Source organism: Lonchura striata, chromosome W (genome assembly GCF_050655825.1).
Source record: "Lonchura striata isolate lonStrDom1 chromosome W, ASM5065582v1, whole genome shotgun sequence".
NCBI lineage: Eukaryota > Metazoa > Chordata > Aves > Passeriformes > Estrildidae > Lonchura > Lonchura striata.
The window spans coordinates 13,426,561-13,498,649 of NC_140743.1; the positions used below are offsets into that span (position 1 = coordinate 13,426,561).

The 72,089-nt window shown below is 47.9% G+C and overlaps 1 long non-coding RNA gene across 1 annotated transcript; it reads right to left on the reverse strand.

Moving 5' to 3' along the window:
• Positions 1 to 17,952: 17,952 nt before the first annotated feature.
• LOC146763081 (uncharacterized) lies at positions 17,953 to 37,335 on the reverse strand. Its single transcript, XR_014952587.1, has 3 exons — positions 37,208 to 37,335; positions 35,823 to 35,927; positions 17,953 to 18,067 (listed from the first exon to the last, which is right to left on the reverse strand). It is a non-coding gene; the product is annotated as an uncharacterized LOC146763081 (long non-coding RNA).
• Positions 37,336 to 72,089: the final 34,754 nt, after the last annotated feature.

The following is a 72,089-nucleotide window of genomic DNA, read 5'->3' on the forward strand; positions in this document are numbered from 1 at the left end:
GGACCCCACTTCATAGCCATGGTGGTAAGAGAATTAAGTAGGTTACTGGGAATAACCTGGGATCTCCACACACCATGGAGATCCCAGTCAAGTGGACAGGTAGAGAGGATGAATCAGACATTGAAGAGGCAAATCAGTAAAATATGCCAGGAAGCCAAACTGCAGTGGCCACAGGCTTTACCAATAGCCTTGCTGAGAATTCGTATAAAACCTAGGAATGGGATGTCAGTCAGTCCTTATGAGATATTGTATGGGAAACCATACAAATCTCCTGGACCCAATCCAAGTGTACACATCACAGGAAAACAGGAAGTATATAACTATGTTCTGTCTCTTGGGAAAACTTTAGCACAACTTTGGAGCGCCCTCATGTGGAATAGGCCGCTGACTCTCGAGAATCCCATTCATGACATAAATCCAGGAGATGAGGTGTATATTAAGAATTGGAATGAAGAACCATTGAAAGAGAAGTGGACTGGACCCCATCAGGTACTATTGACCACCTTCACAGCAGTCAAGGTAGCTGGAGTGAACTCCTGGATACACTACACTCGAGTGAAGAAAGCCCATCCCAGACTGCGGACTGTGTAAACTGTGCACCAACAAAGTTACAGATAAGATGTGTTTAATTGTTTCAAGAATGTTACCAGTAATTCTACCAATGCTCATTTCATGGTCTTTGGATGTGGAATGCAAAAAGATCAATTAACCACTCTTCATGCTAGAATGAAGAGGGAGGTGCAGGCAGAAACACAGGTGATAAAGGTTTCCAATGCAATTTGGGCTGAGAATGTAATGATTGGATTAGTCAAAGACTTTGCCAAAATGCAAAACAGCAGCAGAATAACTGCCTGTCTGGCAATACCGAACACAGTGGGAGACCCAATAAATTGGGGAATCATAACGACAAAACTGCCTGAAATACAAAAGAACAAAACAATTACATGCAAACAGGTACCAGAATCAAGACAGGTAATCAAGGTAACCTGGAAAGTAATAGGACAATGGTTGCATCCTTTGAGTCAACGACACTGCCTTCAAAATAATGGCACAATAGGATATCCAATAGAATGGGCGGAGGGCATCCCAAATCAATGGCAACGCTACTTACCACATTATAAAAAGGTTACAGAAAATGTTACAGAAACCACTCTGGTGTGGAAGTGTGAGGCAAAAGATCACAAAGGTCAAATAGAGCCTTGGGACAGTGCATGGTCTCTGAGTATACTTCAAAAATTCCAGTACATGGCTACCAGCTACCACTCCTTGGTGCATTACATTGGAAGGTTCAGAAAATTAAACAGATCCAGCAGTAGTGAACACTGCCACTAGTAGTAGAACAAAGGCAGACAAAGTAAGTTGGTGGGCATGTAATAAAACTTATGATTGCACTTCTGATGATATAGAAATAAAACAAATTCCACCACTGGCAGTTGCCTTACAAATCGGTTGTGCCTGCAGAGGTATCAAACACAAACAGCGTAAAGTGAATTATAAAATACTTACAAGATGTATCAAGAGTACATTCCGAAGTCCAGGATAATTTGTATGGGCAACAAGTGATGGTACCTGGACAACCCATCTACTTGTAGATGGGAAAATAAAAGAAATTACTTTAGGCCTCCCTACTTTATGTCCAATTTGAAAAAAGTCCCCATTTAAGGGAAAACACAAACTTCTGCAGATAAGAACGAGACAAGAAGTTCCAGATAATGAAAATCAAGATGGCACTTGGCAAGAACCCTCTAGTGGAGTGAAATTTGTGTGGGCCTTAGAGTCTTTGCTTGGTTCTATAGCAAACTATCAGAATAAAGAAATGTTGTACAAACTTACAGGTCAGGTAGATAGAGTGGCTAGAGTCACTAGGGAAGGATTTAAAGAACTAAACGTACAATTACAAGCCATCACAAAAATGATCTTAAAAAATCGATTTGCCTTAGATTTGTTACTTCTGAAAGAGCATGGAGTGTGTGGATTTTTAAAGGGACAGATTGATCATTGCTGCATCCACATTCCAAATGTAACTGCAGATGTAGAATATGCCATCAGTTCAAACAAATAGAGCATGAAGCACAAGAAGAGCAGAAAGATTTGACTACAAGCTGGCTAGACAAAGTCTTTAAAGGGTAAGGGTAGAATGTGAGTTCATGGATTAAATCTATCATTGAGAGTGTAATAATCCTATTAATTGTGTTAGTAATTTGATTAGTCTACAGTGTTCTAAAAGGAAAGATACAGAAGAGGACATCCTGGAATTGGAAAATAATCAAGGCACTGACATGGGATCCACACCCATCATCCTCTGATCCTCCAGTTCATGACAATGTTTATGTAAATCTGGGATTTGAAGAACATAATGTATTAACTCAGAAACTAAAAGACTGTATCAAGTGAAAGCATTTGCACTTATGGGAAGTGAAAATACTTTCAAAGGGGGGAAAATTATAGTAAAAGGGTTTTAAAATCATGGGGATTTAGGGTTAGAAGGAAAATTAGGCTTAGTAGGCCCTGAAAGATACCCTGGGAACGTGTAGGCCTTGTACCTTGCTAGAACTGCACCTGTGTAGCTAGTACATGATAAATGATATAATTGTTAGATGTGATGATTGTTTAGTAATTAAATATAATTACTGTTTAGACGTAAGAATAATCATGAGAAACTGTGGTCAGAAGCTTAAGAAAGATCACGAGAAACTCATGCTTGAATAAAGTCAATGTATACAATAGAACAATATAAGTTTAATAATTAATATGTAAGTTATATAACGATAGCATATAAAATACGTTCAGCTCGAAAGCCATGTCAGAGTCAGATTTGGGTCTGTACCCCTGATTCCCAGAGCTCTTAATAAAAGCACCTGCATATAATCATATCCCGTGATTATGTGTGTTCCTGAATGCTAAACCATGTCCCCCCATAACACTCCTATACTAGCCGTAAGTAAAGCAGAAGGCAAATACAGGCTAGTTCGAGACTTAAGGGAACTAAACAAGAAAACTATTACCAGACACCCTATGGTATCAAACCCCTATACCCTTTTAAGCCAAATTCCAAGAATGCATGCCTAGTTCACAGTCGAAGATTTGAAAGATGCTTTCTGGGCATGCCCGCTAGCAGAAGAATGTCGTGACTGGTTTGCTTTTGAGTGGGAAGATCCTGACAGAAGGAGAAAGCCAACAGCTAAGGTAGACACGCCTCCCACAGGGGTTTACAGAATCCCCAAACCTCTTTGGGCAAGCACTAGAGGAATTATTGGGGCAGTTCACCCCTGAGGAAAATGTTCAGATCTTACAGTACATAGATGACTTATTAGTATCTGGAGAAGAGCCTGGACCACGTCAAAGCCACCAGTGTTCAACTCCTAAATTTCCTGGGAGAAAACGGACTAAAAGTATCCCAAGAAAAACTACAATTTGTGGAATCTGAGGTGACCTACCTAGGTCATATAATTGGAGAAGGGTATGAGAAACTAAGTTCTGAGAGAATCTCAGGTATCCTGTCTATCCCAGCTCCCAAGACCAAGAGAGATGTAAGGAAGCTACTGGGCCTGTTTGGCTATTGTAAGCTGTGGTTAGATCAATACACCAAAAGCATGAAGTTCCATTATGATAAATTAATAGACTCTGAGTCTATAAATTGGACAAAAGAGGATGAGAAACAACTACAAAATTTTAAAAATAAACTATCCTCAGCACCTGTTGTAAGCCTTCCTAACCTTAAGAAGGAATTTAACCTGTTTGTGAGCACAGAAAGGGGAATTGCATATGTGGTATTAACTCAGGAGTGGGGAAGATATAAAAAGCCAATAGGCTACCTCTCAAAACTACTAGACCCAGTAGACAGAGGATGCCCAACTTGTCTGCAAATAATCGCAGCAGCAGCCATTCTAATAGAAGAAGCCCAAAAGTCGACCCTGAAAGGGAAAATTAAAGTCCACACCCCCCACGATCTCAAAACAGTACTAAGCCAAAAAGCTCAGCAGTGGTTGACTGAATCTAGAATATTGAGGTATGAGATCATCTTAATGAACACAGGTGACTTAGAGTTAGTCACCTCCAAATGTCTAAACCCTGCACAATTTCTTGCTGGAGAACCCCTGGCTGATCTAGAACATGATTGTGTTGAACTCATAAATCTACAGACCATAGTGAGAGAAGATTTAGAAGATGTACCCCTGCCATACGGGAGATCCCTTTTTATAGATGGGTCCTCAAGAATAGTAGTAGGGAAAAGAGCCTCAGGGTATGCTGTCATAGATGGGGAAGACATGAAAGTCACAGAAAAAGGGAAACTGCCCTCAAACTGGTCATCCCAATGTTGCGAAGTCTACGCTTTGAAAAGAGAATTAGACCTATTAGAGGGAGACCAAGGAACTATTTACACAGACTCTCAATATGCGTTTGGGATCATCCATACCTTCGGAAAAATTTGGGAGGAGCGTGGCTACCTAAACTCCAAAAGGAAAGAACTTGGTACATTAGAGGTTGATAAAACTAGTATTAGAATCCTTACAAAAGCCCGCAGAGATAGCTGTGGTGCATATGAAGGGACATCAGAAAGGACACACCCATGAAGAAGGAAACCAATTAGCAGATCAGATAGCTAAAGAAGCAGCCTTAGACTCAACAAGTCCAGTAAAAGATTTTAGAATGGAAGTAGGACTAAGTGGAGAAAGAAAAGAAGACCCAAGTTTCAGTGAAAAAGAACAAAAGATAATAAAAGAACTAAGATTACATCATGGGGAACAAGGAGAATGGTTAACTCCTAATGGGTGTAAGTTCCTAAATAAAGCCCTAGCTTGAAGAGTGCTAGTAGAGTTACATGAATTGACCCACTGGGGAATCTAAGGTTTGTGCGACCACTTTTTATGGGAGAATTTATGTATTGGAGCATATGACCTGGCAAAGGCAGTCACAAGAGGGTGTGCAATTTGCCTGAAAACTGACCAAAAAGTAATGAGAAAAACAGCACATGGGGGAGGAAAACTGGCTTTAAGACCTTTCCAAAACATACAAATAAGTTTCACTGAAATGCCCTCTGTGCAGAGGTACAAACATTTACTAGTGATCATAGATCACCTCACTCACTGGGTGGAGGCTTTCCCAACCAAAAAGGAAACCACGCAAAAAGTTCCAAGAATAATCTTAGAAAACATCATGTCTCGATACGGGCTAGTCAATAACATTGACTCAGACCATGGTCCACATTTTGTCGCTCGAATTTTCCATCAAGTAACAAAAAGCCCTGGGAATAAGGTGGAGATTGCACACCCCATGGCATCCTCAAATCTCAGGAAGGGTAGAAAGGATGAACAGAACTCTTAAAAATGTGATAACCAAATTAATTGAAGAGACAAAAATGAATTGGCTGAAGTGTTTACCTCTTGCTCTCTGATGCATCAGAACAAGACCTCGGTCTGACATAGGGGTATCTCCTTATGAAATGATGTTTGGACTCCCTTTTCTAATCACCCCTTTCAGTACAGCAAATTGTTTAGAAGGGGAGGCAGCAACACAGAAATATTTAAAAATCATAGGAAAATCCCTAGAAGGCCTCAGAAAGAAGGGGTATCTCCCCCAAACTTCCCCTCTGGATACCAATGACCACAACATCAGTCCTGGGGACTGGGTGTTAATAAAGTCCTGGAACACCACCACTCCATTAACCCCCAAGTTCGAAGGACCTTTCCAGGTGCTACTCACCACACACACTGCAGTGCAAACTGAAGAAAAAAGCTGGACCCATGCCACCAGAGTTAAAGGACCAGTGCCACCCCCAGACAACAGACCAGACCCAAAAGGATCACCCACATCCTCTTGTGCATGGATGGTAATTAAGGGGCCAGAAGACTTAAAATTAACTTTAAAGAAGACTTGCTAAAAGCTGATATACAGTAGTGTTATAAATTAAAATTTGTCCAGCCAAATTAATATGAAAAAATAAAATATTTATTTTGCAATAAAATTTTATCTAGCCAGCCACAAGGAAAGAACAGAGCTGAGCCCGGGGTAGGCCCTGGGTGTGCAACAAGGAGTCAGCCTCAGCAGAGGTTTTCCCCTATGCCCACACACTTGCATCCTGGCACAAGCAGTTTTTATAGGGAAAATTCCGCCTGAGGCCAAGATTTCAGCAGTCTTTTCTTCTATTCAGAGTCCATAGGTTAATAAGATTTTATTTTTTGGTGATGAGGAGAAATAATTCAGTGTCCAGAGTAGGTGAATTCCTGATGAGATTTTACAGGAAGGCTGCATTCACATGTATCTGTCTGAGGATTTCCATGATATCCATCTTGGGCTGTTTACGCGATGATCAGCACGCAATGATCAACACCTGGAGCACCTATGGTCAACACCTGGAGTCCCCTGGAGTCCCGACATGGCCCATCTCCTGGCCGAGTCACATCCTTTTACTTGTAAATCAGTTTCCAGTATACACCCAGTCTCGCCTGCAAAGGTGGAGGGGGAACTAATACAATGGGCATAATCTAACAAGTATCCAATATTACATATTTCATACAAGGAATGGCGCAAATTATATTTACTACACATAACAATCCCCCACCTTCTATATTAACCTATTAATTTGTGCCCTAATTTTTACCTCTATTGACTCTCAAGGTAGTGCATTGACTACCTTGAGACTGGCTTTTAGTTTATATTTGGAATATTTTGGTAAATTTTGTAGCTTTGTTCTTTTCCCTTTATTCGCCCTACAAATTTTGCTAGAGCATCAGCTGCCCTGCTGTGAGGATTTTTTTTTCTTAGTGTTATTATTTTTGGTACTTGATTTGTTTTTTCAAGGGCAGTTTCTGTTCGCTTAGGGATTTTAGCCTTTCTTGTTTTATTATCTTTTTCCTCATCTCAGCTTTACTTTTTGCATTACCTGTTTTATCTTATTTTCTGGATCTATCCTTTCTTTATCTTTGGTGAAACAAAACATTTTATCATACTGCAGACAGACTCTGTCATCCTGATCTCCTAAGAGGTCTAGAATGATTGGCTCAGCTTCTAGAGGTATCTTATTTTCATATTTTAGGTTACTTTCCACTCAGTAGGTTTTTCCCCCCTATTACACACTATCAATTTTATTCGGATTGTAATACACTGGGTTAGCTTGGAAATAAACAACAAAGATAGACTCTTGCTTTCCCCCAACCCATACAGTATGGTTATATTCATTATAAACTGGAATTGAGATTTCCCCTGTGCTCCTTTGATGCAGTTTATGAGCTGACTGTCTGTTTTCACGGTATGTTTTTGATTTCCCTTTTAACTTGTATACCCTCTGTTGAGTGTTTGTCTCAAGACACGGTTAATTAGGCTTACCCCTGCTGCAGTTCTATGAGGTAAGGGGTAACTTCTATGGGTATCTGCCCCCAAGTTCCCTCTTGAGGCACGTGGCTAGGCTTAGGCTCGCCAGGACTATTCCCACTGCTAGGATCCCTCTGCCGTTCCCAGCGCCCACTGGGGTGCTTCCAGCGGCGGGGCAAACCATCTTCTTGGCAGCAGGAATCTTCGTCTGTGGTTTCATGCTCAGGCTGAGCTGCATACCTGTTTAAAAATGCCTCCCTGGTGTAGTTCAGCAGAGCCTGTGCATTGTTTAACCTATGACACTCAACAATAATAATTGTCGTTTTGCTAGTAATTTCTTCCTTAATCTGTTCTAATATGAGAAAAAAACTAGATTATTGAATCTAATTGAAACAATCTTAGTCTTGTGGCTATTACCAGAAAATGGTTAGTCAAATCTTACTCCTGCTCAAAGCACTCCCACACAACCCACTTGGTCTGAACAGTCTAAACTTTATAACAGTATTCATAAGGGAAACATAGAAAAGGATAATAGTTACACTCTGGCACAGAAAGTTTGATTGAGATGTTTTCAATCATTTACTTTGACGACGCAGGGTTATTTTTATATTTCTGGGGTGGGAGGTGATTTTCCACTCTGGTGCCTGATCTTGGTGTTTGACTTTTTTATCCTTGATGCGTGTGTCCACCCCTTTTCTGCAGTTCGTATAGTAGCATCTGTGCTCAAAAGAACAATGAAGGGTCCCTCCCAATGGGATTCCCTCCATGCTTTTACAAGTACTTTGTCCTCAGGTTGTATTTTATGTATCGAGAAGCCAAGAGGACTATGCTGTATGATCACCCCCTGCTTTTGCAATTCTTCAAGATTCTTATTTAATGCTATTAGGTATGGTTGTATTTGTCTATCCTCTAATCTCAGATGCCCTACAGGCATACCATGGGTATAAGGCATCCCATATAACATTTCAAAAGGTGAAAGTCTCGTTTTGGAGTGAGGCATAGTTCTTATGTTTAATAAATCCAATGGGATGCATTTTATTTATGACATTTGTTTTTAACATCAATTTGGCTAATTGAGCTTCTAACATTTGATTAATTCTTTTGACTGGCCCAGAACTCTGAGGGTGCCACCGGGTGTGATAGCCCCATCGAATACCTAAGGTATCTGCTAATTGTCTGATAATTTTTTTAAATAAAATGTGTTCCTTGGTCTGAACTAATGCAGCTTACTAACTCGTATTGAGGTATGATTTCTTTCAATAAGATTCTTGATACTGTTTGGGCTGTAGCCCAGGAGCTTGGGAAAGCCTCTACCCAGTGGGTTAGTTTGTCCACTATGACTAATAGGAATTTTTATCTCCCAACCTTAGGTAGATTGGTGAAATCTACCTGGACCCTTTCAAAAGGCCGGTAAGCTGCTGGGCAACTCCCATTGTTAATTATTTCTTCATCAATCTTTTTTCCTGTGTGTTTAGCAGACCTCTTTCTTCTTAGATTTTCCCAAAGGTGTGTACTACCCCAAATGCATATTTGGAATCAGTGAAAATTGTCCCCCTTTTTCTTAAGAACTTTAATAGGGCTATAGTTCCTGCCCTTATATCTTTCTCCTTAGGACTAGCCACTAATAGATCATCTATATATTGCAACCATTTTGTCCCAGGAACTGGCAAAAACTCAATAATTTTTCAAGGGATTAGCTAAAAAGATAAGTCTATAAACCCTTGAGGGAGAGAGGTTTCTTTTAATTGTTTTTTTTTTGTGTCTCCAGGTCTTCCTACTGGAAGGCAAAGTAGTCCCAAGTTTCCTCAGATAGAGGACAAGTCCAAAAGGCGTCCTTTAGGTCAATTACACTATAATAGAGTATAAGGATTAGAGACTGTGGGTAACTGCTATCAGGTTTTTTATTGCCAATATAGGTGTGTTATGTCTGGACATGCGGGGTTCTAAGGTGCCCCTTTTATTAAATCTTTGATGATTGGTTTCAATCCCTTCTTTCCCTCTAGAGGGATGGGATACTGCTTTACCCTTATGGGGTCTTTTGGTATTTTAATTTTAATGTGAATAGGTTTTATGTCTAATTTTCTAGCTTTTCCCAGAGTGTGCTAGACCCTGGGATTAATTTTCTTTTCATCTTCAGTAGTTAGGTTGTATAAACTTACTATGAGTTGTGAGTCCTTTGCAATTATACTTATTTCTAATATTACTATTAAATCTCTCCCTAATAAATTGTATTCTGTTTCTTTTACTAATAAAACATTCCTAACACAGATTTTATAATTAGATTCTCTTTTAGCATTCTTTTAGGACAGGGACTTGAAAGGGTTCCCTTTTAGTCCCAATAACAGTCATAAAATCCTTACTTTTGATACATCCGTTGGACTGTGGTTCTTAAATAAACTAAAAAGATTTATAGTAAGAGCATTTAGGAGCACTTACCTGTTTTGTCTTTTGTCCCAGCTTCCCTGGGGGCTTTTGAGGTAGCGCCAGTTTTCCTGTTGTTTGGGCGGAATTTTTTTTATTTTTTATTTTTTTTTTACATCCCCCGTATGGGAATGTTTATAAACCTGATGACTCTGGGAGCGGCTGGGACTCCCTTAAAGGGTATAGATTAGGTTTGTTCTTTTCTTTATCGCTACCCTCTGTGTTTTTTCTCCTTATCTTACACTGAGTTCTACTGGCGGGAGGAGATGTGTTTTTCCCCAGTGAGAAGCGTGTGCGTGTGTGTGTGTGTGTGTGTGTGTGTGTGTGTGTGTGTGTCCGTGTTGTGTGAGATGAGGGGGGAAGGTTGAGAAGGTCTCAGCGTGTCTGCAGCTGATATTTGTGCATTAGGGGCGATGCAGACTGATCTGGAGGTGGGGGGTGAAATGAACAGGGTCTATGCCTTTATTAGTATTCAGCTCTTTATTAAAAAGTCAGCTCGGCAGGGGGGTGTTGTAGCTTCTTCCGGTAGCCAAAGGGTGAGAAGGCTGCAGAGTCTGTCCCTGGAGTCTCCGAGGCACGCTGGTAGCCGGAGGTGAAGAGGTGTCCAGTCTGTATCTGCAGTCCTGATCAGCAGACCATCCTCTCTCCTTTTCTCCTGGCACACTGTTAGCCGCAGGGTGGGGGGATGTGCAGAGCCTGCTGCTGAGGTCCAGCAGCAGCTATCCCCCTCCTTCCCTCCTGGTAACACCAGGTAGAGTGTCTGATTCCTTGTGCCTGCTTCCCACAGCCCAGTCCAGTCTGGTCCTCTGCAGGTTATGGTGACAGGTCAAACACAGACTAGGGATGGGGTTCCCTTTTCCCCAACCAGCACACCCATCCAGCCCCCTCCACTGTGCCCCTCTTTTTCATTTTGGGGTGTTTTTCATTCCCAAAACCCCCTCCCATGATTCCACTGGATTATTTTGCATCCCAGTCCTAGTTTGGGTGGGGGTGTAGGTGATTCCCAGGAGCAATTAGGTAATTAACATTTCAATGCCAGTACTTAGTTCGAGCCAAGTGTCCCAGCCCAGGCTGTTTTGTTCATAACAGGGGGGACTGCTGAGACCTTTGCTTGTGATGGAGGAACTTGGTATGGGGGTGGCAGCTGCCTTGTACTTACCTTGCAGCCAGTTGTCTTAATAGGGAACAGCCGCGCGCTGGCATATTCCTATAGCCTGGCATAATCCAGCTCCTCATTGTCCCATTCCCATTTTAGGCGTAAAATGCACAGCACAACTTTATATTGACTAGCAACAAAACAAATTTGCTACCAATTTCTAAAAACTGCGGTTGAGAAGCAAAAAGCACTTAGATTTCAGCCCTGCAGAGCAGCAGCAACAGCTTGTGCTGCTTTTAAAACTGCCACTTGCAGGAACGGGGACTTCCCATGCCACATGGCCGAGCCATGCTCCCCCGCTGCCCGCGAGTGTCAGGGAAGCCGGAGCTAGGCTCCCCCCACTGTCTGCCCTCCCCGCCGCCTCCGGGAGCCACCGCCGCTATCGGGGTAGGTCGGAGCCCCCTCCCCCTCCCGCTGCTGGGAAACCAAAGCCGCCCCGCACCACTGCAAAGGGCAGGAGCAGGCAGAGCCGCCCCGCTCCATCCGAGCTGGCACCACCGCGAATGCCACTGCCGCGCGGGTTCTAAATACTGCAAAGCCACGCTGCCTGCGGCTGCATGGGGCTGCGCAGCCTTTATAAAACATTAACTCAAGGGGTATTTTACTGCTCCCCTGTCCCATATTTAAAAGTTTTTCTTACCATATTCCAAGTCAGTGTCTGCAAGCCATTCCAAGAAGTCAGCAACCCACGTGCTAAACTGTAGATTTCAGTCCTGTCCTGGACTGAGTCTTACCAAGTGTTTAAACTGGTCTGTTCCCGACTGAACCTTGCCAACCTAGTTACCGCACAGCGAACCGGTCCATGAGTTTTCAGTTGGAAGAATAGTGAGCTCTCTTTTACCTGTTTGTTGGGCTCCCTGAGCCTGGAGCCAGTGAGCTTTACCATTTTCTCAAGTCCATGAGAACGTACCTTCCCTCCCCGACCCATCCGTATCCGTGGGTGGATCCTCGTAACTCCCTGAGTTTCAGGTCGTATGCGTGTTTGTGAGTATACCGAAATCCTTTCGCTTCCCCTGTAGCTGACCACCTCCCTCTCGGGCTAGTGGAACTGTGGTTTTATTGGGGTCCGCACTCGCGCCGTGACTATGTCATGTCTCTCACACACACTTACTCACGCTCCACTCAACCACGTGATACTTACGGCTCCTTTTCCCATATGGATTCTTCGTGCACGTTGATTTTATGAGTGAAAGTTTGCTGCTGCAGCCTCAGAGATTTAGCTCCAAGTTCCGAGAGCTCAGGGCCCATTTATATCCTTTCCTTAACGTGGCTTCTTGGCTGTTTTCAGAATCTGGTTGGTTCCGTGGAGTTCCTCAGTCCTGTCCGGCCGCTGAAATCAGCAGGGCGCCGCCCGGATCAAGGATAGGGGAACCCCCTGGATACCCCCAAACCAGACCATGTCGGGGTCACCAAGTTTGTTATAAATGAAAATTTGTCCAGCCAAATTAATATGAAAAAAAAAATATTTATTTTGCAATCAAATTTTATCTAGCCAGCCACAAGGAAAGAACAGAGGCGAGCCCGGGGTCGGCCCTGGGTGTGCAACAAGGAGTCAGCCTCAGCAGAGGTTTTCCCCTATGCTCACACACTTGCATCCTGGCCCAAGCGGTTTTTATAGGGAAAATTCTGCCTGAGGTCAAGATTTCAGCAATCAGTCTTTTCTTTTATTCAGAGTCCATAGGTTAATAAGATTTTATTTTTTCTGGTGATGAGGAGAAATAATTCAATGTCCGGGTAGGTGAATTCCTGATGAGATTTTACGGGAAGGCTGCATTCACATGTATCTGTCTGATGATTTCCATGATATCCATCTTGGGCCGTTTATGCGATGATCAGCACCCGATGGTCAGCGCCTGGAGTCCCGATGGTCAGCACCTGGAGTCCAGACATAGCCCATCTCCTGGCCAAGCCACATCCTTTTACTTGTAAATCAGTTTCTAATATACACCCAGTCTCGCCTGCAAGGGGGGAACTAATACAACGGGCATAATCTAACAAGTATCCAATATTACATATTTCATACAAGGAATGGCGCGAATTATATTTAGTACACATAACAGTAGGGTGTTAATAACCGTTTCTAAGTTAAAGTACCATAGCGAACGTTTAAGTACTTTGTAATTGTTTAATAAGAATAAGTGTCCTATAGTCAAAGAAGTTAACTGAAAAAAAAAATTTAGTTAGAATATTATTAAGTCTTACTTCATTTCTAGAGATTGGAAGAATTACCAAAAGACAGGGACAGACTCTGCACGCATTCTCCCCCTTCGGCTACCTGGAAAAAGCTACAACAGAGGGGGCAAGCTCCCTGTCAAACCCCATGCCCAGCTGATCTTTTTAATAAGGAGCTGAACATTAATAAAGGCATGAGCCCTGTTCATTTCAGTTCTGTTCTTTTTCTTTCCCCTGTCTCCCTAAAAAGCCTTTTTAGCATTTTGCCTTCAGGGTGCCACCTCTTTTATTCCCTTGATTATCTCATAAAAACAGATGCTATTATCAAGGGAATGAGACTCAGTGCAGGAAGGGGGGTGAGGTGAGGGCATCGCGCCGAGGCTTGGTCCTCTAAGGGTGAGACGCAGGTGGGGTCTGCTGCAGGAACCGCCAAAGGAGGGGGAACTTCCGGTGGAAACCAAAGCGGAGCGTGGCCAGCCAGCGTGTGACTCATGGCGGCAGGGTCGGCAGCTCCCGGCTCAGACAAAGCAGGCGAAGCAACCCCGGCAGCAGCGGCGGCGCCCAGCGGGCAGGGCAGCCGCGGGTTGGGCAGTGGGGGAAATGGCCGGGGATGGGACTGCCGGGACCGATGGGACCGGCGGTATAGCCGCGACTGGCGAAACCGAAGCCGCGACGGGGGCTGAGGGGGTGGTGCAGCCATGAACGGTGGGGGAACAAGCGGGAACGGAGGAGGTAATACTTGCAAAGGATTCCAATCCTTTTCTTTCCTCCTCTCCTTTTTTTTCCTCTTGTTACCAGTCCTTTTCTTTTATAACACTTTGTATTGGGGGCGTTTCTGATATTTTAAAGATTTGTATTCTCCTAAAATCTCCTACTCAGCATGCGGCATATTCTCTTTCTTCTGGATTAAAAGTCTCTTTTGAATTTACAAACAAATTTAGAGCCTGACAAATCCAAACTTCTACTTGGATACTTTAAAATGGTTGAAGAGCTAACTCACGACCTCCTGATGTTGTTTTTCTCATCACCTTTTTATTTATCTTTTGTCAAGTTATATATCTTTCAGTTACTTGTTTTGCTAAAAATCTCAATACCCATAGTTCCTTAAAAAAATGATCACACAAAACCTGAGTACTCCAATGGGTTTTCTGATGCATAACTTTTAATTTTTCCTAGTCTTTTATTAAGCAATTGCCTTCCACCAGGAAGTTTCTATTTCCCAGATTCATCTTGCTCTCCTCCTATCTTGCTTAATTATTTTTCCTCTGCTTCATTAAACTTTGGAATTTCCAATTTCTCCTTATTTGGCGTTAAAATTAACATAACTCTTTTGGCCTCATTTTTGGCTGCATCTTTAGCTTCTTGATCTTCCAAATTATTTCCTCTTATTTCTGGGCTCATTCCCTTTTGGTGTCAATTAATATGTACTATAGCTATCTCTTCAACTAATTGTAATGCCTTTAAAACAAGTCCCACATGTACTAATCCCCTTCCTCTTGAATTAAGTAATCCCCTTGTCCTAGGGTGACGTTATGGTGTTTGTATCCCCAATTGTGTGTTCTGTTTATGTTTGATATTATGTTCTGTGCTTTCAGAACTGACTCTGAAAGTGAAGGTTTGTTTTGCCTTGTTATCAGCTGGCTCACCTCCCCCCATTGCTGCGTCTCCCCCTCGAATCCACGGGAACAGATCCCCTGTGGACCCCGGCCAGCTGGGCAGTGGGGCGAGTGGGGCAGAGGGAAGGAACTTCTCCTTGGATCCCGGGAGGGCTTGGAGAAGCTCCCTCATGAATCCAAAGACGAGCTGGTCCCACAAGCAAAGGAAAGAGGCGCTCTCCCTCAGAATTAGTTCCAAAGTTTAATGAGGGCCTGGAGAGATCCCAGGCCACATCTGACCTTGAAGGACATCCAGAGCAAGAAAGAGGGTGTCCCTGCCCGGAGCAGCCAGATATAGGGGGGCGGGGAAACCCAAACAGCCAATGGGGGAAGGACATGGGAGTGACTCTCTGGGGGCAAGGACTCAGAGTGACCACTGAGGAGGGCGGGGGGGAGGAATCCCAGAGCCATGGTCCAGTTACCTGGTGACCCTGCCAGAAGGATCTGGACAAAGGGGAAGGGTTACCAGGTGATGGACAAATCACCTGGGAGGAGACAGGGTGATGGGGTTGGGGTTTGATTGACATACAGGTACTGATGGGAAAGCTGTGATGAACCAAACAGGTACAAAGAGGGGATATGGAGGAACAAACCATTATGAGGGGATATACAGTGCAAACACAACTCTACACCCCATGGTCTGTTTTCTAGAAGAGGCTAGTGCTGGCTGGCTTGCTTTGCTTTGCTTGCTTGCTTTTGATGGCTTGCTTTGCTTGCTTGCTCTTGCTCCTGCTTCTGCTTTTGCCTTTGCTTTTGCTTGTTAGTTAGTTCAGCTAAGAAGTCCAATTTTTTCCTGGACTGTTTTTTTTTTTTTTTTTTTCTTTCCCTTTCCTGAATATCATTCCGACCTGCTCCGGACTGGGACCTGGGAAACACCGAGAAACATCGAGAGCCTGCGCTTTGTGATCTGCGGCAGCCGTCCCCAGTGCCGGAGATCAATCCCCAGCGCCCAGACCTGGGCAACCACTCCCAGGAGAGACTTTCTGGATTTGTCATCTCTTGAGAGTGGTGAAAGAGTTTTGTTGTCATCTGGTGTTGTTATTTTCTTTGGTGCTGGGGAGTGTTTTGTTTGTTAAATAAACAGGCTCTTTTCCACTTCTTTCCGAGAAAATTCTTCCCAAACCAGGTGGGGGGGAGGGGCCATGGGGGGTTTGTTTTCTGGGGGCTTCTTCCAGAGGGTTTTCCCCAAATTTGCCCTAAACAAGGACAAATATTTTCGTGCCCAACTTGTGGATCGAGAGAGTGGAAAAAACCCTGTTCTAAGCATATTTTGGTTCCAATTACTTTGTGTTGGTATAGAGCAGTTACTGGCTATGTTGTTTGAATTCATAGTGTCTCTTGGGGTGGAGGCCCGCATGTGTTTCTGGTCCCTAGGGTTTTTTGAGATCTTAATCCCTCTATGGTCCCTAGGTTTATTTTCTTATCCAGGAATAGCTCTGGTATTGTCCCTAATACGTAGTTTTTGCAGTAGAAGGGCACTGGCCATTATATCCATTGGGCTGGGCTTGGGTGTAATGGCTTGCAGGGGGTTTATAAAGGTGCTGAGGTCTGTTCCTGGAATGTATGGTTCATGGTTATGGTTGCACAGCCAGTTCGTTAGAGGGGAAGCAGGAGAGGAGGCTTTTCAGCCTTTGCTTTCCTTCTTCTCCTCTGAATCTGTTACCTCCCTATTAGAGAATGTTCCATTTCCCCTGACTGTTAAAGAGACCATCTTTCTGGTGTTTAATCTGGTAAGCTTTCTCTATACAGTCTGCAGTCTCTCAAGAATGAAGACTGAGATTTCTAGAGGGGCTGATGAGACCCCTGACCCAGGAGTAGACCAAGGTGTGAGGAATCCTGAGTGGTGTGGGAAATGGGAGGATATGGGCAGTATCTTAAAGGAATTTTCTGACCTTATAGCCTGGGAATTTCCATGTGAACAAATTCAGAATCCAGCCTGAGGTGGCAAAGTACCTTGTCATGGTTTGACACTGGCACAATGCCAGTGCCCCCATGAAAATGCAATCTCTCAATTGAATGCTGTGAAATGCGATCGAGAACAGAGCAAAGCAGGCTCAAACTTAATAACAAGGGAAAAAAAAAATTCTTAAGCTACTACTACTATACTACTACAAAAGGAAAAAGAAAGAAAAAACACACAGAAAATTCAAAATTAAAACCTTCCAAAGCATTCCTCCTCCCACCATCCAACTCCAACAAACCACAGCGAGACACAATCTGGACCCCAGTCAGGTTTCCATGCTCCAGACAATCGATACTCAGTCCATCCAGGGAGAGAGGAGTCCCTCCTGTGCCACAGACTCCCCAAGAAACACAGCTGCCACATCCTGTCTTTCCATGTCACACATGGCACCGCCCTGAGAAAAAGTTTGCCATGGTGGCCCTCTCCTTTCCATGCACAGTGCTCTCACCACCAATGCATGGATGGACAGACTGCTTTTAGGATTTTTCCTTTCAAGGATGCCCTGCCAAGAGGGAAAAAACAACAGTTCAGTTTTTTATTTTTGGGACCACAGTCCCCCCCATTTTCCCCTGGGGCTGAGGGTCCAAGAACAGAGATCTTCTTCTCTTCTTCTTCTCTGAAGACAGGGGGCACCACCACAAACCTCCCTAACTTTTCTCTGTTCACTCCACTTCTGTCTTTTCCCAGCTGAAGCATGGTCTCTTTGGCTCACTGGCATCCTCCTAAAATACAGTCTGTCTTGGAGGAAAAAATCGGTTCAGTCTGTGGCTAGCAAGAAAAAATCCAGCCAAAAGCCACTTCATCATCCCCTCCCACCTAGAATTTCTCCTTCCAACATCCCAGGGTCCAAGCAGTCTCTCTTCCTCTCTTTCAAACCGAGGAGAAAAATTTTACAAAGCTTTCATTTCTCAAGGAAGGGTTAAAAACCCGACTCCCAAGGATGGCTCACTGCCCAGGCTCCAGCTCTCACAGGTAGCTGGGCACCTTGCGGCCCCCTCCGCTCTTCTCCTTCCCTGCGGCGTACTGCTGACGAAACTGCTGCTGTCTCTTTCTCTCTCTCTCTCAAGAGAGACTCTGGGGGGTGAATGGAGACATCCCAAATTTCTCCACCCTTCCCTCTGCAGGGGGCCAGGCCCAGTTCCAGTCCCTCCACCCTTCGGCCTACCTCCAAAGGCCACATGGCTTTTCCTCTCCCCCACCCAGCTCGTCGCCGAGCAGGGGAGAGTCTGCACTGCACGCTGACTGGAACCAAAGAGAGCGAGTTCTCCTGGGAATTCTGCTTTTAACCCCTCTGTGTTCTCCGAGGCGTGTCCACCTTCAATTGGTCAATATCCAAATTGACCTCTTCCTTCTGAGAAAATTCTTTTTCCGTGTCAAACCACGACATACCTGAAAGAGAAGTGCCATGATAAGTCTAATGAGGAAAAAATCATTGCAGTGAGCTGGGCCCTGGCATATGCTTATCGCACCCTACTAGAGACTGTAGGGCAGCAGAGGAAGGAGGGCAGAGAGATAAATCAGCAGATATCCCAGTCACTCAGGCTGCAGCCAACACCCCAGACTCAAAGCCAGAAGCTAAACCAGACTGTAAGCCTCAACCAATGGCTGTTGCTACTAGCACAAGAAGTGGGAAGCGCACAGAAAAGACCGATCGACCAGTGGATGATGATGATGATAATGCAGGAGAAGGACCCTCAATGCCTGCTGACATAAAATCAGAAGTCAAAGCAACTGGTACAAGATCAGAGGCCAATATTGAGTCCTTTTCCCTAAAAGATCTTTGTGGCCTAAAAAAGGATTACACTCGATGAACTGATGACTCTATACTTAGTTGGTTGGTCCATCTTTGGGATGTTGCAGGTGAGGCTACAATTCTGGATGTCACTGCAGCGAGACATTTGGGATCCCTGTCACATGATCCTGTCATTGACCAAGGAATGATGAGGGAGGCTTACCCTCACAGCCTCTGGGCACGGGTTCTGGAAAGTGTAGCACAAAGATAGATGTGTGCAGATGATCTTTATATGCAGCAGACCCAGTGGAAGACTATAGAACAAGGGATCCAATGCCTGAGAGAAATGGCACTGGCAGAGATTATCTTCTCAGATGACATAACAACTAGGAATCCAGACTTGGTACCATTACATCTGTGATGTAGCGAAAACTTGTATAGCTTGGGCCACATGAATATGCTTCTGCTTTAGCAATAATGAAGCGGGATGAGAGGGATGAGACCGTACTCGATATGGCGAAGAAGCTCCGAGCATATGCAGATGCTGTACATGGCCCAGCACATGCCACAATTGCAGCAGTGGAAACACGTCTGCAGAAATTAGAAGACAAGATAGAGGAGAACCATAAGAGACTCAGGGAGGAGATTAAGGAAGACCTTCTCCAAATCTTGGCAGTACAGATCAGAGGTTCTGGTATCCAATGCAGACATTCCTCAGATGGGGAGAGACCCTGAACCTCAAGGCAGGGACTTGGGGAGCTGTCCTGGTTTGTAAGATAAGCTTGTATTCTATTTGCCATCTGTTGGAGGTTGGGCAGGTTTGTTATCTCTTCCAAGAACAATGTTTGCTCCGAAGAGGTAATGGTTTGTTAATGGGCCATTGACTTATTCACTGCAGAGCTGGTAACGTAACACCATCCCATTGTGAGATGCTCCACCCAGAGGGGGAAGCCAAGCACTTTTTATTGTATAAAGGGGTACCTTTTGGGGGGACAGAGCAGCTCTCTCTTTGCGGGATTTCCCAGAGAAGCAGCTCCTTCGGTAGGACTCCCGAGAGAAGCGGCTGGAGCACGATGAGGCGGCGGCGGCGGAGCTCGGAGGCGGCCCCGGCGCAGAGGAAGACCAGCCCAACTGCCACCAGATCTTCAGAGAAAACTATACCCTTCTAAAGATCACCACTTCAGCTGCAATTCATCAGCCACTGCAAGAGGAGCAGCTGTCATTTCAACCGGACTGCTACCAACACCCCGAATCCTCAGGGTGAAATGGCAAGATGGACGGCGCCAGATTCCCACTGAGGTCATCAACAAGATCACAGCTATGTCCCCACCAACCAGCAAAAAGGAAACACAAGCTTTCCTGGGTGCCATAGGTTTCTGGAGAATGCACATTCCTGAGTATAGCCAGATTGTGAGCCCTCTTTATCTGGTTACCCGAAAGAAGAATGATTTCCACTGGGGCCCTGAGCAGCAACAAGCCTTCACCCAGATCAAGCAGGAGATCGCTCATGCTGTAGCCCTTGGCTCAGTCAGAACGGGACCAGAGGTCAAGAATGTGCTCTACTCTGCAGCCAGGAACCATGGGTTGTCCTGGAGCCTTTGGCAGAAAGTGCCTGGGGAGACTCGAGGCCGACCACTGGGATTCTGGAGCCGAAGTTACAGACGTCTGAAGCCAACTACACTCCCACAGAAAAGGAAATCTTGGCTGCCTTTGAAGGAGTTCAAGCTGCCTCGGAGGTAATTGGCACAGAAACACAACTCCTCCTGGCACCCCGACTACCGGTGCTGGGGTGGATGTTTAAAGGAAAGGTTCCTACTACCCACCATGCCACTGACGCCACATGGAGCAAATGGATTGCCCTCATCACTCAACGCGCCCGTATTGGAAACCTGAATCGCCCTGGGATTTTGGAGATAATTACGAACTGGCCAGAAGGTGAAAACTTTGGTCTCACTGATGATGAGGAGCAGGTACAAGTGGCAAGGGCTGAAGAAGCTCCACCATACAACCAACTACCAGCAGAGGAGACCTGCTACGCTCTTTTCACTGACGGTTCCTGTCGCATTGTAGTGATGAACCGGAAGTGGAAAGCAGCCATATGGATCCCCACACGCCAAGTTGCACAAGTAACCGAAGGAGAAGGTGGATCAAGCCAACTCGCTGAACTCAAGGCTGTTCAGCTGGCTCTGGACATTGCTGAAAGGGAGAAGTGGCCAAAGCTCTACCTTTATACTGATTCATGGATGGTAGCCAATGCTCTGTGGGGCTGGCTGGGAAGGTGGAGGAAGGCCAACTGGCAACGTAGAGGAAAGCCAATCTGGGCTGCTGATATATGGAAAGACATTGCCTCTCGGGTGAAAAAGCTGACGGTGAAAGTCCATCATGTAGATGCCCATGTCCCCAAAAGTCGGGCTAATGAGGAGCACTGAAACAACAAGCAGGTAGATCAGGCAGCAAAAATAGAGGTGTCAAAGATAGACTTATATTGGCACCATAAGGGGATGTTGTTCCTGGCTCGATGGGCTCATGATGCCTCAGGTCATCAGGGCAGAGATGCCACCTACAAGTGGGCATGAGACCGAGGGGTGGATCTAACCATGGACAGTGTTTCTCAGGTTATCCATTACTGTGAGACGTGTGCTGCCATCAAACAGGCCAAGCAAGTGAAGCCCTTCTGGTATAGTGGGCGGTGGTCCAAGTATAAGTATGGGGAGGCCTGGCAGATTGACTACATCACACTGCCCCTGACACGCAAAGGCAAGCGCTACGTGCTGACCATGGTAGAAGCCACCACTGGATGGCTGGAGACTTTCCCTGTACCTCATGCCACTGCCCAGAACACCATCTTAGGCTTGGAAAAGCAAGTCCTGTGGAGACACGGCACACCTGAGAGAATTGAGTCTGACAACGGCACCCATTTCAAGAACAGCCTTATCAACACCTGGGCCAGAGAACATGGTATCGAATGGATATATCATATTCCCTATCATGCTCCAGCTGCCGGCAAAGTTGAACGGTGCAACGGACTCCTTAAGACTACCCTAAAGGCACTTGGTGGGGGAACATTTAGAAACTGGGAAATTAACCTGGCAAAAGCAACCTGGATGGTCAACACCCGAGGGTCTGTCAATCGAGCTGGCCCTGCCCAGTCAGAACCCTTACACACAGTAGATGGAGATAAGGTCCCTGTAGTACATATGAAAGGTATTTTAGGGAAAACTGGATTAATCCCACCTCAAACAAAGACCAACCCATTCGTGGGATTGTCTTTGCTCAAGGACCTGGTTACACTTGGTGGGTAATGCAGAAAGATGGGGAGACCCGCTGTGTACCACAGTGAAACTTGGTCTTAAGTGAGAACTGGGTGTAAGATTTCATGGTGTGCAGATGGAAATAGAATAAGGGGTGGATAATGTCCTGGGTTGTAAGATAAGCTTGTATTCTATTTGCCATCTGTTGAAGGCAAACCTGTTGGGCAGGTTTTGTTATCTTTTCCAAGAACCGGTTTTGCTCCTAAGAGGTAATGGTTTGTTAGTGGGCCATTGACTGATTCAATGCAGGGCTGGTAACGTAACACCATCCCATTGTGAGATGCTCCACCCAGAGGGGGAAGCCAAGCACTCTTATTGTATAAAGGGGTACCTTTTGGGGGGACAGAGCAGCTCTCTCTCTTTGCGGGATTTCCCAGAGAAGCAGCTCTCTCTTTGCGGGATTTCCCAGAGAAGCAGCTCCTTCGGTAGGACTCCCGAGAGAAGCGGCTGGAGCGCGGTGAGGCGGCGGCGGTGGAGCTCGGAGGCGGCCCCGGTGCAGAGGAAGACCAGCCCAGCTTTTACCAGATCTTCAGAGAAAACTATACCCTTCTAAAGATCACCACTTCAGCTGCAATTCATCAGCCACTGCAAGAGGAGCAGCTGTCATTTCAACCGGACTGCTACCAACACCCCGAATCCTCAGGGTGTCAGGTTGTGGACTTTATCACTAGTTTTGTTTGTACCAATTGCATTTTCCTTTTTAAATTGTTATCTAGTTTTCTCCTAGTAAAGAATTGTTACTCCCATTCCCATATCTTTGCCTGAGAGCCTTTTAATTTAAAAATCCTGGTAATTCGGAGGGAGGGGGTTTACCTTCTCCATTGCACAGGGTGCTTTTGCCCTCCTTCACAGACTCCTGTCTTGTCAAACCAAGACAAAGGTACACCCCATGAGCTGAGCTGTGGTTCTTCCTGCGTGATTGCAGAGAAAACATGAGGAGATGGGATGAAAAATCTACTGCTGCTCCTGCACAATGGGTGCATGAATTGAAGGAAGGCAAGACTCAGAGTGGAAGTTCCACCAAAAGGAGAGCAGCTCCAGTTGCGTGTAGCTGAACTGCCAGGTACGATGATGATGATGACATGTCCGATCCCCTGGAAGGAACCTCTAAGATATATGCCCAAGGACGCGAGGTGTTACTTTACGGGTTTAGGCACCAAAATGGTGAGAAACGCCAATCACTTGTTTTAAAATTTTAAAACTTTAATAGTAATAAAATAGTTATTAAAAATAGAGTAATAAGAATTTGGACAATCAGAGTTAGGACAATAAAGGATAATACAAAGCAAAGAAATATGTACTGTACGGGTGCCTTCCTAGGGCAATGTAGCCCCAAAAGCACACACGCTAACAAAGGATTAACCCTTAAAAGCAGGAGTGTTAGCGTTCAGGAACACATAATCACGGAATATTATTATATGCAGGTGCTTTTATTTGAAGAGCTCTGGGAACCAGGGGCTTCAGACCCAAATCCGACTCCCACCTGGTTTCAAGCCAAACATGTTTTATATTCTATCATTATGCAACTACATATTTGTAGGAATCTGTGGTATTTAAATGATCCTGAGATTGTAGAAAGTCTCTGTCTTTGAGCCCCGCTGCCAAAGAAGAAGTCGTAATTTATCTGTGCTGGTTTTCAAGTTTGTTTATTCTTGCTTATCTATAACATGTTCTGTCTGACCTGTGGCAGGTCTTTGTTGCAGGACAGCGTGTGGGGCTCTGCCCCTCAGTGACATGTTAGAAACATTATATAACAGAAACTACGTGTGCTATATTTACAATAATGTGCCAATATCAACCACCTATGTTGAACACTGTGTCTCCAGTCTAAACCAATAGAAAAATGCCAACACTACAGTGAAACATGGAGGGCATGAAGAAGAAAAAGGACTAGGCACACCCAATTTCCTCCATCTTGCCTCTTTTGAACGCCTTATCTAGAATCCTAAAATTCTACTTTTGCACCCGTGCCACACTAATTATTACTTATACCAAATATTCAGAGCTTGTAATTCATCCTGTAAGATTGAAAACTCTTTTCCATGGACAGAGATCAGTGTCTCTTGGGGCTCTGTACAGGGGGGTTCCTGACTCCCTTGCCAGGATCCCAGACCTTCCAGGGCAGCCAGAGGGATGCCCTGGATTCCCACACATATTAATTATTAAACTTATATTGTTCTATTGTATACATTGATCGCATTCAAGCATGAATCTCTCGTGATCCCCCTCAAAACTCCCGAACAGAGTTCTCATGATTATTGTTATGATTAACAACAATTATATCTAATTACTAATCAAGCATTACATCTAACAATCATCTCATTTATCATATAATGATTACACACAGGTGCAGTTTCACATGATCTAGCAAAGACAAGGCCTACATTTTCCCAGGGCCTACCCTTAACATTTTCCCAGGGGTTATCAAGCTCAACATCTTGAATTCCCCATGATTTTAGAAACCTCTTACTATCAGTAGCCTTTTGCATATTCATATATCTCAAACATGATGCATAAATTCTTTTCAAAAAAAAAGTATTCTCTGGTTGTTGTCAACTTCTTCCCCTTCATCCTGGTGGCTTCTTAAAGACGGAGAGGAGGTGGAAGGATGTTTGCCTTTTGCGATAAGGAAGCAGTAAGTCTTAAGAGTCTTATTGCTGTTATCTCTATGTGAAGAATTTCTTGATTATCTCCTCCCTTTCTTGAGATAGTTAAAAAGAAATCTTACATCACATAGTTTCCATTATAACATTATGTGACAACCTAAAACTATATCTACCACTCCACTAAAAAAGGATTAATACAGTACAACAAAATAACTTTCCAATATAACAGATATAGAATTCAATTAAATATTTGCAAACAGCTAGACATTTAATATGCATTTTCCACAGAAGGGACTTTGCTCCTGTCTTGGTTCGACAAGACAGGAATCTGCGAAGGAGGGCTAAAGCCTCCTGTGCAATGGAGAAGGTAAACCCCCTCCCTCCGAATTACTAGGACTTTTAAATCAAAAGGCTCTCAGGCAAAGATATGGGAATGGGAGTAACAATTCTTTACTAGGAGAAAACTAGACAACAATTTAAAAAGGCAAATGCAATCAGTACAAACAAAACCAGTGAAAAAGTCCAGAACCTGAGGATTCGGGGTGCCAGTAGCAGTCCTCCTGGGACGATTGCTCCCCTTGCAGTGGTTGATGAACTGCAGCTGCAGTGGTGATCTTTTGAAGGGTATAGTTTTCCTCTGAAGATCTGGTGGCAGTGGGGCCGGTCTTCCTCTGCGCCGGGGTTGCCTCCGAGCTCCGCCGCCGTCGCCTCAGCGCGCTCCGGCTGCTTCGCTGCAAGTGCCGCCGAAGAGAGCTGCTTCTCTGGCAATCGCCCAAAGTAAAGAGCTGCTCTGTCCCCAAAAAGGTACCCCCTTATATCCAATAAAAGAGTGCTTGGCTTCCCCCTCTGGGTGGAGCATCTCACAATGGGATGGTGTTACGTTACCAGCCCTGCATTGAATCAGTCAATGGCCCACTAACAAACCATTACCTCTTAGGAGCAAAACCGGTTCTTGGAAAAGATAACAAAACCTGCCCAACAGGTTTGCCTTCAACAGATGGCAAATAGAATACAAGCTTATCTTACAACCCAGGACAGCTCCCCAATTCCCTGCCTTGAGGTTCAGGGTCTCAAGAGGTGTGGTAACTGTGCCAGTGAAAACAGAGGAAAATGAGTCACCGAGTACCGAGTACTACAGCCTTCTCCATGTTGCTGGCCACTAGACTTCCTGGCTTATTTATCAGCAGCGGAGGTGAGGGGGGGGGGGGGGAAGGGGAAGGGGGGGGCACGTGGGTTGCGTACGCTTTCTTTAGTCTTATTTTCTGACCAACGCACCTGTGGAAGCCCATTGTCCGATTCTTTACATCCCCTGCCATAGTCAGCTGCAGCTTTGCCTTAGCTTTTCTGACCCCATCCCTACAGACCTGGGCGGCATCTTTAGATTCTTCCCAGAATGTGTGTCCCTGCTTCCAGTTTATAGCCATTGATTGCAGAGCTCCAGTCATTTGAGTTGTCCCAGCACATTTCTACTATAGTGATTACATTGTTAGCTTTCCGGCTGCACAGTGGTTTCCAGCTCCTCTTTCTTATGCATGCTGCATGAATTGGTACAGAGGCACTTCCGTTGGGCTGTTGACTGCGTCACTTTTTTGGACAAGGATCAAGCCCCAATTCCTTTGCAGCATTTCTCAAGTATTCCCCTCTTGGTTCCCAACACATCACCAGCCCCTGGCTCTTCTCTGTTGCTCAGAACTCCATTGTCTTTCCCTGCTGAGTCTCCTTTAAAGCCCTCCTTGTAAGTCTAACCGGCTTACCGGCGAAGACGATCTCGCCCCGCTTGGTCGCGTGAATCCCATCAGCTCCCAACAGACCCGGCTTCTTAAAGGTACATCCATGATCATAGAAGCCAAAACCTTGAGCATGGCACCAGCTGCGCAGCCTGGCATTCAGCCGTCCAGTCCGTCTCCTCCTTCCTGGACCCCTTCCTCAGACTGGACACCACCAGAGGCGACCATCACCTGTGCTCCCCATCCTTTTTGCATCGCTCCTACAGACATAATAGACTCCTGGGAGGGTTCTAAGTTGCCTTATCTGACGCTACAGAGAAGAGTAGGAGCAGGCGATAATCTGTAGGGTTCACCAGCCTCGGCAGCCTCTCAGTGACACCGTGAATGCGAGCTCCTGGTAGGCAGCAGCGCTCTCTAGAGAAATCGTCTGGGTGGGAAATGGGTGTCTCAGTGCTTCTCGGGAGGAAATCTCCAATTACTAATACCTTTATGTGCTTCTCTGGTCGCACTGGTTCTAACGTGGGCAGGTGGTTAGGTCAGCTTTGCATGGTTGGCTTTGTCCTGGGTCCCGTCCATTACTCATGTGCTCTTCAGTCTCCAAACCAGGAGCATCCTGTCTGTTATGTAGGGGCAATTCAGGAGATGGGGGAGGGTTCTTCCTTCTACCCTGAGCACAGAAGTGCATCCGGTCTCCTTCATCTCAGGACTTACTTGTGTCAGTCACCCCGAGGTTACATTCTGGCTTACCTCTCTTTTGTGCACTCTGAAGGCAGGACGTCGGTTAGCCTGGGACAGCGTACAATACCTGGCATTGAACTCCTGTCCGTGTACCTGGATTCCGTGCTTCCTGTCAATCTCCTCTTTTAAAACTTACGCGTCCAAGGAGATCTTTCTGCTGGGCACACTTGCAGCTGTGACATCCACCGCTGCCCTCAGGTTCTAAGGGGGACTCTCAGGTACTGGAGCTCTTGCCCTGCCCTTTGTTCATTGACCCTGTCCATCACTCCCGCACAGGGCTGCTGATTATTCTCTCCCTCCTCACACCCTCACTGTGGCAGCAACTCTCTGGCCACAGAGAGAGCAACACATAACTTTCCCAGGCCTTTCTGAGGAAGGCTGCGAGAAGGTCAGAGAAAAGAATGAGAAACAATTCTTATCTTCACTTGCTGCACCTGTTATTGTGAACATGTGGAATGTGTTATGGAGATTTGTTTGCCAAAGGGTGGTTTCTTAATTAGCCAATGGTGATGGTGTTTGGATTGGAGGACCAATTGGGTCCAGGTGTATCCTAACTGTCTATAAAAGCAATGGGTTTCTTAATAATGATATATTTATTTATTTTATAATAAAGAGATCGATCAGCCTTCTGTGAATCATGGAGTCAATGCTAATTATTGCCAGTTTGGGGACGCCCTGCCGCGACAGCTCACTTTTAGTTTAAAGCCCTCCTAATGAGGTCAGCTATCCTACTGGCAAAAACATCTTTGCTCCGCTCAGTGAGGTGGAGCCCCGCTCTCCCAAGCAGATGCTGATCCAAAAACAGGGTCCCATGCTCATAGAACCCAGAACACTGTTGCAAGCACCAGCTCTGCAGCCAATTATTTACCCGCATTATCAGTGTCCTTATCCTACAACACCTGGACGGCATCAAAAGCATCGGTGGTGGGTTGACCTTGGCCGGATGCCAGGTGCCCACAGAGCCGCTCTATCACTCCCCCTTCTCAACTTGACACAGAGAGAAAATAAGATGGAAAACAACTCACAGAGTGAGATAAGGCAGTTTACTAAAGGAAAAGAGAAGGTTTTTGCACAAAAAAGCAAACAGGAAAAACAAATAATTATATCCTCTAGTTCCCATCAGCAAGCACTGTCCGACCACTTTCTAAGAAGCAGGGCTCCAGCACGCGTAGGGGTTGCTCCGAAAGGCAAACCTTGTAAATAACGAATGTGCCCCCTTCCCCCTCCTTAACTTAGCTTTTATTTCTGGGCTGATGTCATATGGTATGGAATAGCCCTCTGGCCACTTTGGGTCAGCTGTCCTGGTTGTGTCTCCTCCCAGGACCTTGCCCACCCCCAGCCTACTGATGAGGGACAGAATGTCGGAGAGACAGCGCTGATGCTGTGCCAACACTGCCCAGCAGTAGCCAAAACGCTGGGGTGTGATCAACACCTTTCTAGCTACCAGTGCAAAGCTCGGCGTGGGAAAATGACCGGGGACCCTGTGGACTGGTAACTGGGGATTCAATTAGAGGAAACTTTGGGGTTATATTAGCATCCTCACAGGAGTTATAACAGTGCGGGAATTATAGGGTAAATCACAGTTGCTGCTCCCTGGGTGGAATGCAGTTGGCATGGCTTGAAACCTATTCCGTCATGATTCCCCATACACACACACACCTGCTAAGGGGGATGGAACGGAGGGTGGAGCAGAGCGAAGGTCAGGCTCTGCAGAAATCCTTGCAGGGAAGGGAACTCGATGGCACTTTGCAGCTGATAAACAGCATACCACCTGTCAACCAAGGGAGATAGGGGAAGATGTCTTACTGCTGAGGCAGCAACTGTGGTGAAATCTCACTCTCCTTAGGTGAACTTGCTTCATTAAAGCATAATAATAATAATAATAATAATAATAATAATAATAATATTAACGTACACCTCCATCCCAAAGTTACCCACCTCCAAAGCGCAACCACCCCTCACTGGGCATGTGCTCTATATTCTTTTTGACTGTATCTTTAAAAGCAAAGCAAGAGAATTTTACACCAATCAGTAACAAAGGTATGCATGACTAGGGTCACTCAAGCTCCACTTAAACACACAGAAATAGTAAAAAAAATAAGTCGAGAATGGGGAAAAGTTAGGGAAGACTCCATCATAGCTGCTGGGATCAGTTGATGGGCTGAACCCGTCTTCTCCCCCATAGAGATGCGTGTTGGATAAGAATCATACTCTATGCATGCTGAACATTTTATTGGGGATTAGAGCTTGTCCGTATATTCCTTCAGATATATTTTTTGCAGTCAGACACTATATCACCGACAATCTTCGAACCGTAACCCGTCACAATTTATATAAATAGAGAGTGCTATTCCGTAAACTGTTAGTGTGAATCCTTGGCGGACGCTACCAGTCGGCAGCAGCAGGTAACACAGTGGGTAAAGGGGAAGACCTGCTGAGGGGTCTCCCTTACACTGTTGGTGTGTTTCCCTAAGTCAGTCGAACCAGCCTCTGATCCAGTAGGACTGCTCAGTGAAGGATCGGCACAACGGTCTCAACCTTCCTGAAACACAGACAAATTAAACACTACAGACTAAATCCCCCCGCAACAAGGGTCAAGGAAGCCTCCTCCCTTTTTCACGTGACACACGGCACTGTGAGAGATGCTATGGGGAAATGAACTCCATCTTAGCAACACCCAAACCAGCATCATTGGGGCCGGATTCTCAGCTGTCCTTTGCTGCTGAAGTTGCAGTTATAGAAGATGGATTGGTACCCGCCCTTCACTCAAATCAACATTCAGTCCCTAATTAATTTTCCTGTTCCTAAAATCTCTAAGCCACCAACCCCCTTCTGCAAGGAAGAACATGCCTTTCAGGCTTTATGAGGTCAGACCTTGGCGGGCTGCCAGGGGCTCAAACAGCTGTTCTCTCACCACCCCTTCTCAATAGGACAGGAGGAGACAATAAGATGAAAAAGTTCCTTCAGGACATAGCCACCTGCCAGATCTAAGGGCATCAGGGAAATAACCGCCCCAGACAGCGCTTTGCCCTCTCTTAAATATGCTTACACAGGGGTGCCACCAGCTTTGCCGAGTTGCTCAGCCTTGGCTCCCAGGGAAGTCTGGTGCCGAGCTGGTGAAAACTAGCTGCGTCTAGCACAGAGCAGACCCTGGCCTCTTCTCACAGAGGCCATGCCTGCAGGCCGCACTCTGTGTCCAGTTCTGGTCCCCAGAATTCAATTAAAAAGGCAGACAGACTGGAGAGTGTCCCAAGGAGGGCCATGAAGATGCCCAAAGGGCTTGAGAACCTGCTTTTGCTGATACTTTTTCTGGCGATTCTTTAAGCGACCTAAAACACCCATTTGCACCAATTGGCATCGTCAGAGGGATGGCAAGAGATATCGTTGTTGAATACTTACAGAAGCAGGGAATAAGCCTAAGTCCTAAATACTCGGACAAATGGGCTCAGCATGATCCAAAAGCTGTGGAAGAACATCTAAAAGCAGCTAGCAGCTGCATGAAGGCTAGCAATGACAAAGGAATTAGTTGCAAAATGTTAGGCACCTGCCTAGGCTCAGGGGGAACCTCCACACGGTATTCCAGTAGTTCAAGGGAGCCACATGGAGAAGACAAGGGACAACGGGCACAAGTTGCACCAGTCCCCGTTGCTGGAGGTTTTTGCAGATGCGATAGGACAGGGTGCTAAAGAATCTCATCTAGGCTCCCTTTCCCACAAGAGGCTGCACCAAATGATCTTTCAAGGTCCCTTCACACCTGGGCTGGTCTATGATACTACAATTCTCCAGTGGGGGCTGGGGAGTTTTAGCTGGGGGGGTGGGCTCTTACACTCAGGGGATCTGCAAACTGTCTGCGGCATGGTGCCGTGGGAGGTTGTGCGCTCTGACCGGGGACTTTGCTGCGCTGCAACTCAGCACTACGATTGAGTTCTGCCTACCTTCCCCACCTGTGCCCGCTGCTGATGAGAAGATTCCAGCCGTCAGCTGTCCGCCGCCCACACCTCGACCACTACTAGCACTGAGACCAGCTGCCACCCCTGGGAGTTTGCAGGAACCTTTTTGAAAGGGGAAGCACCCCCTTTTCCTCTCTCATCTAGGTGCCAGTCCAGGCCACCTGGGGAGGTTCTGAGCTCGCATCAGAGCGGCCTCTGCTAGCGGCAAATCAGCTACTGCAGCTTTTGCCTCTCCTCTCCTTGCGGTGTCCTTTCGCGTCTTTGAAATACCCACTTCTGAGGTAATCTATGCCGAGGATACACAGGGCCTCTGGACCAGTCACAATGGGGTGTTTGTGCCATTCCTTCCTGGTCAAGCTCACTTCAGCTTCCAGTCCAGTCAGCTGTTGGGATCCACCTGTCACCCCAGAAATAGAGATGGATTCTGCCCCCACATTTCTCAATGGCATTAAAGTACCTTGTGTGCCAGTGTCAACTAAAGACTTATACTTTTTGGGGTCTGATCTGCCAGGCCATCGGATCAACACAATCCAATAGACCCTCTCCTTTACCTGGCTAGAGGCAGAGCTTCTCTAGTTCTGGTCACGGTACTTATTGTTCCCTTCCTTTAAATATGACCAGGAGGTCGCTTCAAGAGGATTGCACATAACATCATCACTCCTATGCTGCCGGGAGTATACTCTCGTGGAGTGTACAATCTCTCCTTAGCTGGGGGACGCCTGCTCCCAATAGCAGAGACTCTCGTCTGTCCTGGCGAGATATGGAAGATTCCCTCCCTAAGCTCCTCTCTTAGTTTCTGGTAGCCCTCTTCAATTTTCTCTTCCAGGCTCCAGACATGCTCAGCCAGTTTCATTTCCACCGGCGAGACGTGGGCCCGTAACGGGGCGGCGACAGTGTCTTCATAAATGCTGAGTTTACTAACCAATGCACCCACCTCATCTTCTCCCTCCCTCCATTGCAGCGTCGCTAAGTAACAGGAATATATTTCTGACCCGAGCTGAGCGAATTTCAGCCACATTTGTGATGCATACTGGACACCGTCTAGACTTTTAGGGAATCCCTTGTCCTCTGAAAAAAAGGATCTCCAGCACAGATAATTCCCTCAGGCATCGGACACCTTGTTCCATCATGTTCCACTGTCCTCGCGGCACATGGAGATCCTCCTTTACAAAGGTGTCTTTCCCTCACACTTGACAGCAGTCGTTGCCAGAGGCTCAAAGTTTCCTGTCTTTTCCCGATCCCCTGGTCAACAGCCACACCCCCGGACACTGGATCCCAGTTGCCTGGCTTCGCTACCATCTAGAATTGCATCATTAGCCATGGCATCCCAGATTCAGAGCAGCAAGGTCAATATGGACTCATTTGCCTCACGTGTGAACTCTTTACGCAGCTCACGCAATTTGCCCAGGGATAGGGATCGAGTGACGTTTTCTGGCTCCGTCTCTTCTGCTGGATGCGAAGGTCCTGCCTCTTCCTCGTCACTCACTATGCAGATTTTCTTTTCTGAACAAGGGCGACTGCTACCAGCTTAGGCTGTCCTTCTGGTTCAGCAATGGCTTGCATGCATACGGTGCCTGTTGATTTGTTTCCTTTTCCTTCTGGCTCAGATGTGGTTTGTGTGGACATGGTTCCTGTTGAGTTGTTTCTTTTCTCCTCCTCCGGAAAGTGTTGTACCATACCAAGCAGTGTCTGGTAAGCAATGGTCAAGGCCCAGCATGTTGCTGTGAGTTGTCCATCTCTGGAGCTGTCAGAGCCTTTTCCCTTCACATAACTTATTCTTTTAACAGGGTCCTTGCAGTTATTCAGAGGTGAACTTCCAGATCATTGGAAGGGAGAAATTTTATAAAATACTGGCCCATCTCCTTTGACATCCCATGCCACTCAGGATGATCTGCTCCTAGGGCAGGTCTCCAGACAAATTCCCTAGAAGCCTCTGTCCTGACTCTAAGCATGGTGTAGACAGTGCAAGCCGTATAGGGAAAACTTAGCAGAACTAACAGGAAGGTTATGCTGTCCTTAACATCTAGAGGGAACTCAACATTCTCAAAAACTGTTGTAGCAGGCCTGAAGGGCTGGAAAAAAACATTCTCTCCTCTTCACCCCACAGGCTTGATGCCTTATATTTTTCAAATCCTGTACTGCACTAGTGCAGAACTCTCAACTCCATATAAAGCGTTAGCTAACTGTCTCCACATTTTAGTCAGACAAAACAACCCATCTAGGCCTGAGATCCAAGGACACCCTACTGCCTCAGGCCCCGGAAAGTATAAGCAAAAGTGAACTGGGGGAGGCGAGCAAACTGGGGGCATACGACTTCATTACCTGAAGCTGTAATTAGAGGATTAACCCCTGATATGTAAATGGACCAAACTTATATCTGTCTGAAAAACTCGTCACCATCGTCCATCTTGGGTGTAGCCTCTGAGGCTTCTGACTGCCCAAGGTGTACCTTTTGAAGGCCTTTAATAAATACCTACTTTTATTCTCTTAAACCTTGTCTAGCCTCTGTTCCAGGTAGCCACTCCAAGGCATCAGGCTGGGTGCCAATATTAATGAGGCCCCAGAGGTAGCAGCCCAGACTAGGACAGGCAAACAAGACCGAATACACATTCCAAATGAAACTCAGTGCCGCTGATGTTATCGTGCCATAAACGCAGTAAATCAGCAAAGCAATTTTGATTCCTCTCCTGATCGTAAAGAGAGCATCATGAGGGGCAAATACTCCCCCCTATGCAGAAATATGTACAGGGCACAACATGCACGTGAATACACCGAGAAACAGGATGACCAGGAAAGTTGCTATACCCCAATACACAAATGCTTTAGAACAAAACTGGAATTCCGACCTCTCTCGAGCCTCACACTGGGCCCCAAAAGATGTGCTGGTTTAAAAGTAAACCGGCAGGAGAAATTAATCCCATTCAACTACCTCAAGAGAGGTTACAGGTCAGAGTTACAATTTACTCGAGATTACAAAAAATACAATGATACAGAGAAAACTGGTTTTAACCCACAAAGTCAGAGTATAAATTGGCACACTGCTCGTAAGGTGAGGGTCACAGTACTGTTGAAATTCTGGTCTTCCCCCGGATCCATCAAATGGTGGTGCCCCAAGTTCCCAAAGCCAAAGATTATATATATGCTCAGGTTCAGGTGAGAATGCTCAGTACCTCCCCCAGGACAGGGAGTTTCACAGTGGAGGAATGCAATACTGTGAGTCATGGGATATTCAGGGAGTCTTTGATGGTCTAAGTCGTTGCAGCTGCCTATTATCCAAGTGCCATTGAGTCCATTATGGCCCATTAGCAGAAATGACCCCGCAGGCTGGGTGGGAATGTGCGGGTACTTCCCCAGAGGGGAGTTATCAGGGCTGAGTCATTTGTGTGAAGAAAAGAAACACTACCCTGCCCTTTGAAGGTTTGCCTCTTCTCCCTTATCTCATTTCACACTCATCTTTGTAGCCTGAGGTGTTTGGTGTACAGGAGGCAGCTACTGCAAGTGATCCATCATTAGCAGTTCATCAGGAATGACAGAGGGTGGTACAATACAGTTTGCTGACATGCACATAGTGCCAAACTGGCACCCGACTCCTGTTACCAGGACACCCAGGTCCAACAGGAGGTGGATGCTACCAACACAGGGCACCACGATGAAACCACCCTCGGAAAGCATGCATGTAGCCTCACACACAGTATCTTATACAGTTTTAGCTGCAGCCTACACGGCCTTTCTGTACGTTGGCGTACCACTGCCAAAGAGCTAAGAATTTGCTTCCTACAAGACGCGCTTCCAGCTTCACACAAACAGGCCAATCACTACCTATCCCTGAAATGCTGTTACCTGGCTGAAACATTCCACATACTTGCATTCCAGGGAGACACCGTTTGAACTTGCAGAACTACTTCCCCTCAGTAAGACACGCAAGACGGAGGTGATATCCCCATGACAAATCTTTATTGTGCAACTGCTGCTCAAAGCTTTTATTACCTTCCACAGACACACGGAAAAAAAAAAAAAATATTACACATCAAAAGCCGCTAGATTGATGGGCAACAGACGAAATCCATTCAGTGGCGATTTGTACACTTGCAGCAACTCTTGCGGTGCCAAAATCTTAGCCAGGCGGCCAGCCCAACTCACGGCCACCCTGAACGGGTAGATGCATGCGATAGACGGACTGCCCACCCTCGGGCCCTTCATCCACAACCATCCGGAATCCATTGGTCAGGCCCAGGTGAGCAACACACATCTCGCCAACAATCATTACATGCCCAAGAAGCTGGAGAAGGAAGTACAAACCCATAAATAAGTAAAATTAAAAGAAAAAGGAACACATAAAGGGCGCAGGAAGGGAAGGAACGAGAGCAGAGAACCACCCAGAGAAAGCAGCTAGCCAATTCCTAGCAATTCAACCATTGCATGTCAAATTAATGGCCGTCCGACTGCCGGGAACTGAAGCGTTCCAAGCACAGTCACCAAGACCAATTATGCACGCCATAGGGGCAACAGAGAGCTAGGCAATGTTTCTCAAGCTAAACAGCAAAGGACTACAAAACAGCCACACAAGCTGACTTTGTCTCAGGATTAAAGCCCCCATTGTGTCTTCAGGCAACATAACCAACCCTGGTGGAAAAGAAACTTTACGCTGCCTTTTGCGTAGGTTTACAAAGTCTTTGAACATGGCTTTCATAGCTAAAAGACAAAAATCCAGCACCTCTCAACCAGCTTTGTCCTTCCTTGCCGCTGACCTGCCAAAAACCCCAAGCGCTCTTCTGCATGTTAGAAGTTCTACTACTCTTACTCTAAACCATGACAATAGGCACCAGACTGCGCTCCAAAACAACACTGCATTTTGCACCAGAAATACATACCCAGGGACCAGTACTGCTTGATAGCACTGCTTTTAGTCAAAAAGCTCAACTCCATTACAAGCTAGAGGCAAAAAGATGACAGCGCCAGAAAACCCAAAGGAGCCTACAGTGCCCTATCAAGGGGGAAAGGGGGCATAGGAAAGAGTCCAGTAAATGAGGAACTATCTACAGGTACAGCTTAGCATACAGAAAGCTCACACAGTACTTACAGATTCACCAGAACCTCCTGCTTCAGACAACTCGATAATTGGCTCCTTAGGCATGACTAGGAAAAGCGTCCCGTCTAGGGGCAAAAGATCATGGAACGTACGGCACTGGAGGAAGATTAAACAGTTAAAACATAACCGGCTTTAGAGAAAGGTAAGAGCTTATGCAAAAACCATCTGCCCCACTGAACTCCTACAGAAGCAGATTACCAGATACCCAAACACCAGCCAGAACATTGATTTTTCTTGCATTATTATAATGCTTTCTATACCCAAAACACGACATCTTTACAGAGCCCCCTCCACAACTGGGATTTGTCACGAAAGACAATGGGGGAAGGAGACAGGCCACTACTTGCAACTAACAACCTCCGGTATGTTTTAGTTTCGGGCTGATTGTTTCCTATGCAGTTTTTCTATTGGATGTGGGCCATGCGGAGACTGGAGGCAAATGGCTTAACTGAATCATCAAAGAGTTTAGTGAAGTGGAAGAGCAGCGGCCATTCGTTTCCCACAGGACAGGGAGCTCAAGTATCGAACACACGCATAATGACAGGCAGCCTGCAAGTGCATAGGATGAGTCTGTCTTCTATACTGCATGCAAGCTCTGCCTTTAAAAGCAAAAGGCACCCCTAACTGTTAACGTTCAGCATTTTAATAACTAAGTCATATGGGAAATTACCTTACAGTTAACATCGCATAGGCAACGCCTGTACTGGTTTCCCCCGGGGCTAAGCAGCTCACTCTAGTTTCCAGTACTAACACTCATGACCCTTGCAAGAATGCTGTTATCACGGTCTTACTTCCCCACAGAAACAAGTTCTGGAAAGCCATTGCAGCCTGCAGGATGACCACTTTGTAATTTTTTTTTAATTTTTTTTTTTTTTTTAACTACAGAAAGCCGTAATTCCTTGCCCTAATAATCCAGCTTGCGAGTTCAGAACCAAAGCCTAGCACAGCGAAGCTGCTGTTATGCGTAGTATAAATTCTCATTTATAACACTGCGAAACCTCTTCGATGCTGTTAGGAGACACATTGAGGCCAAGTTACCGTCAGAGGTCCTTCTCTACGCGCGCACACGACACGGTGGGGGTGGAATGCGAGGCGAGTGCGGACAACAGCAGCAACCCAATACGCCCGCGGCAGCCGGAGGGGTGGGGGTGCGGCTCAGAACAGGTTTAGGGGACGGTGCAGTAGAGAGCGCCACAACCCACAGAGGCCCCGTCCTTCCCCCGTCCCTGCACCCACCCGCAGCAGCAGCACCCTGCCGCGCGCCCGGGAACCGCGCGCCGGGTCCTCGGCTCAGATGCCCGCAAGCGCGGGAGGAGGGGGGAGGGGGAGGAGGGGGAAAGGAAGAGGAACCGCGCACAGAGCAAGGGTGCGGCTACCTCCTCGTCCTCGTCGCTGACGACACCAGAGAAACGCCTTGCCGATAATCTTTCCGAAGACAGTAGTGGCGCCACCAGGGCCAGAGGCCAGCACGCCGACACTCTCGCCAGCCAAGGACAACGCCCGTAGCCGCCCCGACACTTCCTCCACTAAGCCGAGCCCTCCGCGGCGCCCATTGGGCCGACGGATCGTGGCCCGCGTCTCGATTTGCTGTCTCGCCTGTCATTTTCGCTTTTCCCCGCCCCCTTGGCCAGCACGCCAACACTCTCGCCAGCCAAGGAGAACGCCCGTGGCCGCCCCGACACTTCCTCCACTAAGCCGAGCCCTCCGCGGCGCCCATTGGGCCGACGGATCGTGGCCCGCGTCTCGATTTGCTGTCTCGCCTGTCATTTTCGCTTTTCCCCGCCCCCTTGGCGAGTCCGCCCTCGTCGACCTGGCGCCCGCGGGGCGCGGAGGGATCTGCCCCGTGTAGTGCTGCGACCCTGAGGGCGGGCTACGAGGTCGCAGAAGACGCTGTAGTAGCTACAAGTACTGTTGCTTGTTATTTGTTACCACATCGAGTCCACCCCAAAGGTGCCTGTCCCTTTTTGGTGCTGCTCCCTCCAGTCAAATGACTGCTTTGGCCAGGGCAGGCCTGGCTTTAACTTCTCAGGACATTTTGAAAAAACAACAGAAGTTGCTCTACATTGTTTGCTGAAAGCCCCACTTCCATTGTAGACATTTCTAAGATGCACGTCTCCTGGAAGCAAATAAAATGCAAAGCGTGCCTTCGGCACTGCTGGCTTGAGGGCTCAGGAGAGTAAGATTTGCGTTAAGCTGGATAGGAGGCTTCTAGAAAAATAGGCAGTGCCCTCAAAGCTGCCCAAGGGTGGTCTTCGATGCCCTGCACCCCCGGGGACAGAGACCACCTTGAATGATCCACTCAACTGTCTTGTATCATATATACATATATGAACCGTGCATTCCTCTATATTGGGCTAAGGATATCCTTGGCCGCCTTTCAGGCAAGGACACACTGTCCTATTTTGCAAAGCTGCTTTCCAGCCGAACGGCCTCCAGCATGTACTGGTGCATGGGGATGCGCCTCCCCAGAGGTGCAGGACTTGTGTATCCACAGGTTCCTCAGGTGGCCTCAAAAGAGATAGTTTCCTATGATGGAAGGGATTTTGTTCCCCAAGTCCCTGCCTTGAGGTTCAGGGTCTCAAGAGGTGTGGTAACTGTGCCAGTGAAAACAGAGGAAAATGAATCACCGAGTACCGAGTACCACAGCCTTCTCCATGTTGCTGGCCACAAGACTTCCTGGCTTATTTATCAGCAGTGGGGGAAGGGGGGGGCACGTGGGTTGCGTACGCTTTCTTTAGTCTTATTTTCTGACCAACGCACCTGTGGAAGCCCATTGTCCGATTCTTTACATCCCCTGCCATAGTCAGCTGCAGCTTTGCCTTAGCTTTTCTGACCCCATCCCTACAGACCTGGGCGGCATCTTTAGATTCTTCCCAGAATGTGTGTCCCTGCTTCCAGTTTATAGCCATTGATTGCAGAGCTCCAGTCATTTGAGTTGTCCCAGCACATTTCTACTATAGTGATTACATTGTTAGCTTTCCGGCTGCACAGTGGTTTCCAGCTCCTCTTTCTTATGCATGCTGCATGAATTGGTACAGAGGCACTTCCGTTGGGCTGTTGACTGCGTCACTTTTTTGGACAAGGATCAAGCCCCAATTCCTTTGCAGCATTTCTCAAGTATTCCCCTCTTGGTTCCCAACACATCACCAGCCCCTGGCTCTTCTCTGTTGCTCAGAACTCCATTGTCTTTCCCTGCTGAGTCTCCTTTAAAGCCCTCCTTGTAAGTCTAACCGGCTTACCGGCGAAGACGATCTCGCCCCGCTTGGTCGCGTGAATCCCATCAGCTCCCAACAGACCCGGCTTCTTAAAGGTACATCCATGATCATAGAAGCCAAAACCTTGAGCATGGCACCAGCTGCGCAGCCTGGCATTCAGCCGTCCAGTCCGTCTCCTCCTTCCTGGACCCCTTCCTCAGACTGGACACCACCAGAGGCGACCATCACCTGTGCTCCCCATCCTTTTTGCATCGCTCCTACAGACATAATAGACTCCTGGGAGGGTTCTAAGTTGCCTTATCTGACGCTACAGAGAAGAGTAGGAGCAGGCGATAATCTGTAGGGTTCACCAGCCTCGGCAGCCTCTCAGTGACACCGTGAATGCGAGCTCCTGGTAGGCAGCAGCGCTCTCTAGAGAAATCGTCTGGGTGGGAAATGGGTGTCTCAGTGCTTCTCGGGAGGAAATCTCCAATTACTAATACCTTTATGTGCTTCTCTGGTCGCACTGGTTCTAACGTGGGCAGGTGGTTAGGTCAGCTTTGCATGGTTGGCTTTGTCCTGGGTCCCGTCCATTACTCATGTGCTCTTCAGTCTCCAAACCAGGAGCATCCTGTCTGTTATGTAGGGGCAATTCAGGAGATGGGGGAGGGTTCTTCCTTCTACCCTGAGCACAGAAGTGCATCCGGTCTCCTTCATCTCAGGACTTACTTGTGTCAGTCACCCCGAGGTTACATTCTGGCTTACCTCTCTTTTGTGCACTCTGAAGGCAGGACGTCGGTTAGCCTGGGACAGCGTACAATACCTGGCATTGAACTCCTGTCCGTGTACCTGGATTCCGTGCTTCCTGTCAATCTCCTCTTTTAAAACTTACGCGTCCAAGGAGATCTTTCTGCTGGGCACACTTGCAGCTGTGACATCCACCGCTGCCCTCAGGTTCTAAGGGGGACTCTCAGGTACTGGAGCTCTTGCCCTGCCCTTTGTTCATTGACCCTGTCCATCACTCCCGCACAGGGCTGCTGATTATTCTCTCCCTCCTCACACCCTCACTGTGGCAGCAACTCTCTGGCCACAGAGAGAGCAACACATAACTTTCCCAGGCCTTTCTGAGGAAGGCTGCGAGAAGGTCAGAGAAAAGAATGAGAAACAATTCTTATCTTCACTTGCTGCACCTGTTATTGTGAACATGTGGAATGTGTTATGGAGATTTGTTTGCCAAAGGGTGGTTTCTTAATTAGCCAATGGTGATGGTGTTTGGATTGGAGGACCAATTGGGTCCAGGTGTATCCTAACTGTCTATAAAAGCAATGGGTTTCTTAATAATGATATATTTATTTATTTTATAATAAAGAGATCGATCAGCCTTCTGTGAATCATGGAGTCAATGCTAATTATTGCCAGTTTGGGGACGCCCTGCCGCGACAGCTCACTTTTAGTTTAAAGCCCTCCTAATGAGGTCAGCTATCCTACTGGCAAAAACATCTTTGCTCCGCTCAGTGAGGTGGAGCCCCGCTCTCCCAAGCAGATGCTGATCCAAAAACAGGGTCCCATGCTCATAGAACCCAGAACACTGTTGCAAGCACCAGCTCTGCAGCCAATTATTTACCCGCATTATCAGTGTCCTTATCCTACAACACCTGGACGGCATCAAAAGCATCGGTGGTGGGTTGACCTTGGCCGGATGCCAGGTGCCCACAGAGCCGCTCTATCACTCCCCCTTCTCAGCTTGACACAGAGAGAAAATAAGATGGAAAACAACTCACAGAGTGAGATAAGGCAGTTTACTAAAGGAAAAGAGAAGGTTTTTGCACAAAAAAGCAAACAGGAAAAACAAATAATTATATCCTCTAGTTCCCATCAGCAAGCACTGTCCGACCACTTTCTAAGAAGCAGGGCTCCAGCACGCGTAGGGGTTGCTCCGAAAGGCAAACCTTGTAAATAACGAATGTGCCCCCTTCCCCCTCCTTAACTTAGCTTTTATTTCTGGGCTGATGTCATATGGTATGGAATAGCCCTCTGGCCACTTTGGGTCAGCTGTCCTGGTTGTGTCTCCTCCCAGGACCTTGCCCACCCCCAGCCTACTGATGAGGGACAGAATGTCGGAGAGACAGCACTGATGCTGTGCCAACACTGCCCAGCAGTAGCCAAAACGCTGGGGTGTGATCAACACCTTTCTAGCTACCAGTGCAAAGCTCGGCGTGGGAAAATGACCGGGGACCCTGTGGACTGGTAACTGGGGATTCAATTAGAGGAAACTTTGGGGTTATATTAGCATCCTCACAGGAGTTATAACAGTGCGGGAATTATAGGGTAAATCACAGTTGCTGCTCCCTGGGTGGAATGCAGTTGGCATGGCTTGAAACCTATTCCGTCATGATTCCCCATACACACACACACCTGCTAAGGGGGATGGAACGGAGGGTGGAGCAGAGCGAAGGCCAGGCTCTGCAGAAATCCTTGCAGGGAAGGGAACTCGATGGCACTTTGCAGCTGATAAACAGCATACCACCTGTCAACCAAGGGAGATAGGGGAAGATGTCTTACTGCTGAGGCAGCAACTGTGGTGAAATCTCACTCTCCTTAGGTGAACTTGCTTCATTAAAGCATAATAATAATAATAATAATAATTATAATAGTAATAATAATATTAACGTACACCTCCATCCCAAAGTTACCCACCTCCAAAGCGCAACCACCCCTCACTGGGCATGTGCTCTATATTCTTTTTGACTGTATCTTTAAAAGCAAAGCAAGAGAATTTTACACCAATCAGTAACAAAGGTATGCATGACTAGGGTCACTCAAGCTCCACTTAAACACACAGAAATAGTAAAAAAAATAAGTCGAGAATGGGGAAAAGTTAGGGAAGACTCCATCATAGCTGCTGGGATCAGTTGATGGGCTGAACCCGTCTTCTCCCCCATAGAGATGCGTGTTGGATAAGAATCATACTCTATGCATGCTGAACATTTTATTGGGGATTAGAGCTTGTCCGTATATTCCTTCAGATATATTTTTTGCAGTCAGACACTATATCACCGACAATCTTCGAACCGTAACCCGTCACAATTTATATAAATAGAGAGTGCTATTCCGTAAACTGTTAGTGTGAATCCTTGGCGGACGCTACCAGTCGGCAGCAGCAGGTAACACAGTGGGTAAAGGGGAAGACCTGCTGAGGGGTCTCCCTTACACTGTTGGTGTGTTTCCCTAAGTCAGTCGAACCAGCCTCTGATCCAGTAGGACTGCTCAGTGAAGGATCCCCACAACGGGATGCTGACAGACTGGTCGGGCACAACGGTCTCAACCTTCCTGAAACACAGACAAATTAAACACTACAGACTAAATCCCCCCACAACAAGGGTCAAGGAAGCCTCCTCCCTTTTTCACGTGACACACGGCACTGTGAGAGATGCTATGGGGAAATGAACTCCATCTTAGCAACACCCAAACCAGCATCATTGGGGCCAGATTCTCAGCTGTCCTTTGCTGCTGAAGTTGCAGTTATAGAAGATGGATTGGTACCCGCCCTTCACTCAAATCAACATTCAGTCCCTAATTAATTTTCCTGTTCCTAAAATCTCTAAGCCACCAACCCCCTTCTGCAAGGAAGAACATGCCTTTCAGGCTTTATGAGGTCAGACCTTGGCGGGCTGCCAGGGGCTCAAACAGCTGTTCTCTCACCACCCCTTCTCAATAGGACAGGAGGAGACAATAAGATGAAAAAGTTCCTTCAGGACATAGCCACCTGCCAGATCTAAGGGCATCAGGGAAATAACCGCCCCAGACAGCGCTTTGCCCTCTCTTAAATATGCTTACACAGGGGTGCCACCAGCTTTGCCGAGTTGCTCAGCCTTGGCTCCCAGGGAAGTCTGGTGCCGAGCTGGTGAAAACTAGCTGCGTCTAGCACAGAGCAGACCCTGGCCTCTTCTCACAGAGGCCATGCCTGCAGGCCGCACTCTGTGTCCAGTTCTGGTCCCCAGAATTCAATTAAAAAGGCAGACAGACTGGAGAGTGTCCCAAGGAGGGCCATGAAGATGCCCAAAGGGCTTGAGAACCTGCTTTTGCTGATACTTTTTCTGGCGATTCTTTAAGCGACCTAAAACACCCATTTGCACCAATTGGCATCGTCAGAGGGATGGCAAGAGATATCGTTGTTGAATACTTACAGAAGCAGGGAATAAGCCTAAGTCCTAAATACTCGGACAAATGGGCTCAGCATGATCCAAAAGCTGTGGAAGAACATCTAAAAGCAGCTAGCAGCTGCATGAAGGCTAGCAATGACAAAGGAATTAGTTGCAAAATGTTAGGCACCTGCCTAGGCTCAGGGGGAACCTCCACACGGTATTCCAGTAGTTCAAGGGAGCCACATGGAGAAGACAAGGGACAACGGGCACAAGTTGCACCAGTCCCCGTTGCTGGAGGTTTTTGCAGATGCGATAGGACAGGGTGCTAAAGAATCTCATCTAGGCTCCCTTTCCCACAAGAGGCTGCACCAAATGATCTTTCAAGGTCCCTTCACACCTGGGCTGGTCTATGATACTACAATTCTCCAGTGGGGGCTGGGGAGTTTTAGCTGGGGGGGTGGGCTCTTACACTCAGGGGATCTGCAAACTGTCTGCGGCATGGTGCCGTGGGAGGTTGTGCGCTCTGACCGGGGACTTTGCTGCGCTGCAACTCAGCACTACGATTGAGTTCTGCCTACCTTCCCCACCTGTGCCCGCTGCTGATGAGAAGATTCCAGCCGTCAGCTGTCCGCCGCCCACACCTCGACCACTACTAGCACTGAGACCAGCTGCCACCCCTGGGAGTTTGCAGGAACCTTTTTGAAAGGGGAAGCACCCCCTTTTCCTCTCTCATCTAGGTGCCAGTCCAGGCCACCTGGGGAGGTTCTGAGCTCGCATCAGAGCGGCCTCTGCTAGCGGCAAATCAGCTACTGCAGCTTTTGCCTCTCCTCTCCTTGCGGTGTCCTTTCGCGTCTTTGAAATACCCACTTCTGAGGTAATCTATGCCGAGGATACACAGGGCCTCTGGACCAGTCACAATGGGGTGTTTGTGCCATTCCTTCCTGGTCAAGCTCACTTCAGCTTCCAGTCCAGTCAGCTGTTGGGATCCACCTGTCACCCCAGAAATAGAGATGGATTCTGCCCCCACATTTCTCAATGGCATTAAAGTACCTTGTGTGCCAGTGTCAACTAAAGACTTATACTTTTTGGGGTCTGATCTGCCAGGCCATCGGATCAACACAATCCAATAGACCCTCTCCTTTACCTGGCTAGAGGCAGAGCTTCTCTAGTTCTGGTCACGGTACTTATTGTTCCCTTCCTTTAAATATGACCAGGAGGTCGCTTCAAGAGGATTGCACATAACATCATCACTCCTATGCTGCCGGGAGTATACTCTCGTGGAGTGTACAATCTCTCCTTAGCTGGGGGACGCCTGCTCCCAATAGCAGAGACTCTCGTCTGTCCTGGCGAGATATGGAAGATTCCCTCCCTAAGCTCCTCTCTTAGTTTCTGGTAGCCCTCTTCAATTTTCTCTTCCAGGCTCCAGACATGCTCAGCCAGTTTCATTTCCACCGGCGAGACGTGGGCCCGTAACGGGGCGGCGACAGTGTCTTCATAAATGCTGAGTTTACTAACCAATGCACCCACCTCATCTTCTCCCTCCCTCCATTGCAGCGTCGCTAAGTAACAGGAATATATTTCTGACCCGAGCTGAGCGAATTTCAGCCACATTTGTGATGCATACTGGACACCGTCTAGACTTTTAGGGAATCCCTTGTCCTCTGAAAAAAAGGATCTCCAGCACAGATAATTCCCTCAGGCATCGGACACCTTGTTCCATCATGTTCCACTGTCCTCGCGGCACATGGAGATCCTCCTTTACAAAGGTGTCTTTCCCTCACACTTGACAGCAGTCGTTGCCAGAGGCTCAAAGTTTCCTGTCTTTTCCCGATCCCCTGGTCAACAGCCACACCCCCGGACACTGGATCCCAGTTGCCTGGCTTCGCTACCATCTAGAATTGCATCATTAGCCATGGCATCCCAGATTCAGAGCAGCAAGGTCAATATGGACTCATTTGCCTCACGTGTGAACTCTTTACGCAGCTCACGCAGTTTGCCCAGGGATAGGGATCGAGTGACGTTTTCTGGCTCCGTCTCTTCTGCTGGATGCGAAGGTCCTGCCTCTTCCTCGTCACTCACTATGCAGATTTTCTTTTCTGAACAAGGGCGACTGCTACCAGCTTAGGCTGTCCTTCTGGTTCAGCAATGGCTTGCATGCATACGGTGCCTGTTGATTTGTTTCCTTTTCCTTCTGGCTCAGATGTGGTTCGTGTGGACATGGTTCCTGTTGAGTTGTTTCTTTTCTCCTCCTCCGGAAAGTGTTGTACCATACCAAGCAGTGTCTGGTAAGCAATGGTCAAGGCCCAGCATGTTGCTGTGAGTTGTCCATCTCTGGAGCTGTCAGAGCCTTTTCCCTTCACATAACTTATTCTTTTAACAGGGTCCTTGCAGTTATTCAGAGGTGAACTTCCAGATCATTGGAAGGGAGAAATTTTATAAAATACTGGCCCATCTCCTTTGACATCCCATGCCACTCAGGATGATCTGCTCCTAGGGCAGGTCTCCAGACAAATTCCCTAGAAGCCTCTGTCCTGACTCTAAGCATGGTGTAGACAGTGCAAGCCGTATAGGGAAAACTTAGCAGAACTAACAGGAAGGTTATGCTGTCCTTAACATCTAGAGGGAACTCAACATTCTCAAAAACTGTTGTAGCAGGCCTGAAGGGCTGGAAAAAAACATTCTCTCCTCTTCACCCCACAGGCTTGATGCCTTATATTTTTCAAATCCTGTACTGCACTAGTGCAGAACTCTCAACTCCATATAAAGCGTTAGCTAACTGTCTCCACATTTTAGTCAGACAAAACAACCCATCTAGGCCTGAGATCCAAGGACACCCTACTGCCTCAGGCCCCGGAAAGTATAAGCAAAAGTGAACTGGGGGAGGCGAGCAAACTGGGGGCATACGACTTCATTACCTGAAGCTGTAATTAGAGGATTAACCCCTGATATGTAAATGGACCAAACTTATATCTGTCTGAAAAACTCGTCACCATCGTCCATCTTGGGTGTAGCCTCTGAGGCTTCTGACTGCCCAAGGTGTACCTTTTGAAGGCCTTTAATAAATACCTACTTTTATTCTCTTAAACCTTGTCTAGCCTCTGTTCCAGGTAGCCACTCCAAGGCATCAGGCTGGGTGCCAATATTAATGAGGCCCCAGAGGTAGCAGCCCAGACTAGGACAGGCAAACAAGACCGAATACACATTCCAAATGAAACTCAGTGCCGCTGATGTTATCGTGCCATAAACGCAGTAAATCAGCAAAGCAATTTTGATTCCTCTCCTGATCGTAAAGAGAGCATCATGAGGGGCAAATACTCCCCCCTATGCAGAAACATGTACAGGGCACAACATGCACGTGAATACACCGAGAAACAGGATGACCAGGAAAGTTGCTATACCCCAATACACAAATGCTTTAGAACAAAACTGGAATTCCGACCTCTCTCGAGCCTCACACTGGGCCCCAAAAGATGTGCTGGTTTAAAAGTAAACCGGCAGGAGAAATTAATCCCATTCAACTACCTCAAGAGAGGTTACAGGTCAGAGTTACAATTTACTCGAGATTACAAAAAATACAATGATACAGAGAAAACTGGTTTTAACCCACAAAGTCAGAGTATAAATTGGCACACTGCTCGTAAGGTGAGGGTCACAGTACTGTTGAAATTCTGGTCTTCCCCCGGATCCATCAAATGGTGGTGCCCCAAGTTCCCAAAGCCAAAGATTATATATATGCTCAGGTTCAGGTGAGAATGCTCAGTACCTCCCCCAGGACAGGGAGTTTCACAGTGGAGGAATGCAATACTGTGAGTCATGGGATATTCAGGGAGTCTTTGATGGTCTAAGTCGTTGCAGCTGCCTATTATCCAAGTGCCATTGAGTCCATTATGGCCCATTAGCAGAAATGACCCCGCAGGCTGGGTGGGAATGTGCGGGTACTTCCCCAGAGGGGAGTTATCAGGGCTGAGTCATTTGTGTGAAGAAAAGAAACACTACCCTGCCCTTTGAAGGTTTGCCTCTTCTCCCTTATCTCATTTCACACTCATCTTTGTAGCCTGAGGTGTTTGGTGTACAGGAGGCAGCTACTGCAAGTGATCCATCATTAGCAGTTCATCAGGAATGACAGAGGGTGGTACAATACAGTTTGCTGACATGCACATAGTGCCAAACTGGCACCCGACTCCTGTTACCAGGACACCCAGGTCCAACAGGAGGTGGATGCTACCAACACAGGGCACCACGATGAAACCACCCTCGGAAAGCATGCATGTAGCCTCACACACAGTATCTTATACAGTTTTAGCTGCAGCCTACACGGCCTTTCTGTACGTTGGCGTACCACTGCCAAAGAGCTAAGAATTTGCTTCCTACAAGACGCGCTTCCAGCTTCACACAAACAGGCCAATCACTACCTATCCCTGAAATGCTGTTACCTGGCTGAAACATTCCACATACTTGCATTCCAGGGAGACACCGTTTGAACTTGCAGAACTACTTCCCCTCAGTAAGACACGCAAGACGGAGGTGATATCCCCATGACAAATCTTTATTGTGCAACTGCTGCTCAAAGCTTTTATTACCTTCCACAGACACACGGAAAAAAAAAAAAAATATTACACATCAAAAGCCGCTAGATTGATGGGCAACAGACGAAATCCATTCAGTGGCGATTTGTACACTTGCAGCAACTCTTGCGGTGCCAAAATCTTAGCCAGGCGGCCAGCCCAACTCACGGCCACCCTGAACGGGTAGATGCATGCGATAGACGGACTGCCCACCCTCGGGCCCTTCATCCACAACCATCCGGAATCCATTGGTCAGGCCCAGGTGAGCAACACACATCTCGCCAACAATCATTACATGCCCAAGAAGCTGGAGAAGGAAGTACAAACCCATAAATAAGTAAAATTAAAAGAAAAAGGAACACATAAAGGGCGCAGGAAGGGAAGGAACGAGAGCAGAGAACCACCCAGAGAAAGCAGCTAGCCAATTCCTAGCAATTCAACCATTGCATGTCAAATTAATGGCCGTCTGACTGCCGGGAACTGAAGCGTTCCAAGCACAGTCACCAAGACCAATTATGCACGCCATAGGGGCAACAGAGAGCTAGGCAATGTTTCTCAAGCTAAACAGCAAAGGACTACAAAACAGCCACACAAGCTGACTTTGTCTCAGGATTAAAGCCCCCATTGTGTCTTCAGGCAACATAACCAACCCTGGTGGAAAAGAAACTTTACGCTGCCTTTTGCGTAGGTTTACAAAGTCTTTGAACATGGCTTTCATAGCTAAAAGACAAAAATCCAGCACCTCTCAACCAGCTTTGTCCTTCCTTGCCGCTGACCTGCCAAAAACCCCAAGCGCTCTTCTGCATGTTAGAAGTTCTACTACTCTTACTCTAAACCATGACAATAGGCACCAGACTGCGCTCCAAAACAACACTGCATTTTGCACCAGAAATACATACCCAGGGACCAGTACTGCTTGATAGCACTGCTTTTAGTCAAAAAGCTCAACTCCATTACAAGCTAGAGGCAAAAAGATGACAGCGCCAGAAAACCCAAAGGAGCCTACAGTGCCCTATCAAGGGGGAAAGGGGGCATAGGAAAGAGTCCAGTAAATGAGGAACTATCTACAGGTACAGCTTAGCATACAGAAAGCTCACACAGTACTTACAGATTCACCAGAACCTCCTGCTTCAGACAACTCGATAATTGGCTCCTTAGGCATGACTAGGAAAAGCGTCCCGTCTAGGGGCAAAAGATCATGGAACGTACGGCACTGGAGGAAGATTAAACAGTTAAAACATAACCGGCTTTAGAGAAAGGTAAGAGCTTATGCAAAAACCATCTGCCCCACTGAACTCCTACAGAAGCAGATTACCAGATACCCAAACACCAGCCAGAACATTGATTTTTCTTGCATTATTATAATGCTTTCTATACCCAAAACACGACATCTTTACAGAGCCCCCTCCACAACTGGGATTTGTCACGAAAGACAATGGGGGAAGGAGACAGGCCACTACTTGCAACTAACAACCTCCGGTATGTTTTAGTTTCGGGCTGATTGTTTCCTATGCAGTTTTTCTATTGGATGTGGGCCATGCGGAGACTGGAGGCAAATGGCTTAACTGAATCATCAAAGAGTTTAGTGAAGTGGAAGAGCAGCGGCCATTCGTTTCCCACAGGACAGGGAGCTCAAGTATCGAACACACGCATAATGACAGGCAGCCTGCAAGTGCATAGGATGAGTCTGTCTTCTATACTGCATGCAAGCTCTGCCTTTAAAAGCAAAAGGCACCCCTAACTGTTAACGTTCAGCATTTTAATAACTAAGTCATATGGGAAATTACCTTACAGTTAACATCGCATAGGCAACGCCTGTACTGGTTTCCCCCGGGGCTAAGCAGCTCACTCTAGTTTCCAGTACTAACACTCATGACCCTTGCAAGAATGCTGTTATCACGGTCTTACTTCCCCACAGAAACAAGTTCTGGAAAGCCATTGCAGCCTGCAGGATGACCACTTTGTAATTTTTTTTTAATTTTTTTTTTTTTTTTTAACTACAGAAAGCCGTAATTCCTTGCCCTAATAATCCAGCTTGCGAGTTCAGAACCAAAGCCTAGCACAGCGAAGCTGCTGTTATGCGTAGTATAAATTCTCATTTATAACACTGCGAAACCTCTTCGATGCTGTTAGGAGACACATTGAGGCCAAGTTACCGTCAGAGGTCCTTCTCTACGCGCGCACACGACACGGTGGGGGTGGAATGCGAGGCGAGTGCGGACAACAGCAGCAACCCAATACGCCCGCGGCAGCCGGAGGGGTGGGGGTGCGGCTCAGAACAGGTTTAGGGGATGGTGCAGTAGAGAGCGCCACAACCCACAGAGGCCCCGTCCTTCCCCCGTCCCTGCACCCACCCGCAGCAGCAGCACCCTGCCGCGCGCCCGGGAACCGCGCGCCGGGTCCTCGGCTCAGATGCCCGCAAGCGCGGGAGGAGGGGGGAGGGGGAGGAGGGGGAAAGGAAGAGGAACCGCGCACAGAGCAAGGGTGCGGCTACCTCCTCGTCCTCGTCGCTGACGACACCAGAGAAACGCCTTGCCGATAATCTTTCCGAAGACAGTAGTGGCGTCACCAGGGCCAGAGGCCAGCACGCCGACACTCTCGCCAGCCAAGGACAACGCCCGTAGCCGCCCCGACACTTCCTCCACTAAGCCGAGCCCTCCGCGGCGCCCATTGGGCCGACGGATCGTGGCCCGCGTCTCGATTTGCTGTCTCGCCTGTCATTTTCGCTTTTCCCCGCCCCCTTGGCCAGCACGCCAACACTCTCGCCAGCCAAGGAGAACGCCCGTGGCCGCCCCGACACTTCCTCCACTAAGCCGAGCCCTCCGCGGCGCCCATTGGGCCGACGGATCGTGGCCCGCGTCTCGATTTGCTGTCTCGCCTGTCATTTTCGCTTTTCCCCGCCCCCTTGGCGAGTCCGCCCTCGTCGACCTGGCGCCCGCGGGGCGCGGAGGGATCTGCCCCGTGTAGTGCTGCGACCCTGAGGGCGGGCTACGAGGTCGCAGAAGACGCTGTAGTAGCTACAAGTACTGTTGCTTGTTATTTGTTACCACATCGAGTCCACCCCAAAGGTGCCTGTCCCTTTTTGGTGCTGCTCCCTCCAGTCAAATGACTGCTTTGGCCAGGGCAGGCCTGGCTTTAACTTCTCAGGACATTTTGAAAAAACAACAGAAGTTGCTCTACATTGTTTGCTGAAAGCCCCACTTCCATTGCAGACATTTCTAAGATGCACGTCTCCTGGAAGCAAATAAAATGCAAAGCGTGCCTTCGGCACTGCTGGCTTGAGGGCTCAGGAGAGTAAGATTTGCGTTAAGCTGGATAGGAGGCTTCTAGAAAAATAGGCAGTGCCCTCAAAGCTGCCCAAGGGTGGTCTTCGATGCCCTGCACCCCCGGGGACAGAGACCACCTTGAATGATCCACTCAACTGTCTTGTATCATATATACATATATGAACCGTGCATTCCTCTATATCGGGCTAAGGATATCCTTGGCCGCCTTTCAGGCAAGGACACACTGTCCTATTTTGCAAAGCTGCTTTCCAGCCAAACGGCCTCCAGCATGTACTGGTGCATGGGGATGCGCCTCCCCAGAGGTGCAGGACTTGTGTATCCACAGGTTCCTCAGGTGGCCTCAAAAGAGATAGTTTCCTATGATGGAAGGGATTTTGTTCCCCAAGTCCCTGCCTTGAGGTTCAGGGTCTCAAGAGGTGTGGTAACTGTGCCAGTGAAAACAGAGGAAAATGAATCACCGAGTACCGAGTACCACAGCCTTCTCCATGTTGCTGGCCACAAGACTTCCTGGCTTATTTATCAGCAGTGGGGGAAGGGGGGGGCACGTGGGTTGCGTACGCTTTCTTTAGTCTTATTTTCTGACCAACGCACCTGTGGAAGCCCATTGTCCGATTCTTTACATCCCCTGCCATAGTCAGCTGCAGCTTTGCCTTAGCTTTTCTGACCCCATCCCTACAGACCTGGGCGGCATCTTTAGATTCTTCCCAGAATGTGTGTCCCTGCTTCCAGTTTATAGCCATTGATTGCAGAGCTCCAGTCATTTGAGTTGTCCCAGCACATTTCTACTATAGTGATTACATTGTTAGCTTTCCGGCTGCACAGTGGTTTCCAGCTCCTCTTTCTTATGCATGCTGCATGAATTGGTACAGAGGCACTTCCGTTGGGCTGTTGACTGCGTCACTTTTTTGGACAAGGATCAAGCCCCAATTCCCTTGCAGCATTTCTCAAGTATTCCCCTCTTGGTTCCCAACACATCACCAGCCCCTGGCTCTTCTCTGTTGCTCAGAACTCCATTGTCTTTCCCTGCTGAGTCTCCTTTAAAGCCCTCCTTGTAAGTCTAACCGGCTTACCGGCGAAGACGATCTCGCCCCGCTTGGTCGCGTGAATCCCATCAGCTCCCAACAGACCCGGCTTCTTAAAGGTACATCCATGATCATAGAAGCCAAAACCTTGAGCATGGCACCAGCTGCGCAGCCTGGCATTCAGCCGTCCAGTCCGTCTCCTCCTTCCTGGACCCCTTCCTCAGACTGGACACCACCAGAGGCGACCATCACCTGTGCTCCCCATCCTTTTTGCATCGCTCCTACAGACATAATAGACTCCTGGGAGGGTTCTAAGTTGCCTTATCTGACGCTACAGAGAAGAGTAGGAGCAGGCGATAATCTGTAGGGTTCACCAGCCTCGGCAGCCTCTCAGTGACACCGTGAATGCGAGCTCCTGGTAGGCAGCAGCGCTCTCTAGAGAAATCGTCTGGGTGGGAAATGGGTGTCTCAGTGCTTCTCGGGAGGAAATCTCCAATTACTAATACCTTTATGTGCTTCTCTGGTCGCACTGGTTCTAACGTGGGCAAGGTGGTTAGGTCAGCTTTGCATGGTTGGCTTTGTCCTGGGTCCCGTCCATTACTCATGTGCTCTTCAGTCTCCAAACCAGGAGCATCCTGTCTGTTATGTAGGGGCAATTCAGGAGATGGGGGAGGGTTCTTCCTTCTACCCTGAGCACAGAAGTGCATCCGGTCTCCTTCATCTCAGGACTTACTTGTGTCAGTCACCCCGAGGTTACATTCTGGCTTACCTCTCTTTTGTGCACTCTGAAGGCAGGACGTCGGTTAGCCTGGGACAGCGTACAATACCTGGCATTGAACTCCTGTCCGTGTACCTGGATTCCGTGCTTCCTGTCAATCTCCTCTTTTAAAACTTACGCGTCCAAGGAGATCTTTCTGCTGGGCACACTTGCAGCTGTGACATCCACCGCTGCCCTCAGGTTCTAAGGGGGACTCTCAGGTACTGGAGCTCTTGCCCTGCCCTTTGTTCATTGACCCTGTCCATCACTCCCGCACAGGGCTGCTGATTATTCTCTCCCTCCTCACACCCTCACTGTGGCAGCAACTCTCTGGCCACAGAGAGAGCAACACATAACTTTCCCAGGCCTTTCTGAGGAAGGCTGCGAGAAGGTCAGAGAAAAGAATGAGAAACAATTCTTATCTTCACTTGCTGCACCTGTTATTGTGAACATGTGGAATGTGTTATGGAGATTTGTTTGCCAAAGGGTGGTTTCTTAATTAGCCAATGGTGATGGTGTTTGGATTGGAGGACCAATTGGGTCCAGGTGTATCCTAACTGTCTATAAAAGCAATGGGTTTCTTAATAATGATATATTTATTTATTTTATAATAAAGAGATCGATCAGCCTTCTGTGAATCATGGAGTCAATGCTAATTATTGCCAGTTTGGGGACGCCCTGCCGCGACAGCTCACTTTTAGTTTAAAGCCCTCCTAATGAGGTCAGCTATCCTACTGGCAAAAACATCTTTGCTCCGCTCAGTGAGGTGGAGCCCCGCTCTCCCAAGCAGATGCTGATCCAAAAACAGGGTCCCATGCTCATAGAACCCAGAACACTGTTGCAAGCACCAGCTCTGCAGCCAATTATTTACCCGCATTATCAGTGTCCTTATCCTACAACACCTGGACGGCATCAAAAGCATCGGTGGTGGGTTGACCTTGGCCGGATGCCAGGTGCCCACAGAGCCGCTCTATCACTCCCCCTTCTCAGCTTGACACAGAGAGAAAATAAGATGGAAAACAACTCACAGAGTGAGATAAGGCAGTTTACTAAAGGAAAAGAGAAGGTTTTTGCACAAAAAAGCAAACAGGAAAAACAAATAATTATATCCTCTAGTTCCCATCAGCAAGCACTGTCCGACCACTTTCTAAGAAGCAGGGCTCCAGCACGCGTAGGGGTTGCTCCGAAAGGCAAACCTTGTAAATAACGAATGTGCCCCCTTCCCCCTCCTTAACTTAGCTTTTATTTCTGGGCTGATGTCATATGGTATGGAATAGCCCTCTGGCCACTTTGGGTCAGCTGTCCTGGTTGTGTCTCCTCCCAGGACCTTGCCCACCCCCAGCCTACTGATGAGGGACAGAATGTCGGAGAGACAGCGCTGATGCTGTGCCGACACTGCCCAGCAGTAGCCAAAACGCTGGGGTGTGATCAACACCTTTCTAGCTACCAGTGCAAAGCTCGGCGTGGGAAAATGACCGGGGACCCTGTGGACTGGTAACTGGGGATTCAATTAGAGGAAACTTTGGGGTTATATTAGCATCCTCACAGGAGTTATAACAGTGCGGGAATTATAGGGTAAATCACAGTTGCTGCTCCCTGGGTGGAATGCAGTTGGCATGGCTTGAAACCTATTCCGTCATGATTCCCCATACACACACACACCTGCTAAGGGGGATGGAACGGAGGGTGGAGCAGAGCGAAGGCCAGGCTCTGCAGAAATCCTTGCAGGGAAGGGAACTCGATGGCACTTTGCAGCTGATAAACAGCATACCACCTGTCAACCAAGGGAGATAGGGGAAGATGTCTTACTGCTGAGGCAGCAACTGTGGTGAAATCTCACTCTCCTTAGGTGAACTTGCTTCATTAAAGCATAATAATAATAATAATAATAATAATAATAATAATATTAACGTACACCTCCATCCCAAAGTTACCCACCTCCAAAGCGCAACCACCCCTCACTGGGCATGTGCTCTATATTCTTTTTGACTGTATCTTTAAAAGCAAAGCAAGAGAATTTTACACCAATCAGTAACAAAGGTATGCATGACTAGGGTCACTCAAGCTCCACTTAAACACACAGAAATAGTAAAAAAAATAAGTCGAGAATGGGGAAAAGTTAGGGAAGACTCCATCATAGCTGCTGGGATCAGTTGATGGGCTGAACCCGTCTTCTCCCCCATAGAGATGCGTGTTGGATAAGAATCATACTCTATGCATGCTGAACATTTTATTGGGGATTAGAGCTTGTCCGTATATTCCTTCAGATATATTTTTTGCAGTCAGACACTATATCACCGACAATCTTCGAACCGTAACCCGTCACAATTTATATAAATAGAGAGTGCTATTCCGTAAACTGTTAGTGTGAATCCTTGGCGGACGCTACCAGTCGGCAGCAGCAGGTAACACAGTGGGTAAAGGGGAAGACCTGCTGAGGGGTCTCCCTTACACTGTTGGTGTGTTTCCCTAAGTCAGTCGAACCAGCCTCTGATCCAGTAGGACTGCTCAGTGAAGGATCCCCACAACGGGATGCTGACAGACTGGCCGGGCACAACGGTCTCAACCTTCCTGAAACACAGACAAATTAAACACTACAGACTAAATCCCCCCACAACAAGGGTCAAGGAAGCCTCCTCCCTTTTTCACGTGACACACGGCACTGTGAGAGATGCTATGGGGAAATGAACTCCATCTTAGCAACACCCAAACCAGCATCATTGGGGCCAGATTCTCAGCTGTCCTTTGCTGCTGAAGTTGCAGTTATAGAAGATGGATTGGTACCCGCCCTTCACTCAAATCAACATTCAGTCCCTAATTAATTTTCCTGTTCCTAAAATCTCTAAGCCACCAACCCCCTTCTGCAAGGAAGAACATGCCTTTCAGGCTTTATGAGGTCAGACCTTGGCGGGCTGCCAGGGGCTCAAACAGCTGTTCTCTCACCACCCCTTCTCAATAGGACAGGAGGAGACAATAAGATGAAAAAGTTCCTTCAGGACATAGCCACCTGCCAGATCTAAGGGCATCAGGGAAATAACCGCCCCAGACAGCGCTTTGCCCTCTCTTAAATATGCTTACACAGGGGTGCCACCAGCTTTGCCGAGTTGCTCAGCCTTGGCTCCCAGGGAAGTCTGGTGCCGAGCTGGTGAAAACTAGCTGCGTCTAGCACAGAGCAGACCCTGGCCTCTTCTCACAGAGGCCATGCCTGCAGGCCGCACTCTGTGTCCAGTTCTGGTCCCCAGAATTCAATTAAAAAGGCAGACAGACTGGAGAGTGTCCCAAGGAGGGCCATGAAGATGCCCAAAGGGCTTGAGAACCTGCTTTTGCTGATACTTTTTCTGGCGATTCTTTAAGCGACCTAAAACACCCATTTGCACCAATTGGCATCGTCAGAGGGATGGCAAGAGATATCGTTGTTGAATACTTACAGAAGCAGGGAATAAGCCTAAGTCCTAAATACTCGGACAAATGGGCTCAGCATGATCCAAAAGCTGTGGAAGAACATCTAAAAGCAGCTAGCAGCTGCATGAAGGCTAGCAATGACAAAGGAATTAGTTGCAAAATGTTAGGCACCTGCCTAGGCTCAGGGGGAACCTCCACACGGTATTCCAGTAGTTCAAGGGAGCCACATGGAGAAGACAAGGGACAACGGGCACAAGTTGCACCAGTCCCCGTTGCTGGAGGTTTTTGCAGATGCGATAGGACAGGGTGCTAAAGAATCTCATCTAGGCTCCCTTTCCCACAAGAGGCTGCACCAAATGATCTTTCAAGGTCCCTTCACACCTGGGCTGGTCTATGATACTACAATTCTCCAGTGGGGGCTGGGGAGTTTTAGCTGGGGGGGTGGGCTCTTACACTCAGGGGATCTGCAAACTGTCTGCGGCATGGTGCCGTGGGAGGTTGTGCGCTCTGACCGGGGACTTTGCTGCGCTGCAACTCAGCACTACGATTGAGTTCTGCCTACCTTCCCCACCTGTGCCCGCTGCTGATGAGAAGATTCCAGCCGTCAGCTGTCCGCCGCCCACACCTCGACCACTACTAGCACTGAGACCAGCTGCCACCCCTGGGAGTTTGCAGGAACCTTTTTGAAAGGGGAAGCACCCCCTTTTCCTCTCTCATCTAGGTGCCAGTCCAGGCCACCTGGGGAGGTTCTGAGCTCGCATCAGAGCGGCCTCTGCTAGCGGCAAATCAGCTACTGCAGCTTTTGCCTCTCCTCTCCTTGCGGTGTCCTTTCGCGTCTTTGAAATACCCACTTCTGAGGTAATCTATGCCGAGGATACACAGGGCCTCTGGACCAGTCACGATGGGGTGTTTGTGCCATTCCTTCCTGGTCAAGCTCACTTCAGCTTCCAGTCCAGTCAGCTGTTGGGATCCACCTGTCACCCCAGAAATAGAGATGGATTCTGCCCCCACATTTCTCAATGGCATTAAAGTACCTTGTGTGCCAGTGTCAACTAAAGACTTATACTTTTTGGGGTCTGATGTGCCAGGCCATCGGATCAACACAATCCAATAGACCCTCTCCTTTACCTGGCTAGAGGCAGAGCTTCTCTAGTTCTGGTCACGGTACTTATTGTTCCCTTCCTTTAAATATGACCAGGAGGTCGCTTCAAGAGGATTGCACATAACATCATCACTCCTATGCTGCCGGGAGTATACTCTCGTGGAGTGTACAATCTCTCCTTAGCTGGGGGACGCCTGCTCCCAATAGCAGAGACTCTCGTCTGTCCTGGCGAGATATGGAAGATTCCCTCCCTAAGCTCCTCTCTTAGTTTCTGGTAGCCCTCTTCAATTTTCTCTTCCAGGCTCCAGACATGCTCAGCCAGTTTCATTTCCACCGGCGAGACGTGGGCCCGTAATGGGGCGGCGACAGTGTCTTCATAAATGCTGAGTTTACTAACCAATGCACCCACCTCATCTTCTCCCTCCCTCCATTGCAGCGTCGCTAAGTAACAGGAATATATTTCTGACCCGAGCTGAGCGAATTTCAGCCACATTTGTGATGCATACTGGACACCGTCTAGACTTTTAGGGAATCCCTTGTCCTCTGAAAAAAAGGATCTCCAGCACAGATAATTCCCTCAGGCATCGGACAGCTTGTTCCATCATGTTCCACTGTCCTCGCGGCACATGGAGATCCTCCTTTACAAAGGTGTCTTTCCCTCACACTTGACAGCAGTCGTTGCCAGAGGTTCAAAGTTTCCTGTCTTTTCCCGATCCCCTGGTCAACAGCCACACCCCCGGACACTGGATCCCAGTTGCCTGGCTTCGCTACCATCTAGAATTGCATCATTAGCCATGGCATCCCAGATTCAGAGCAGCAAGGTCAATATGGACTCATTTGCCTCGCGTGTGAACTCTTTACGCAGCTCACGCAGCTTGCCCAGGGATAGGGATCGAGTGACGTTTTCTGGCTCCGTCTCTTCTGCTGGATGCGAAGGTCCTGCCTCTTCCTCGTCACTCACTATGCAGATTTTCTTTTCTGAACAAGGGCGACTGCTACCAGCTTAGGCTGTCCTTCTGGTTCAGCAATGGCTTGCATGCATACGGTGCCTGTTGATTTGTTTCCTTTTCCTTCTGGCTCAGATGTGGTTCGTGTGGACATGGTTCCTGTTGAGTTGTTTCTTTTCTCCTCCTCCGGAAAGTGTTGTACCATACCAAGCAGTGTCTGGTAAGCAATGGTCAAGGCCCAGCATGTTGCTGTGAGTTGTCCATCTCTGGAGCTGTCAGAGCCTTTTCCCTTCACATAACTTATTCTTTTAACAGGGTCCTTGCAGTTGTTCAGAGGTGAACTTCCAGATCATTGGAAGGGAGAAATTTTATAAAATACTGGCCCATCTCCTTTGACATCCCATGCCACTCAGGATGATCTGCTCCTAGGGCAGGTCTCCAGACAAATTCCCTAGAAGCCTCTGTCCTGACTCTAAGCATGGTGTAGACAGTGCAAGCCGTATAGGGAAAACTTAGCAGAACTAACAGGAAGGTTATGCTGTCCTTAACATCTAGAGGGAACTCAACATTCTCAAAAACTGTTGTAGCAGGCCTGAAGGGCTGGAAAAAAACATTCTCTCCTCTTCACCCCACAGGCTTGATGCCTTATATTTTTCAAATCCTGTACTGCACTAGTGCAGAACTCTCAACTCCATATAAAGCGTTAGCTAACTGTCTCCACATTTTAGTCAGACAAAACAACCCATCTAGGCCTGAGATCCAAGGACACCCTACTGCCTCAGGCCCCGGAAAGTATAAGCAAAAGTGAACTGGGGGAGGCGAGCAAACTGGGGGCATACGACTTCATTACCTGAAGCTGTAATTAGAGGATTAACCCCTGATATGTAAATGGACCAAACTTATATCTGTCTGAAAAACTCGTCACCATCGTCCATCTTGGGTGTAGCCTCTGAGGCTTCTGACTGCCCAAGGTGTACCTTTTGAAGGCCTTTAATAAATACCTACTTTTATTCTCTTAAACCTTGTCTAGCCTCTGTTCCAGGTAGCCACTCCAAGGCATCAGGCTGGGTGCCAATATTAATGAGGCCCCAGAGGTAGCAGCCCAGACTAGGACAGGCAAACAAGACCGAATACACATTCCAAATGAAACTCAGTGCCGCTGATGTTATCGTGCCATAAACGCAGTAAATCAGCAAAGCAATTTTGATTCCTCTCCTGATCGTAAAGAGAGCATCATGAGGGGCAAATACTCCCCCCTATGCAGAAATATGTACAGGGCACAACATGCACGTGAATACACCGAGAAACAGGATGACCAGGAAAGTTGCTATACCCCAATACACAAATGCTTTAGAACAAAACTGGAATTCCGACCTCTCTCGAGCCTCACACTGGGCCCCAAAAGATGTGCTGGTTTAAAAGTAAACCGGCAGGAGAAATTAATCCCATTCAACTACCTCAAGAGAGGTTACAGGTCAGAGTTACAATTTACTCGAGATTACAAAAAATACAATGATACAGAGAAAACTGGTTTTAACCCACAAAGTCAGAGTATAAATTGGCACACTGCTCGTAAGGTGAGGGTCACAGTACTGTTGAAATTCTGGTCTTCCCCCGGATCCATCAAATGGTGGTGCCCCAAGTTCCCAAAGCCAAAGATTATATATATGCTCAGGTTCAGGTGAGAATGCTCAGTACCTCCCCCAGGACAGGGAGTTTCACAGTGGAGGAATGCAATACTGTGAGTCATGGGATATTCAGGGAGTCTTTGATGGTCTAAGTCGTTGCAGCTGCCTATTATCCAAGTGCCATTGAGTCCATTATGGCCCATTAGCAGAAATGACCCCGCAGGCTGGGTGGGAATGTGCGGGTACTTCCCCAGAGGGGAGTTATCAGGGCTGAGTCATTTGTGTGAAGAAAAGAAACACTACCCTGCCCTTTGAAGGTTTGCCTCTTCTCCCTTATCTCATTTCACACTCATCTTTGTAGCCTGAGGTGTTTGGTGTACAGGAGGCAGCTACTGCAAGTGATCCATCATTAGCAGTTCATCAGGAATGACAGAGGGTGGTACAATACAGTTTGCTGACATGCACATAGTGCCAAACTGGCACCCGACTCCTGTTACCAGGACACCCAGGTCCAACAGGAGGTGGATGCTACCAACACAGGGCACCACGATGAAACCACCCTCGGAAAGCATGCATGTAGCCTCACACACAGTATCTTATACAGTTTTAGCTGCAGCCTACACGGCCTTTCTGTACGTTGGCGTACCACTGCCAAAGAGCTAAGAATTTGCTTCCTACAAGACGCGCTTCCAGCTTCACACAAACAGGCCAATCACTACCTATCCCTGAAATGCTGTTACCTGGCTGAAACATTCCACATACTTGCATTCCAGGGAGACACCGTTTGAACTTGCAGAACTACTTCCCCTCAGTAAGACACGCAAGACGGAGGTGATATCCCCATGACAAATCTTTATTGTGCAACTGCTGCTCAAAGCTTTTATTACCTTCCACAGACACACGGAAAAAAAAAAAAAATATTACACATCAAAAGCCGCTAGATTGATGGGCAACAGACGAAATCCATTCAGTGGCGATTTGTACACTTGCAGCAACTCTTGCGGTGCCAAAATCTTAGCCAGGCGGCCAGCCCAACTCACGGCCACCCTGAACGGGTAGATGCATGCGATAGACGGACTGCCCACCCTCGGGCCCTTCATCCACAACCATCCGGAATCCATTGGTCAGGCCCAGGTGAGCAACACACATCTCGCCAACAATCATTACATGCCCAAGAAGCTGGAGAAGGAAGTACAAACCCATAAATAAGTAAAATTAAAAGAAAAAGGAACACATAAAGGGCGCAGGAAGGGAAGGAACGAGAGCAGAGAACCACCCAGAGAAAGCAGCTAGCCAATTCCTAGCAATTCAACCATTGCATGTCAAATTAATGGCCGTCCGACTGCCGGGAACTGAAGCGTTCCAAGCACAGTCACCAAGACCAATTATGCACGCCATAGGGGCAACAGAGAGCTAGGCAATGTTTCTCAAGCTAAACAGCAAAGGACTACAAAACAGCCACACAAGCTGACTTTGTCTCAGGATTAAAGCCCCCATTGTGTCTTCAGGCAACATAACCAACCCTGGTGGAAAAGAAACTTTACGCTGCCTTTTGCGTAGGTTTACAAAGTCTTTGAACATGGCTTTCATAGCTAAAAGACAAAAATCCAGCACCTCTCAACCAGCTTTGTCCTTCCTTGCCGCTGACCTGCCAAAAACCCCAAGCGCTCTTCTGCATGTTAGAAGTTCTACTACTCTTACTCTAAACCATGACAATAGGCACCAGACTGCGCTCCAAAACAACACTGCATTTTGCACCAGAAATACATACCCAGGGACCAGTACTGCTTGATAGCACTGCTTTTAGTCAAAAAGCTCAACTCCATTACAAGCTAGAGGCAAAAAGATGACAGCGCCAGAAAACCCAAAGGAGCCTACAGTGCCCTATCAAGGGGGAAAGGGGGCATAGGAAAGAGTCCAGTAAATGAGGAACTATCTACAGGTACAGCTTAGCATACAGAAAGCTCACACAGTACTTACAGATTCACCAGAACCTCCTGCTTCAGACAACTCGATAATTGGCTCCTTAGGCATGACTAGGAAAAGCGTCCCGTCTAGGGGCAAAAGATCATGGAACGTACGGCACTGGAGGAAGATTAAACAGTTAAAACATAACCGGCTTTAGAGAAAGGTAAGAGCTTATGCAAAAACCATCTGCCCCACTGAACTCCTACAGAAGCAGATTACCAGATACCCAAACACCAGCCAGAACATTGATTTTTCTTGCATTATTATAATGCTTTCTATACCCAAAACACGACATCTTTACAGAGCCCCCTCCACAACTGGGATTTGTCACGAAAGACAATGGGGGAAGGAGACAGGCCACTACTTGCAACTAACAACCTCCGGTATGTTTTAGTTTCGGGCTGATTGTTTCCTATGCAGTTTTTCTATTGGATGTGGGCCATGCGGAGACTGGAGGCAAATGGCTTAACTGAATCATCAAAGAGTTTAGTGAAGTGGAAGAGCAGCGGCCATTCGTTTCCCACAGGACAGGGAGCTCAAGTATCGAACACACGCATAATGACAGGCAGCCTGCAAGTGCATAGGATGAGTCTGTCTTCTATACTGCATGCAAGCTCTGCCTTTAAAAGCAAAAGGCACCCCTAACTGTTAACGTTCAGCATTTTAATAACTAAGTCATATGGGAAATTACCTTACAGTTAACATCGCATAGGCAACGCCTGTACTGGTTTCCCCCGGGGCTAAGCAGCTCACTCTAGTTTCCAGTACTAACACTCATGACCCTTGCAAGAATGCTGTTATCACGGTCTTACTTCCCCACAGAAACAAGTTCTGGAAAGCCATTGCAGCCTGCAGGATGACCACTTTGTAATTTTTTTTTAATTTTTTTTTTTTTTTTAACTACAGAAAGCCGTAATTCCTTGCCCTAATAATCCAGCTTGCGAGTTCAGAACCAAAGCCTAGCACAGCGAAGCTGCTGTTATGCGTAGTATAAATTCTCATTTATAACACTGCGAAACCTCTTCGATGCTGTTAGGAGACACATTGAGGCCAAGTTACCGTCAGAGGTCCTTCTCTACGCGCGCACACGACACGGTGGGGGTGGAATGCGAGGCGAGTGCGGACAACAGCAGCAACCCAATACGCCCGCGGCAGCCGGAGGGGTGGGGGTGCGGCTCAGAACAGGTTTAGGGGATGGTGCAGTAGAGAGCGCCACAACCCACAGAGGCCCCGTCCTTCCCCCGTCCCTGCACCCACCCGCAGCAGCAGCACCCTGCCGCGCGCCCGGGAACCGCGCGCCGGGTCCTCGGCTCAGATGCCCGCAAGCGCGGGAGGAGGGGGGAGGGGGAGGAGGGGGAAAGGAAGAGGAACCGCGCACAGAGCAAGGGTGCGGCTACCTCCTCGTCCTCGTCGCTGACGACACCAGAGAAACGCCTTGCCGATAATCTTTCCGAAGACAGTAGTGGCGCCACCAGGGCCAGAGGCCAGCACGCCGACACTCTCGCCAGCCAAGGAGAACGCCCGTAGCCGCCCCGACACTTCCTCCACTAAGCCGAGCCCTCCGCGGCGCCCATTGGGCCGACGGATCGTGGCCCGCGTCTCGATTTGCTGTCTCGCCTGTCATTTTCGCTTTTCCCCGCCCCCTTGGCCAGCACGCCAACACTCTCGCCAGCCAAGGAGAACGCCCGTGGCCGCCCCGACACTTCCTCCACTAAGCCGAGCCCTCCGCGGCGCCCATTGGGCCGACGGATCGTGGCCCGCGTCTCGATTTGCTGTCTCGCCTGTCATTTTCGCTTTTCCCCGCCCCCTTGGCGAGTCCGCCCTCGTCGACCTGGCGCCCGCGGGGCGCGGAGGGATCTGCCCCGTGTAGTGCTGCGACCCTGAGGGCGGGCTACGAGGTCGCAGAAGACGCTGTAGTAGCTACAAGTACTGTTGCTTGTTATTTGTTACCACATCGAGTCCACCCCAAAGGTGCCTGTCCCTTTTTGGTGCTGCTCCCTCCAGTCAAATGACTGCTTTGGCCAGGGCAGGCCTGGCTTTAACTTCTCAGGACATTTTGAAAAAACAACAGAAGTTGCTCTACATTGTTTGCTGAAAGCCCCACTTCCATTGCAGACATTTCTAAGATGCACGTCTCCTGGAAGCAAATAAAATGCAAAGCGTGCCTTCGGCACTGCTGGCTTGAGGGCTCAGGAGAGTAAGATTTGCGTTAAGCTGGATAGGAGGCTTCTAGAAAAATAGGCAGTGCCCTCAAAGCTGCCCAAGGGTGGTCTTCGATGCCCTGCACCCCCGGGGACAGAGACCACCTTGAATGATCCACTCAACTGTCTTGTATCATATATACATATATGAACCGTGCATTCCTCTATATCGGGCTAAGGATATCCTTGGCCGCCTTTCAGGCAAGGACACACTGTCCTATTTTGCAAAGCTGCTTTCCAGCCAAACGGCCTCCAGCATGTACTGGTGCATGGGGATGCGCCTCCCCAGAGGTGCAGGACTTGTGTATCCACAGGTTCCTCAGGTGGCCTCAAAAGAGATAGTTTCCTATGATGGAAGGGATTTTGTTCCCCAAGTCCCTGCCTTGAGGTTCAGGGTCTCAAGAGGTGTGGTAACTGTGCCAGTGAAAACAGAGGAAAATGAATCACCGAGTACCGAGTACCACAGCCTTCTCCATGTTGCTGGCCACAAGACTTCCTGGCTTATTTATCAGCAGTGGGGGAAGGGGGGGGCACGTGGGTTGCGTACGCTTTCTTTAGTCTTATTTTCTGACCAACGCACCTGTGGAAGCCCATTGTCCGATTCTTTACATCCCCTGCCATAGTCAGCTGCAGCTTTGCCTTAGCTTTTCTGACCCCATCCCTACAGACCTGGGCGGCATCTTTAGATTCTTCCCAGAATGTGTGTCCCTGCTTCCAGTTTATAGCCATTGATTGCAGAGCTCCAGTCATTTGAGTTGTCCCAGCACATTTCTACTATAGTGATTACATTGTTAGCTTTCCGGCTGCACAGTGGTTTCCAGCTCCTCTTTCTTATGCATGCTGCATGAATTGGTACAGAGGCACTTCCGTTGGGCTGTTGACTGCGTCACTTTTTTGGACAAGGATCAAGCCCCAATTCCCTTGCAGCATTTCTCAAGTATTCCCCTCTTGGTTCCCAACACATCACCAGCCCCTGGCTCTTCTCTGTTGCTCAGAACTCCATTGTCTTTCCCTGCTGAGTCTCCTTTAAAGCCCTCCTTGTAAGTCTAACCGGCTTACCGGCGAAGACGATCTCGCCCCGCTTGGTCGCGTGAATCCCATCAGCTCCCAACAGACCCGGCTTCTTAAAGGTACATCCATGACCATAGAAGCCAAAACCTTGAGCATGGCACCAGCTGCGCAGCCTGGCATTCAGCCGTCCAGTCCGTCTCCTCCTTCCTGGACCCCTTCCTCAGACTGGACACCACCAGAGGCGACCATCACCTGTGCTCCCCATCCTTTTTGCATCGCTCCTACAGACATAATAGACTCCTGGGAGGGTTCTAAGTTGCCTTATCTGACGCTACAGAGAAGAGTAGGAGCAGGCGATAATCTGTAGGGTTCACCAGCCTCGGCAGCCTCTCAGTGACACCGTGAATGCGAGCTCCTGGTAGGCAGCAGCGCTCTCTAGAGAAATCGTCTGGGTGGGAAATGGGTGTCTCAGTGCTTCTCGGGAGGAAATCTCCAATTACTAATACCTTTATGTGCTTCTCTGGTCGCACTGGTTCTAACGTGGGCAAGGTGGTTAGGTCAGCTTTGCATGGTTGGCTTTGTCCTGGGTCCCGTCCATTACTCATGTGCTCTTCAGTCTCCAAACCAGGAGCATCCTGTCTGTTATGTAGGGGCAATTCAGGAGATGGGGGAGGGTTCTTCCTTCTACCCTGAGCACAGAAGTGCATCCGGTCTCCTTCATCTCAGGACTTACTTGTGTCAGTCACCCCGAGGTTACATTCTGGCTTACCTCTCTTTTGTGCACTCTGAAGGCAGGACGTCGGTTAGCCTGGGACAGCGTACAATACCTGGCATTGAACTCCTGTCCGTGTACCTGGATTCCGTGCTTCCTGTCAATCTCCTCTTTTAAAACTTACGCGTCCAAGGAGATCTTTCTGCTGGGCACACTTGCAGCTGTGACATCCACCGCTGCCCTCAGGTTCTAAGGGGGACTCTCAGGTACTGGAGCTCTTGCCCTGCCCTTTGTTCATTGACCCTGTCCATCACTCCCGCACAGGGCTGCTGATTATTCTCTCCCTCCTCACACCCTCACTGTGGCAGCAACTCTCTGGCCACAGAGAGAGCAACACATAACTTTCCCAGGCCTTTCTGAGGAAGGCTGCGAGAAGGTCAGAGAAAAGAATGAGAAACAATTCTTATCTTCACTTGCTGCACCTGTTATTGTGAACATGTGGAATGTGTTATGGAGATTTGTTTGCCAAAGGGTGGTTTCTTAATTAGCCAATGGTGATGGTGTTTGGATTGGAGGACCAATTGGGTCCAGGTGTATCCTAACTGTCTATAAAAGCAATGGGTTTCTTAATAATGATATATTTATTTATTTTATAATAAAGAGATCGATCAGCCTTCTGTGAATCATGGAGTCAATGCTAATTATTGCCAGTTTGGGGACGCCCTGCCGCGACAGCTCACTTTTAGTTTAAAGCCCTCCTAATGAGGTCAGCTATCCTACTGGCAAAAACATCTTTGCTCCGCTCAGTGAGGTGGAGCCCCGCTCTCCCAAGCAGATGCTGATCCAAAAACAGGGTCCCATGCTCATAGAACCCAGAACACTGTTGCAAGCACCAGCTCTGCAGCCAATTATTTACCCGCATTATCAGTGTCCTTATCCTACAACACCTGGACGGCATCAAAAGCATCGGTGGTGGGTTGACCTTGGCCGGATGCCAGGTGCCCACAGAGCCGCTCTATCACTCCCCCTTCTCAGCTTGACACAGAGAGAAAATAAGATGGAAAACAACTCACAGAGTGAGATAAGGCAGTTTACTAAAGGAAAAGAGAAGGTTTTTGCACAAAAAAGCAAACAGGAAAAACAAATAATTATATCCTCTAGTTCCCATCAGCAAGCACTGTCCGACCACTTTCTAAGAAGCAGGGCTCCAGCACGCGTAGGGGTTGCTCCGAAAGGCAAACCTTGTAAATAACGAATGTGCCCCCTTCCCCCTCCTTAACTTAGCTTTTATTTCTGGGCTGATGTCATATGGTATGGAATAGCCCTCTGGCCACTTTGGGTCAGCTGTCCTGGTTGTGTCTCCTCCCAGGACCTTGCCCACCCCCAGCCTACTGATGAGGGACAGAATGTCGGAGAGACAGCACTGATGCTGTGCCAACACTGCCCAGCAGTAGCCAAAACGCTGGGGTGTGATCAACACCTTTCTAGCTACCAGTGCAAAGCTCGGCGTGGGAAAATGACCGGGGACCCTGTGGACTGGTAACTGGGGATTCAATTAGAGGAAACTTTGGGGTTATATTAGCATCCTCACAGGAGTTATAACAGTGCGGGAATTATAGGGTAAATCACAGTTGCTGCTCCCTGGGTGGAATGCAGTTGGCATGGCTTGAAACCTATTCCGTCATGATTCCCCATACACACACACACCTGCTAAGGGGGATGGAACGGAGGGTGGAGCAGAGCGAAGGCCAGGCTCTGCAGAAATCCTTGCAGGGAAGGGAACTCGATGGCACTTTGCAGCTGATAAACAGCATACCACCTGTCAACCAAGGGAGATAGGGGAAGATGTCTTACTGCTGAGGCAGCAACTGTGGTGAAATCTCACTCTCCTTAGGTGAACTTGCTTCATTAAAGCATAATAATAATAATAATAATAATAATAATTATAATAGTAATAATAATATTAACGTACACCTCCATCCCAAAGTTACCCACCTCCAAAGCGCAACCACCCCTCACTGGGCATGTGCTCTATATTCTTTTTGACTGTATCTTTAAAAGCAAAGCAAGAGAATTTTACACCAATCAGTAACAAAGGTATGCATGACTAGGGTCACTCAAGCTCCACTTAAACACACAGAAATAGTAAAAAAAATAAGTTGAGAATGGGGAAAAGTTAGGGAAGACTCCATCATAGCTGCTGGGATCAGTTGATGGGCTGAACCCGTCTTCTCCCCCATAGAGATGCGTGTTGGATAAGAATCATACTCTATGCATGCTGAACATTTTATTGGGGATTAGAGCTTGTCCGTATATTCCTTCAGATATATTTTTTGCAGTCAGACACTATATCACCGACAATCTTCGAACCGTAACCCGTCACAATTTATATAAATAGAGAGTGCTATTCCGTAAACTGTTAGTGTGAATCCTTGGCGGACGCTACCAGTCGACAGCAGCAGGTAACACAGTGGGTAAAGGGGAAGACCTGCTGAGGGGTCTCCCTTACACTGTTGGTGTGTTTCCCTAAGTCAGTCGAACCAGCCTCTGATCCAGTAGGACTGCTCAGTGAAGGATCCCCACAACGGGATGCTGACAGACTGGTCGGGCACAACGGTCTCAACCTTCCTGAAACACAGACAAATTAAACACTACAGACTAAATCCCCCCACAACAAGGGTCAAGGAAGCCTCCTCCCTTTTTCACGTGACACACGGCACTGTGAGAGATGCTATGGGGAAATGAACTCCATCTTAGCAACACCCAAACCAGCATCATTGGGGCCAGATTCTCAGCTGTCCTTTGCTGCTGAAGTTGCAGTTATAGAAGATGGATTGGTACCCGCCCTTCACTCAAATCAACATTCAGTCCCTAATTAATTTTCCTGTTCCTAAAATCTCTAAGCCACCAACCCCCTTCTGCAAGGAAGAACATGCCTTTCAGGCTTTATGAGGTCAGACCTTGGCGGGCTGCCAGGGGCTCAAACAGCTGTTCTCTCACCACCCCTTCTCAATAGGACAGGAGGAGACAATAAGATGAAAAAGTTCCTTCAGGACATAGCCACCTGCCAGATCTAAGGGCATCAGGGAAATAACCGCCCCAGACAGCGCTTTGCCCTCTCTTAAATATGCTTACACAGGGGTGCCACCAGCTTTGCCGAGTTGCTCAGCCTTGGCTCCCAGGGAAGTCTGGTGCCGAGCTGGTGAAAACTAGCTGCGTCTAGCACAGAGCAGACCCTGGCCTCTTCTCACAGAGGCCATGCCTGCAGGCCGCACTCTGTGTCCAGTTCTGGTCCCCAGAATTCAATTAAAAAGGCAGACAGACTGGAGAGTGTCCCAAGGAGGGCCATGAAGATGCCCAAAGGGCTTGAGAACCTGCTTTTGCTGATACTTTTTCTGGCGATTCTTTAAGCGACCTAAAACACCCATTTGCACCAATTGGCATCGTCAGAGGGATGGCAAGAGATATCGTTGTTGAATACTTACAGAAGCAGGGAATAAGCCTAAGTCCTAAATACTCGGACAAATGGGCTCAGCATGATCCAAAAGCTGTGGAAGAACATCTAAAAGCAGCTAGCAGCTGCATGAAGGCTAGCAATGACAAAGGAATTAGTTGCAAAATGTTAGGCACCTGCCTAGGCTCAGGGGGAACCTCCACACGGTATTCCAGTAGTTCAAGGGAGCCACATGGAGAAGACAAGGGACAACGGGCACAAGTTGCACCAGTCCCCGTTGCTGGAGGTTTTTGCAGATGCGATAGGACAGGGTGCTAAAGAATCTCATCTAGGCTCCCTTTCCCACAAGAGGCTGCACCAAATGATCTTTCAAGGTCCCTTCACACCTGGGCTGGTCTATGATACTACAATTCTCCAGTGGGGGCTGGGGAGTTTTAGCTGGGGGGGTGGGCTCTTACACTCAGGGGATCTGCAAACTGTCTGCGGCATGGTGCCGTGGGAGGTTGTGCGCTCTGACCGGGGACTTTGCTGCGCTGCAACTCAGCACTACGATTGAGTTCTGCCTACCTTCCCCACCTGTGCCCGCTGCTGATGAGAAGATTCCAGCCGTCAGCTGTCCGCCGCCCACACCTCGACCACTACTAGCACTGAGACCAGCTGCCACCCCTGGGAGTTTGCAGGAACCTTTTTGAAAGGGGAAGCACCCCCTTTTCCTCTCTCATCTAGGTGCCAGTCCAGGCCACCTGGGGAGGTTCTGAGCTCGCATCAGAGCGGCCTCTGCTAGCGGCAAATCAGCTACTGCAGCTTTTGCCTCTCCTCTCCTTGCGGTGTCCTTTCGCGTCTTTGAAATACCCACTTCTGAGGTAATCTATGCCGAGGATACACAGGGCCTCTGGACCAGTCACGATGGGGTGTTTGTGCCATTCCTTCCTGGTCAAGCTCACTTCAGCTTCCAGTCCAGTCAGCTGTTGGGATCCACCTGTCACCCCAGAAATAGAGATGGATTCTGCCCCCACATTTCTCAATGGCATTAAAGTACCTTGTGTGCCAGTGTCAACTAAAGACTTATACTTTTTGGGGTCTGATGTGCCAGGCCATCGGATCAACACAATCCAATAGACCCTCTCCTTTACCTGGCTAGAGGCAGAGCTTCTCTAGTTCTGGTCACGGTACTTATTGTTCCCTTCCTTTAAATATGACCAGGAGGTCGCTTCAAGAGGATTGCACATAACATCATCACTCCTATGCTGCCGGGAGTATACTCTCATGGAGTGTACAATCTCTCCTTAGCTGGGGGACGCCTGCTCCCAATAGCAGAGACTCTCGTCTGTCCTGGCGAGATATGGAAGATTCCCTCCCTAAGCTCCTCTCTTAGTTTCTGGTAGCCCTCTTCAATTTTCTCTTCCAGGCTCCAGACATGCTCAGCCAGTTTCATTTCCACCGGCGAGACGTGGGCCCGTAATGGGGCGGCGACAGTGTCTTCATAAATGCTGAGTTTACTAACCAATGCACCCACCTCATCTTCTCCCTCCCTCCATTGCAGCGTCGCTAAGTAACAGGAATATATTTCTGACCCGAGCTGAGCGAATTTCAGCCACATTTGTGATGCATACTGGACACCGTCTAGACTTTTAGGGAATCCCTTGTCCTCTGAAAAAAAGGATCTCCAGCACAGATAATTCCCTCAGGCATCGGACATCTTGTTCCATCATGTTCCACTGTCCTCGCGGCACATGGAGATCCTCCTTTACAAAGGTGTCTTTCCCTCACACTTGACAGCAGTCGTTGCCAGAGGTTCAAAGTTTCCTGTCTTTTCCCGATCCCCTGGTCAACAGCCACACCCCCGGACACTGGATCCCAGTTGCCTGGCTTCGCTACCATCTAGAATTGCATCATTAGCCATGGCATCCCAGATTCAGAGCAGCAAGGTCAATATGGACTCATTTGCCTCGCGTGTGAACTCTTTACGCAGCTCACGCAGCTTGCCCAGGGATAGGGATCGAGTGACGTTTTCTGGCTCCGTCTCTTCTGCTGGATGCGAAGGTCCTGCCTCTTCCTCGTCACTCACTATGCAGATTTTCTTTTCTGAACAAGGGCGACTGCTACCAGCTTAGGCTGTCCTTCTGGTTCAGCAATGGCTTGCATGCATACGGTGCCTGTTGATTTGTTTCCTTTTCCTTCTGGCTCAGATGTGGTTCGTGTGGACATGGTTCCTGTTGAGTTGTTTCTTTTCTCCTCCTCCGGAAAGTGTTGTACCATACCAAGCAGTGTCTGGTAAGCAATGGTCAAGGCCCAGCATGTTGCTGTGAGTTGTCCATCTCTGGAGCTGTCAGAGCCTTTTCCCTTCACATAACTTATTCTTTTAACAGGGTCCTTGCAGTTGTTCAGAGGTGAACTTCCAGATCATTGGAAGGGAGAAATTTTATAAAATACTGGCCCATCTCCTTTGACATCCCATGCCACTCAGGATGATCTGCTCCTAGGGCAGGTCTCCAGACAAATTCCCTAGAAGCCTCTGTCCTGACTCTAAGCATGGTGTAGACAGTGCAAGCCGTATAGGGAAAACTTAGCAGAACTAACAGGAAGGTTATGCTGTCCTTAACATCTAGAGGGAACTCAACATTCTCAAAAACTGTTGTAGCAGGCCTGAAGGGCTGGAAAAAAACATTCTCTCCTCTTCACCCCACAGGCTTGATGCCTTATATTTTTCAAATCCTGTACTGCACTAGTGCAGAACTCTCAACTCCATATAAAGCGTTAGCTAACTGTCTCCACATTTTAGTCAGACAAAACAACCCATCTAGGCCTGAGATCCAAGGACACCCTACTGCCTCAGGCCCCGGAAAGTATAAGCAAAAGTGAA